At 34.9% G+C, this 72,089-nt stretch overlaps 1 protein-coding gene and 1 long non-coding RNA gene across 6 annotated transcripts; both read left to right on the plus strand.

Moving 5' to 3' along the window:
* The first annotated feature begins 3,171 nt into the window (after positions 1-3,171).
* Positions 3,172-10,933, plus strand: SLITRK5 (SLIT and NTRK like family member 5). 4 transcript variants are annotated; one of them, XM_032277468.1, is made up of 3 exons: positions 3,172-3,547; positions 5,578-5,728; positions 6,715-10,933. In XM_032277468.1, the coding sequence occupies exon 3, from the start codon at positions 6,723-6,725 to the stop codon at positions 9,597-9,599; it is 2,877 nt and encodes a 958-aa protein (XP_032133359.1). In that variant the 5' UTR covers positions 3,172-3,547; positions 5,578-5,728; positions 6,715-6,722; the 3' UTR covers positions 9,600-10,933. The 4 variants fall into 4 exon arrangements, with proteins under 4 accessions (XP_032133359.1, XP_032133358.1, XP_032133361.1 ...); XM_032277467.1 differs by lacking the exon at positions 5,578-5,728; XM_032277470.1 differs by lacking the exons at positions 3,172-3,547; positions 5,578-5,728 and adding an exon at positions 3,625-4,161.
* A 6,795-nt stretch (positions 10,934-17,728) lies between these two features.
* On the plus strand, positions 17,729-58,584 carry LOC116551347. Of its 2 annotated transcripts, XR_004268869.1 has the most exons (4): positions 17,729-19,456; positions 44,594-44,687; positions 52,031-52,114; positions 58,555-58,584. It is a non-coding gene; the product is annotated as an uncharacterized LOC116551347 (long non-coding RNA). The 2 variants fall into 2 exon arrangements; XR_004268868.1 differs by lacking the exon at positions 58,555-58,584 and having other exon boundaries at positions 52,031-52,388.
* Positions 58,585-72,089: the final 13,505 nt, after the last annotated feature.

Consider the following 72,089-nt stretch of genomic DNA (forward strand, 5'->3'; position numbering starts at 1 on the left):
AAAGCATCATAATTCTTGTCTAAGCATTTTAATATTCTAAAGACAACACACAGTGATACACAAATGTGAAAGGTTACCTTAAGAAAAGTATTTAATATAATAATTCCTCTTGTGCTCCTGTTGGACTAAAATAATAAATTTGGATAATAATAAATATAAATTTACAAAAATATATGGCCAATTTGAAGTGGCAAGTATGCTACTTATGGTTTAAATTTAAATTTGCAGGTTTCAAATTATGGTCATAATTGATATTGACAATTATATTTGCATTATAAGTGCCAAATATATTTGCCAGATATATTTCCCTACATGATATGTATATGTATTTATGATGAAACTCTCTCAACAGATAATTCTAATATGCAAAAATATATTTGCAAACATTTGGACAAATGTGATTTTCACATCCAACTCCATCAAACAATTTTTAATATTAATAAACTCAATTCTGGAGAGATATATTTGATCAATCATTTAATTTTACAATGGCCAAATGTGTCTGTGTAATTAAGTGCAGTGCATGCGTCTAAGTGGTGTCTGAAACCATGTATACACATATGGCTATATGTGTTTTAGTACAGACTAAAACATGGATACGTTTGTTCATGTGGGTAAAAATTTTGGCTCAAATTTGATCAGTCTTATGTAATTCATTTATATATTTTCTAGGCAATAGTCAACATTCAATGGAAATAAAGAAATAGATTAATAACTGAGGCTTTCCCTTGTATCTATGATGTTTTCCCTCTTGTGTTCTTCTGTTCTGATCTCTTCATGTCACAGTATTTTCTAAAAATTCATTCTCTTGCAAAGTATCTTATAGAGACACCTAGTGGCAAAAGGTAATGGTGGCTTCCGGGGCCATCCTTAATGTTGAGTTCATGGTAGAAAGTTTTCATCATTTATGTATTTGAACCACAAGAAGCAAACTAGATTATTAGCATAAGTGTTCCTAACAAAACCATAACCTAAACTAATTCCAAACATATTTAATACCCCTTAGTTGAATAACATTTACTTTAATTAGGACAATAAGTATTTAAAATAAAAGTAATACAATGCCAAAAATTAAACTTTGATATTAATCCAATTATAAAGATTTAAAACAGCGATAAAATAATAAAATATAACAGCTTTCTTTCAGCTATTTTGAAAATTTCAATAATCGATTAAGACAATTTAGGACCTTTCAGAACTTCTGCAAAGTTAATCAATAGTGAAAATTATGTTTCTGATAGGACTCAATATTAATATCCCAAAGGTTTCTGGCTGTAATTCCTATATAATTTTAAATTTAAATATTACATTTTCATTTTGACAATATAAAAGTAAGTTTAAACTTAAAAATAAGTTTTCTAAAATGTTTATATAATGTTAAAAGTTTATGACTAATTAAAAAATACAGAAATCAGCCTTTTGCGGATGAAATGTAAGTTATATTTGTTTATGTAATGTATCTATAGCTAGTGGCTGTCATTCCTAGTCAAATGGTTCTAAATTTAATGAAAAGTTCTATTACAAGATTTTGTTTTCATTATCTGAAATTACATATTACTTCCTTCCTTCCTCTCCCTTGAACATAACCCACACTTGAACAAAATTGTTTCCAAACAAAGTATTTATGGGATAAAGTAAAAAAAAAAAAAATATATATATATATATATATATACACACACACACACACACACACACATATATATATGTACAATATATGCAGAGGAAAATCCAAAAAAAGATTGCAAAACCTCAGGAGACTGCAATGTTCATCACCTGAGCTATAAATACATCTTAGAACATAGGCGTATTATCAGAATCTATATTAATATTAAAAGTGATCAATCAGAATATTTTAACCACAATATTATCCCAAATATTACTGACTAAAACAATACCAAAAAAATACCAATCATAATTAAGACAAAATTAATTCCAAAATGCAGTGGATAAAATATATTTATATGGAGAAACTACACAGTTATCTAAGGAACAGGCATATGTGCACTCAGCCTGCACTGGGCCACTTATTATGATCAAATTTTCTTTTATACCTGGGATGAACGGCAGGTCTAATATTACAAACATTGAAAACATGTCTTATGAATGTAAAGACCCCCCTTTTGGGGATGGAGGTGTCTGGTTTCACGGTAAGAGCCAAGAGTACTTACTGTAAAGATGACTCTAGTGGAGTTTAGCAGGTGACTCTTCAAGAAACTCGCTTTCTATCGATATTGCATTTACTTAGGGGTTTTCCAGCTTTTTAGTACACACCAAATGTATTCACAAACATTCCCTCTGAAAGTCGTTCACATTCCCTTGTGTTGGCTAGGCACACCTATAACACTTAATTCTATTTAAAAAGAGAAAAGAACAGTAGCGCCCTTTTTTGCAGCTAAGAGGAACCACTCCCTTTTCTAGGATCCTTTACAGTATGTACATGAGACAGCAGCATTCTAAATGGCAGAGGAAGGCAGGCGATCAGCACAGGGCTGAAATCATCTGTCCCTGTCCACCAGCAAGCCTGGCACTGTCGGGGTTACTTCCACTCCTCCCTTTCCCAATCCGAGAATTGCACAGTCCCACGCTCCTATTACGCACATGGTCCAAGACTCCTCTGTCTCCTCCGCTTGTGACATCCAAGGGGGCTCCAGTTGCGCCGCCCTAGCCCAGGGACGCCTTCGCCCTCGGCTGCCACCTATCGGCCAGAGAGCGCTCGCTTCGCCCCGGGCCCATCATGTCCGCTGCAGCTTGGCTCGCACCAGCGGCGCGACAATAAACAAGTGCACTGGACTGGGCCCTGCACCCGCTCCGGAGCGGCGATCTAGGAGACCCGGCGTTGCTTACCACGTTGCCACCTCCTCGGCGCCCGGGAGGAAGACGCGACTTTCTCGGAGTTTTTTTTAGAGCCACCGGGCTGCCAGGACACGCCACAGGCAGAGAACGGCGCTGCTCCTGCCCCCCCAGGCCCCCCCGCAGAAACCCCAAAGGATGTCGGTGATAGAGAGTTCCAAATAATGACGATCGTGCGCCGCATCTGGGGAAGGGATACAGGAAAAAAAAAAAAAAAACCCTGCAAACACCGTGAAGGATGAAACTGCCAAACGGATGCGGGAGCCTCTCAAATACTAATTAGGGGCCGCGGCGGCGGCGGGCTCCGCGCGGGGACAGCCGCGGCGGGATCCCAGCGCGGTGGTCGCCGCTGCGCGGGGGGCAGAGGACAGCGCAGGAGCTGAAGCCGCCGCCGGAGCAGCCGAGGGGCCGGTGCCACCTTCGCTCGCCCCCTCACTACCATGTACAGTGTGCGCTGCAAGAAGAAGGCGGGAGATGCATGCACACCCCCGCGACCCGCTCCCTCTGGCTCGTCCCCGGGCGTGCGGCACTGACCAGGGGGGAATGTGGTGAAGACGGCGCGGAGGAGAGCCGAGGGGGGAGGGGAGGGCCGGCCGGCTCGAACCCAGGCCCAAGGGTGCGAGGAGCCGGAGGAGGCTGGAGGGGGCGGCAGCCACAGCTGGGTCGGAGAAAGTTGCCCCCCACGCAGATGGGAACTGTGAGTACCCCCTGGGGGAAGGGAGCAGCTAAGGCTGCCGGGGACCCTTCGATCGCGCGGGAGCGAGGATGGGAGCGAGTGTGCGAGTGAGTCTGAGTGTGAGCGGGTGCGAGCGCTCGGCGGGGCTGACCGTCACGTTGGCGGGGCCGGCGGTGCCAGGCAGTCTTCTCTGCGTCCCCCTCCTCCTGCTCCGTGCCTCCCTCCCAGCAGCTCCCCCTCCCCGCCCCGCCCGGCTCCGACTCCCGGCCCCTACCGCGAGGCGCCTCTCCTGCCGGTCCTCAGCCGCCCCCTCCCGCCGCCTTCCCATCCCGCCGCTCCAGATCGCCCCCCGCTCTCCCCCTCGCAACCCTGCCGCCCGCTCCGACTACCGCGGAGAGCGCCGGGGATAGCCGTTTGGGGAGCCCCGGAACCCGCCGTAGCCACCGCGGCGGCGGCCCCGGGCTGGCGGCGTCCGGGCGCCTCTTTCCTCTAGCCCCTGGGACCGCGCTGCTCGCAGCCTCCCCGCCCTGCCTGGGCTTGGAAAACCCAGTGCCTACCCCAAAAAGGGTTTTTTGCATGTGTGTGTGTTTTTAAAAGGTGGCTAGGATGAGTGGGCCTTGGAGATGTGAGACCTGGTAAGTCTACCATTTACTTTGCAAAAGAGGTTCGTGTGTGTGTGTGTGTGTGTGTGTGTGTGTGTGTGTGTGTGTGTGTGTCTGTGCAGCAGGGTGGCTTTCTTTCCCTCTCCTCCCTCCCCTTCCTCCGTTTTCCCTTCCTTCTCTTTGGGGCGGGGTGGGGGAGGGGGAGCCTCGCGTCCTGGAACTCCGGGTGCTTCTGCCTGGGCGGCCTCTTGAGCAGCTGTGTCCGGAGCCTCCGGTCGGCCTGGGTGCTGGGCTCTAATCTGAGCCGCTACGTGCTGCTTAATGCAGGGATGTACGGGGCAGTGATCCAGTATCTAAATTCTTTGAGAGAAAACAAATAGTCCCCCCGCCCCCGCCCTCAAAAAAAAAAAAAAATCCGAGAATCTGAGAATGTTCAGCGCATCCGCGAATTTGCATCGGAGGTGCGTTTCCCCCTCAGAATGTCAGCCTTTCCAGGCTCATTCAACTTTATTTTCTCCAATTTTTGGTCTACTTTGCTAGCAAGGAGGAGGAGAAAGGGAATGGATAGAAAGGAAGCTCTTCGACCCTTGCTAACTAGAACTGAATTAAAGTTGTAAACGTTAGAGTTTAATACTGGCTGAACAGAATTTGCAATGGGCTTTCAGATGGGGTGGGAGGTGAATGGGGGCGGGGAAGGACAGGGAGGGAGGGGGAGGGGACCCAACCTCGCTGAATGGATGTGAGGATTTGATCCAGCGGAGAACTGAAATTTCAAGGTAAACGTTTTTCTTTCACTGGGGATGTTTTTGCCGCTTTTAAGCCGGGAGACGTTTACCGTTGAGCTGGGAGGTCGGGGATACTTGAGAGGTTTATGCACTGTGGTTCCGATTCGTCTCGACACGTCTGGGTGGCCACACGTGAATGATTCGCAGTCACACTGGCACATGTGCGTGTGAATGCAGGGGCGTTTAATAACGCGGGCTGGAGTCGACTTGGGGATCAGGAGCAAGGTCTCCAGGCTTGAACCGCTGTCTCGGAAATATCTTGGGTTTAGTTTGGGGCAGCAATTTGATAATTAGACTCCGGTAGTGAGGCAAAGGAAGGTTGACCAGAGAAAAGGTATAGGTTCCTAGAACCCAGCATTTCTACCAAATGTCCCCCACCCCGTTAACCAGCGCAGCGCGCGCGCCCACACACACACACACACACACACACACACACACACACACACTCACACTTTCATTCCATTTATGTCCTTCCTTTAAGAGTTGCTGTTGATCAGAAGTAGGAAGTGGAAGGAAGCCTTCAAGGGGACAAAAAGCAAGCAAGGAAAAAAAGGGGGGAGGAGGTCATACTGATTCCTGGGGGAGATGAAATTCGGATATTAAAGAACTGACCTAAGTCACTTACAGTTCTCCCTCCCACCTTTCTATTTTGCCTCTTAATCAGCCCAGGCGTCCTTTCCCTGAGATCAGAAAAAGGAGGAAGGGGAGCGTTAACAATTAAATGTAATAAGCAAGTCCAAAGATGGGGATGCTGTCGAGGTGGTAGTTCCGTGCAAACCTTGCTATTACCGTGGCAAATAGACGCGGAGTCCAAGGTAAGGGAGGCTTTGGCGCTGATCCTTGGTTTACTTTTAGCTGATTCCCGGCAAGCGGTAGGAACGTCCTTTTTAAACTCTAGGCATCGGGAGATATTCCGAGATTGCGGATGCCTTCGCTGAGTTCTTTGTAATCCATCGTGCAGAACTATTTCAGTGGCTTGAAGATGAGGTTAGGTAGCGTCGCTGACATGATCAATGAGAAGTGGTCGCAGGGCGCTCTCAGGGAAGCCCTGCTAAGTGACACTGTGCATGCAATTAGGACGCTGATGTGCTTAATAGCGTGGTAGTGAAGTCCACCATCAAAGCAAATGCGCTCTCCTTTTTCTCCTCACTCAAAGCTCCGGAAGACAATTGGTGATTTAAGAGCTTCTTCTGGCTCCTTTGATGCATTATTTTACACCCTTTTTGCCTCTGAAAAGTAGTCTTTAGGTTCCCACTGTGGCATTTCTAGAGATGGTTTAAAATACCCCAAGTATCTTGGCTCCTTGCCTTTCTGTGAAATGAGAGACCTTCGTGGTGAACTGTTAACTGAAGAGGTTCTGAAAGAAAGAAAGTGGGGGCTGGGTATAGGTGAGGTGGGAACCTTGTAAAATGGTGCTGCTTTTTTCTTAAATTAGAACCCTGAAACTGAACTGACAGCCATTTTATGTATATTTATGGATTGGTTTTGAAAAGGTGGGGGGAGTAGAGAACACTTAAAAGGGACTTTATCTAACCGGCCCTTATCTTGTAAAGAGCAGCATATTTGTGCTGTGCTCATTAAAAAAAAAAAAATGAAATCAACCTTTAAATCAAAATGTATAATAGATTTTAATAAAATCTGGAGAATGTCAATGTTTCACGGTGGGGGGGGGCGTGTCATTTATATCTCTTCCTTTTGGGTTTTAGAGTAATGAGATTAAAGAAAGAGAGGGACTTTCTGACTGATCCCTTAAATTTTTTGTCATATTCTGTTGTTTCCTTGTTTCCTCTGTCCCTTACAGGAGGTAAAATGCACACTTGCTGCCCCCCAGTAACTTTGGAACAGGACCTTCACAGAAAAATGCATAGCTGGATGCTGCAGACTCTAGCGTTTGCTGTAACATCTCTCGTCCTTTCGTGTGCAGAAACCATCGATTATTATGGGGAAATCTGTGACAATGCATGTCCTTGTGAGGAAAAGGATGGCATTTTAACTGTGAGCTGTGAAAATCGGGGGATCATCAGTCTCTCTGAAATTAGCCCTCCCCGTTTCCCAATCTACCACCTCTTGTTGTCAGGAAACCTTTTGAACCGTCTCTATCCCAATGAATTTGTCAATTACACTGGGGCTTCAATTTTGCATCTGGGTAGCAATGTTATCCAGGACATTGAGACCGGGGCTTTCCACGGGCTGCGGGGTTTGAGGAGATTGCATCTGAACAATAATAAACTGGAACTTCTGCGAGATGATACCTTCCTTGGTTTGGAGAACCTGGAGTACCTACAGGTCGATTATAATTACATCAGCGTCATTGAACCCAATGCTTTTGGGAAACTGCATTTGTTGCAGGTGCTTATCCTCAATGACAATCTTTTGTCCAGTTTACCCAACAATCTTTTCCGTTTTGTGCCCTTAACGCACTTGGACCTCCGTGGGAACCGGCTGAAACTGCTGCCCTATGTGGGGCTGTTGCAGCACATGGATAAAGTTGTGGAGCTACAGCTGGAGGAAAACCCTTGGAATTGTTCTTGTGAGCTGATCTCTCTGAAGGATTGGTTAGACAGCATCTCCTACTCAGCCCTGGTGGGGGATGTGGTTTGTGAGACCCCCTTCCGCTTACACGGCAGGGACTTGGATGAGGTATCCAAGCAGGAACTTTGTCCAAGGAAACTTATTTCTGACTATGAGATGAGGCCGCAGACGCCCTTGAGCACCACGGGGTATTTACACACCACCCCGGCCTCAGTGAATTCCGTGGCCACTTCTTCCTCTGCTGTTTACAAACCCCCTCTGAAGCCCCCTAAGGGGACCCGCCAACCCAACAAGCCCAGGGTGCGCCCCACCTCTCGGCAGCCCTCCAAGGACTTGGGCTACAGCAATTATGGCCCCAGCATCGCCTACCAGACCAAATCCCCGGTGCCTTTGGAGTGTCCCACCGCGTGCACTTGCAACCTGCAGATCTCTGATCTGGGCCTCAACGTAAACTGCCAGGAGCGAAAGATCGAGAGCATCGCTGAACTGCAGCCCAAGCCCTACAATCCCAAGAAAATGTATCTGACAGAGAACTACATCGCTGTTGTGCGCAGGACAGACTTTCTGGAGGCCACCGGGCTGGACCTCCTGCACCTGGGGAACAACCGCATCTCGATGATACAGGACCGCGCTTTCGGGGATCTCACCAACCTGAGGCGCCTCTACCTGAATGGCAACAGGATCGAGAGGCTGAGCCCGGAGTTATTCTATGGCCTGCAGAGCCTGCAGTATCTCTTCCTCCAGTACAATCTCATCCGCGAGATTCAGTCTGGAACTTTTGACCCGGTCCCAAACCTCCAGCTGCTATTCTTGAATAACAACCTCCTGCAGGCCATGCCCTCAGGCGTCTTCTCTGGCCTGACCCTCCTCAGGCTAAACCTGCGGAGTAACCACTTCACCTCCTTGCCGGTGAGTGGAGTTTTGGACCAGCTGAAGTCACTCATCCAAATCGACCTGCATGACAACCCTTGGGATTGTACCTGCGACATTGTGGGCATGAAGCTGTGGGTGGAGCAGCTCAAAGTGGGCGTCCTAGTGGACGAGGTGATCTGTAAGGCGCCCAAGAAATTCGCTGAGACCGACATGCGCTCCATTAAGTCGGAGCTGCTGTGCCCAGACTATTCAGATGTAGTGGTGTCCACGCCCACACCCTCCTCCATCCAGGTCCCCGCGAGGACCAGCGCCGTGACTCCCGCGGTTCGGCTGAACAGCACTGGGGCCCCTGCGGGCTTGGGCGCAGGCGGAGGGGCGTCGTCAGTGCCCTTGTCTGTGTTAATCCTCAGCCTCCTGCTGGTTTTCATCATGTCCGTCTTCGTGGCCGCCGGGCTCTTCGTGCTGGTCATGAAGCGCAGGAAGAAGAACCAGAGCGACCACACCAGTACCAACAACTCCGACGTGAGCTCCTTCAACATGCAGTACAGCGTGTATGGCGGCGGCGGCGGCTCAGGCGGCCACCCACACGCGCACGTGCACCACCGCGGTCCCGCGCTGCCCAAGGTGAAGACGCCCGCGGGCCACGTGTACGAATACATCCCCCACCCACTGGGCCACATGTGCAAAAACCCCATCTACCGCTCCCGAGAGGGCAACTCCGTAGAGGATTACAAAGACCTGCACGAGCTCAAGGTCACCTACAGCAGCAACCACCACCTGCAGCAGCAGCAGCAGCCGCCGCCGCCACCGCAGCAGCCACAGCAACAGCCCCCGCCGCAGCTGCAGCTGCAGCCCGGGGAGGAGGAGAGGCGGGAAAGCCACCACTTGCGGAGCCCCGCCTACAGCGTCAGCACCATCGAGCCCCGGGAGGACCTGCTGTCACCGGTGCAGGACGCCGATCGCTTTTACAGGGGCATTTTAGAACCAGACAAACACTGCTCCACCACCCCCGCCGGCAATAGCCTACCGGAATATCCCAAATTCCCGTGCAGCCCCGCTGCTTACACTTTCTCCCCCAACTATGACCTGAGACGCCCCCATCAGTATTTGCACCCGGGGGCAGGGGACAGCAGGCTGCGGGAACCGGTGCTCTACAGCCCCCCGAGTGCTGTCTTTGTAGAACCCAACCGGAACGAATATCTGGAGTTAAAAGCAAAACTAAACGTTGAGCCGGACTACCTCGAAGTGCTGGAAAAACAGACCACATTTAGCCAGTTCTAAAAGCAAAGAAACTCCCTGGGATCTTTTGCATTTAAAACAAGCAAGCAGACATACACGGTGAACACATTTGATTAATTGTGTTGTTTCAACGTTTAGGGTGAAGTGCCTTGGCACGGGATTTCTCAGCTTCGGTGGAAGATACAAAAAGGGTGTGCAGATTCCTTTAAAATTTACACGTGGGAAACATTTGTGTAAACTGGGCACATCACTTTCTCTTCTTGCGTGTGGGGCAGGTGTGGAGAAGGGCTTTATGGAGGGCGATTTGCTGCGCGGGTGACTTGTGAAAGATCGCAGTCATTTTTATAGTGGTTGGAAGTGCTAAGAATGGTCGATGATGGCTGCGCATAGATTCTACTCTTCCTTTTTTGCTCCCGCCCCACCCCGCCCCCGCCCCACCTCCCTTTCTCCCCTTTTAAGCCATGGGTGGGTCTAACTGGCTTTTGTGGAGAAATTAGCACACCCCAACTTTAATAGGAAGTTTGTTCTCTTCCCCCCCTTCTCTCTTTCCCTCCCCTCCCTTCTCATTTCTTTTCTTTGTTTTTAAAGGATGTGTTTGTATGCATTTGGACATTTGAATTAAAAAACAAAAGTATTGTGATCCTGAAAAGGATCACCATAGATGTGGACAAATCATTAAAATTACAGAGCTATATGATCCATAATTGATTAGTCAAAATAACTTATTGATGAAATATACAAATATTTTATTGTAGCACCTATTTTTATATGCACATTTAGCATTCCTCTTTCCTTCACTATTTAGCCTATGATTTTGCAGAGGTGTCGCACTGTATTAGGAGCTGCATTTCAAAAACTGATGCGGTATCAGGAAGGCATTTTCAATCATTAAAAATGTGGAGAATTTAATAGCAAAATCTTTAAAAGCCAATGCAACCCACCCAGTTGAATCTGTATTATTTTTATTTTAAGAAAAATGAGCTGATTGTATCCCAATGTATAAAAAAAAGGGCAATTAATTGGGCCATTCCAGTGAGAATTGTGTGCAAGTTTTTGGTTTTATTTGAAAAGATTCGAAAGTATTATTAGTGAACCAAAATGACATGATTTGACTACTATTGTAGCCGATTTTAGATTGTTTAACCAAACCCAGTTGCATTTGTACAGATCCACATGTACTGGCACCTCAGAAGACCAAATTATGGACTGTACAAGTCTCTATACAATGTCTTTATCCCTGTGGGCAGCAAGCAATGATGATAATGACAAACAGGATCTCTGTAAGATGGGGCTACTGTTGTTACAGTCTCATATGTATCCCAGCACATGTAATTTTTTAAATAGTTTCTGAATAAACACTTGATAACTATGTCAAATATGAGGGATGGAAGTAATGATTACTTGAGGTGCAAAAGACTTACCTATGTGTAAGTTAAGCCTTTGTTGGTTCAGGGAAGTATGATATTCTAAATGTGTCACTTAATGTGCTTATTAATGATATTTCAATTATATACATTGTTTCCTTACTGAAGTATTCATCTACTACATGGAGCTTGGTAAGTAATATATTGCATATTCACTTTTTTCTCAATATAATGTATTTATCATATCAGTATTATTTATTCAGTTTGCAGTTTTCCATAGTTTTTGTATTTTTAACTTGAGTAAAACTACCTTCAACAGTTATGATGGATTACTTATATAAAGTTGATCAGTATTCTAAATGCTCAAAATGTTGGTGGATATGAGCTCATCATCTTTTAATAAGGTTTTCTAGTGATTCTAGACAACAATTTAAGCTTAAGAAATGTTTGAATTAATCTGAAACTTAAAGAGCTATGTGCTTCATTGCTATTGGTGGATCTCCCTATAATCTCACTTGGAATTTGTACAGTATCAAGGGCTGTTCATGAACTCTGTGTTTAAAGAACAATTTCCATGGCATTCTGCCACAAAGAGGCAGCATTCACCCATGAGTAAATTGACAGTAACTACTTGAATTCAGATTGAACAGGTGGTAACAGTTTTCCTTAGTATTAAAAAAAAAAAAATTGTAATGCTACATTGACCAAGTACAGTAAGCTATTCATATTGTCTGCAACATTTTCTTTTCTAAAGTTTTTTTTCAAAGAGGAAAGGAATAAGCTTAATAATGCCATGGTATTCCCATGAAGAAAAGTGCATCTCTTGCTCTTCATCTACCTCCTCTATATTATTAGATCCAGGATTAGAAAAGAAAAGATAAATACTAGCATTTGACTTCACAGTTCAGATTGTTATTCTTCACAGCAGCAGACAGTTTTTTTTTAAATGTCAATATCACTTTGTCAACCTTCTTATATATAGGTATAACAATTTTATAAATTATAAAATATAAATGTAAAATGGAAACCTCCTTGTAACTTAACTTTTATTTCTTGATGCACAAAATAAAAAGGTAAGAATGACTTAAATTTAATGACTTAGTACTGGACAATATAAGTAACTTTCAAAGAAAGTTTAGTGATGTAGTTTTCAAAGATTTACAAAATTTTATTTTAAAACTACAGCATCATTTCACCTAATTTTGTCACATACACTCCCTTTAGGGAGTGGTTCATTTTTATCTTTACTCTTCCTGAGGTGTCCAATATTTTATTTTAATCTTGAAAATAACAATTATAGATTGATTTTTAAAAGATACTCCTAATTTTTATACTATGTTTTCCCACTGTATTAAGAAAATAAAAGTAAACTCATCCTTTCATAAAGTTGAAACATTTTTTATCATCTCAGAATCATGAAACTGCACAGAATTAAAAAATGAATTATTTTTCTCCTACCAATGGTTTCCTGCCAATACATTAACTTTTAAGGTAGAATACAGGCTGTATAATTTTGAATATTTAATTTCTGTTGCTTCAAGTTGTTCACTGAGTAGACAATTAGACTGGGTATATCAGTAGTTTGTGACTGGATTAAGTAACCCTGCAAATTCTCTTCACGGAATTTTGGGGAACAAAATATGTAATGTTTCAGGCATCAATTAAATTTTGGATGCAATCTAAGCTACCTTTGTGCTTGTTCGATTTACTATGTTGCATAAATCTCATATAAATGTATTAACAGGTAGATATTACAAAATATTATTTTTATGTCTATGTGATTATTATGTAAATACTTAAATTATCTAAGAGAAAATAAATATATTCCAAGTAAATGTAGATAATTTGTATGCTAATATAAAAAATTAATTACAGCTAAACTATTGATTGAAGTTGTAAGTTAAACCACCTTAGAATAGATAGCAGACTTGGGACATGTCTTTTGTTTAGTCAAGATTATCGCCTTTACACATGAAAAGTGGAAGTTTTTGACAAATTTCCTGGGTACCTAAGTCTCTCCCTCACCACTGTTCCCTTAATGCTAACAAGAAAATCAAACTAGTTTATAATGAGAACATTTTCACATACTGTGAAAAAAGTTACAGTTTAAGAATTGGATCCAAGATTGCAGTTTATGTCCTTATGTATGAATTATATTTGTGTTACTACCTTGTGTTGTTGGCAAAATATTCAAATTAATATTTATAATTTTCTTTTTCCTAGTCTGTTATTTCTTTTTTCCTTATATCTCCTCCTTCCCTCCTTCCTACTCTCTTTTTCCATTTTTTTCTTCATTATTTTTCAATAAGATAAGGGAAAAAGTGAAAATAGCTTAGTACCAGTTTGAAATGTCAAAAGCTGGCTATTTAATTTCAAGAGTTCCATAAAGGCTTACCAAAGTCACATGACTCCAGATTAATGACAGTACAGTGGATCACAAGTATTCTGTCCATTCATTTGGAAATGTGCTCTTCTTGCACTTTGCAGAGGGCTCCAAATTAAAACATTTGCAGGTATGTCAAGATACCTGGAATGACTACTTTTAAGAATAAATTTTACACTAAGAAAAAGGAACTAGAAACATCAAAGCAACCGATTTAAATACTAGAAGCCAGGCAGAGTTAATTAATTAATTTTCAAAGAGAATAAAATGTTGCAAAAGTATAAGCTGCTATCATATTAACCGTTTTATTTATGCATAAGTTTCCACAAATCCTTTGAGGTCTCTACTATTGTGAATAGGTATGTGAGAATAAGATTAAAGTAGCTAGGCAGACATTAGTCATGTGCTTAAAAATACGTATCTAACATCTATACGCTGATAAACTTTATATTCATTGATATTGCATTTGACAGCTGTACGTTATTATTATTAATTTCAATTCAACTTAATGCCTTTCTATAACTAATCATATGTATTTCCATGAATATATGTAGCATGTATATGACATACAAAAATAGATATATTGTGAGTCATCACATACACATTTTTTCCCACGTTTTTTTACATTTTGATATTTTCAAGTATTTCAAATTATACTTTTATTTTCATGCTTTAGGAATGTTAGATTGGGGACAGAAAATTTCATGCAGTAAAATTTTTGAATGTGACAATAATATAATACTTTCTGTTTCTTCCTCTGGTTCTAGCAGACCACGGCTTGCTAGGCACAGGTCAAATACTTCTCATGGTAACTGTACTAGTATTATAAAAACTGTACTAGTATTAAAAGAACAACATTTAACTCTAAGTTTGAGAGACTTAGATTGTTTCCTATAAAAATCTTCTGAATATTAAAATAGAAATATTTTATAGAAAATTAATGTTATAAATATATAAAATCATTTGATTTTTTATTTTCTATTAGTGATCAAAACAAAAATGTTATGATATATTGCACAATGCTAAGTATGTCAGATACATTTTTATTAGATGTTAGGAAAGTCATTTTATAGAGGAGAGTAACAGTCAAGTAACACTCATAGAGATATGTTGAATAGAAATCTTACAGAGTTTTTTTTTATTAGGCATCTTTATTATTAATCATGAAGAAATACTGTATATTTCTACTATAAAATAGACATGTGTATACTTTAAAATATAATGGTTCTAAAAGTGGAAGTTATGAACCATTGTTTTGAAGGATATTTTTCATTTTTGTCATTTTTAATTTTAATTTAATGTATGCATAGATCAGATTATGGCTTTATTTTAAAGATTCATTTATACCTGGTCCACATTGAACAAATTTATATGCAGATTGTGTATTTCAAGAATTTTTTCAAGATATTGTAAGTTCAATTATTTCTTGATTGTAATACTTGAATATTGAATCATTTATATTCATTTATATTTATACAAGCAGCAAAATTCTGTTGGTTTTTGGTGTTTAGGCATGTACGTGTTTTATATTTTTACTCACACATTCATTTCTACCACTAGTGATCATTTCTAGCATTTTCAACTAGCACACTTTTCAAAAATCTTACTGTATAATTCATTAAAAGCAACGGTTAATAATGGCTATTGCAACCAAATTTGCTGTATATTTTCAATTTAATATCTGCCTATTGAAATAAAATCTGAAGGGTGGCAGTAACTCCAGGTTAATTGATTAGCAAATTTCTTTTAGGATACTATAATACTTTGACTAGCCTGTTTCATACACGAGAAGTTCATCAGTGTCATGCAGACTAAAATTTTATATACTAAATAGAATAATTGATATATAAAAGTGAAAACTTGACCAATAAATGTATATCACCTGTAATAATATATTTACATAAATTATCCACAGAAAAATTATGCTTTTAACTTTATAAACATGGAATATTTTTTGCTATATTAATATCCAAAGTCAAAAGGGTGTTTCACTCTGAAAGTTCTAACAATAGTGAAAAAATTATAGCTATCAAATTTATTGAAATCTTGAGTTTTAATATCTACTTTAAACCTCCACTTCAAAATATAAAGTTAATGGTACATGTTTTCTTTATATAGCTGAAATCTGCCCTTGTTAAACTTTCCTAAGATATATAATTATGCTTGATAGGTTTCTTCATATTTTTCTTTTTGTTTAGCATTTAGGTACCTAATATTAAAATATACAGTTATGAACTACCACTAGCTAAACTGTAATTTTTTAAAATGATATACCTCAATTTTATAATCATCTCCAAATTTTTAAATCTAGTGAACATGAATATATATATATATATATATGCATCCAAATAAGAATGCTGAGATCTATAAATTACTCATTTTAGAGAATATTCAGAATTATTCACCAGACTGTCATTTAAAACCATTCAATCAAGTGATATACTTGTTACTCAGTTATGATGAAAGATCCCTAATTCTGAAATGGAAATCTAGTATCGCACTGGAAATTGATATTTGTATGTTAAAAGATAATTATTGAGTTTTCAGATTATAAATTTTAAATATCCTTTCCAAGATTTTAAAAAATTATTTAAAGAAGGTCTTTGTATAAAAGTAACCATTTTAGGAAATTAATAATTTCCTGTCTTTCACAGTGTTGACTTTTAATTTAACAACTGAATTCCATCTTCCTTATAACTTTTTACCCCAGAAAAGGTATTTTTTTGCTTAGCAATGTACTTCAGTCATCTGCTGTCCTATTGTGTTTTTGGCCTATTCTCTTAATTTAGAAGCTCTGCGTCCAAGGTTAGACATATGGAAAAAGGTCTCTATCATTGCCTTTCATTCTCACAACTGAATCATTCTACCACTGCCTCCCACCTCCTTGTTTTTTTGAAAAAAATGAAAAAAAAGATGATGATGTATCTCTTTATTTTACTAACAAATTAATTTTAAGAATATCCTAACTCAAATTAGTGACATCCCCACATTATTAAAATAAAAATATGACAATTCAATTTCTAACATGACAATCAAGAACTATGTAAGCAGGACTTAATGGGAATAAGGGATGGGGATTTTAAATTGTCATTATGAACTTGTCATTGATTAGTAATTCTAAACATACAATATCTAAAAAAATAAAGGCGACAAATTCTTTTTTAGCATATTTAAAATTATACACTTTTGTTGACAGGGTAGATCATATAGTTTACAAAATGCCACTGTTTTGTGCTTATAAACCCTTAGTAATTCTTTCCAACTGGTGACTCATGTGTTAACTCCTTAATAATCTTTTTATTTGATCAGAACAGCCTTATTTCCTTAAAAAAATATTTTGAATTCAAATGCTTTTAGCCTAGATGAACAGCTTCCATATTTCCATATTGTCTTAACCTAGAAACTTCATATAATTTCATATTATCAGCTAGACTATAAGTGTATTTTAACTTTGAAGCATGTTTAAATAAAATTTCATCCTCTACTATTAAAATGTATCTCTCATAATCATGGATTTTTATGTATTGTTCTTGGGGAGCTCAGAGTTTATCAAAAGCTTTATGTGTGATATATGAGGTAGCAAATTTTATGTCGATTCATATTAAGGAAATAAAAACTATAAGAAACACCAGAACAAATAATTTTACATTAAAAGGAGGAGCTGGCTTGTTGTATCTTAATATTGTATTTGAAATATAAATGTATTTCTTGGAGTCTCCCAGAGAAGAAATTATTCCTGTTTAGGTGATTTTGTAAAATGCACTGTCCCCCACAGCCCTTGGACAGCATAAGAGAAGTGGTAGAGGTAACTTAAGAGGTATGTGAATAGAGAAGGAAAAGTATAATTGCAGCGTACAGCATACACCAGAAGCTTTTCCTAAATTGTTCAACTGCTAATATACTTGACAAAAGTGCAAATGGTCAATTCAATGGAAATATGTGAAACATCAGATATTATGAGAATCACTTTTAGAATGACAGGCATAACTAGAAAAATCTGATCCAATAGAATTAGGACCAAAACTTTTTTAAATGGGGAAGACAAAATTGCCAGTTTTATTCAATGTCTTGAACAAAATAATGGGTACAATAAATATTTTCTTCACTATTGCTTATTGGGTGTATGATAGGTTATTTGTAAATAGATATATACCTACAGGAAGTAAAAGATAATGTAATCAAAATTGCAAACTCTCTGGATATGTTTGTTTCCTTTTAAGATTTTTTTTTTCTTGAGAAAGAAAACTGACACACTATCTAAAATAATTTTGGATTTTATTTCCCCTATGATTTTGATAACAAAATGTTACTTAGCTTTATATATATATATATATATATATATACACACACACACACACACACACACATATATATATATGTATGTGTATATATATATACACAAATATATATGTATGTGTATATATATATATATGTTACTATATAAATATATTGTTAGTTGGATATTTTTTTCATTGTTGATTTGGTTCAGCCATCATCACCTTAGTTTTTTGCCTCACTGAAAGTATAGATTGTGCCTCAAATGGGGAAGTAAGAGTCACAAAATGTTTGCTGTTATTTTTATCAAATGGTAGCCAATGGCTAAAGGCAAAATGGTGATTCTGTTATTAAGTTTCATTGTCCACCACAGATTGATGGTGTGTCCTTTGACAACTTTCTCTGTGTCTCTGCTTTAATTTAAACTTGTAAAAATGAATACAATGAACTTGGTTTAAGAATAGCTGAAATAAATTTAGACTGTAAGTTTTCTCTACTAGGTGTATGTATTTGTGAGTCTAAAATCAGCAACACAATAATTAATTATTACTGCTATTTACATTATATAGCTATGAAAGGTATGATTGTATCTTTTAGATGAAAACATCTTTATCTTACTATGTATGTGTCTAATATTTGTAAAATACTTAGTTTAAAATATATTCTTTAATTTCTCCATTAACTTTTATTTTACAAAATGTAATGTTTGTTGAAAATTAGCAGCAACTTTAAAAGTACACCTTTGAAAAAGAAAGAAATTACTAGTTTAGTTTTATTAACTTTCTTACATATTTTTACCTTTTAAAATGATAACACTGAGCTTTCAGTACATTTAGCAAGATATATGATCAGTATTTCTCAAAAAATTAAGTGATATTTCTAAATTAGATGTTAATTTTTTATTTGCTTATTTTGTTTGCACATTTTGAAGTTATATGTGAGGTAATTTCCATTGTTTTAGTTTTAATTCAAACAATACTGAGCATACTTACAATATATAAGGAAAATCTTTGGTCTTTTTTTGCAGAGTTAATTGGAAAAGGTACAATTAATATACAATGTATCGTTCATCATTTTAATATTCTAAATTTAGCAGCCGATCGTCTACCTAATGTTTAATAATATAAGTTGCTCTAATTTCCTTTTATCTGCTGTGGTATAAATTTGACTGTTAATCCAATGATAAAACGATTTCTAACAGTTTCAAATATTATTACTATTGCTATTTACTATTCTCAGTGACAATCTGAGCTCCTCCTCAGATGCTTAGAGGAATCTTTACACAGTGTTATAAACAGATAATTCTAATGATTAAAATTTAAAATTGTAGCAATGACAAGTCCACTATAAACATAATAAATAAATCATTACCTTCTCTATTAATGAACAGAAACTTTAGTACATTAAAACTAATGTCTTAAAAGATTTTAGAAGTATAGCAAGCTGGTACTCACACCTAATAAAAAGGTCTTAGTGAATATCATCTTACAACTTAGAACGTTTGCACTGTTCTTTACAAAGGTTGTTTCGATTCCATGCAAGATAATTAATCCAGAATTATTTTGACCACAAATTTTTCTTTCTAATTAACTGGCCAAACACAATCTACAAAAAATAGGTAGTACTTCATTTAGTATTTACTATATAAATATAGTAAAAACAAACAGACAGTTGGGATAATGGTTTTATCTATCACCATATTCTATAATTGTACCTAGCATTAAGTAAGCACCTAATAGATTTACAAATATGTACTTATAGATGTCCACAGACCAAGGTGAATTCAGTGAATATCATAAACTGGTTGTGTGCTCCATCATAACGCCATTTATCTTGACAATCTGCAAAGATGTCTCAAATGTCAATAAGGATATCAGGTGAGTGTTTAGTACTTTGGCATGAAAATTTTTAGAAGGCCATTAGAATGCTACTAATGATATCTAAATATATATTAAACATGGAAAATATTTTCCAAATGGCTCCCTTTTAGTCTATGTTTGTTATAATTAAGTTCAGATAGTTAAGAAAAAAATGAAAGTAGAAATAGAGAATTTTGGCATAAAACTCATTTCCCAGGCTTTAATTGTAATTATTTATTTTGCTTTGATAGTATAATTGGTTACATTTTTCAAAAATAATATGAAAAGTAATTGTTGCTGTTCTGCACTTACATTACCATTTTAAAGTTCAGGGTATGCCTTAATGGAGATCCAAGTGAAATCTTCCGGCATTTTCAACAAATATGCTCCTGGTTTTGTTAAATCTGGTGAGAAGTTTATCTATTTAGAAAGCTTTTTTGGGTACTATGTATTTTCCCCTGGAGTAGAAAATGAGTTCATCTTTTTAATGAGAATGTTACCTCGAGGGAAAAAGTAATCCAGATGGAATAATACATTCCACAGGACAGTTGCCTACACAGTGACACATTTTTCTCTGTGGCTGACTGCATGTATATTTCAGTGGAAGAGTTTTAATATTTTAAGATATCATTGCATTTTGTCATAAGGCACCATGACTAAAGGGTGCAATATTTATGAATATATATTGACATTTTTCTAAGATTTTTATACATCAATTATATTTTGGGAAATTTTATTTGCTGTGAAAATTTTACCTGTATTCATATTTGAGGTAAAAAAAATAATTTTAACTTTCAATTTGCATGTTATGTTAAACAGAACATCAGAAAACCAGAGGCATAAGTAAAGAGGCATTGGAGTTTCACTTATAACAGCACAATTTTAGAAGTGTTTTAGCTATTTTGATAGCAAAATATATATTCTTCATTCTCTCTCTAAACTTTATTCTAAACTTGATGAGTACTTAGATGATGAAGTATTTACTCTCATCAGTTTGTATACTTTGGAGAATGTATACTTTGAGATTGTGAAGCAGTTTGACTTTATATCCGCATCTTTTAATCTTTAACATTCTATTTAAGATTCATATATTTCAAAGTTCTCACTTCTTTTACCCTTAAAAATATTGGAATACTACTAAAAAAATCTTTGTTTTTTAAATACCCATTTTTTTCTTTTACAAACGCTTTAATAATTTTCCTTCCAAAATAAGAATTTTATATTGAATATATGTTAATATTTATACATTTATATTGTTTCCATTATAAAATATATACTTGCATAACTCCACCTATAGTAAATAACTCCACCTATAGTAAAACATGAGAACTTCAGTTTACCTGACTTTTTGAGTGGGAATATGGATATTCATATGCATTAGTACCCACATTTATAGTTGAAATTACAATTTTCTTTGTTAAATTAAAAAGAAGATGACATAACGTGTGGGCAACTAAGTGAAACATGTAAGCTCTACATATTGATAAATATTCCATCATAATGTATTATATCTTATTATTAATAGTTTTGTAAAATGACTTCGAAAAATACAATCCCATGGATATTTTCAGAAATTTAAATTATTTTTGTTAAAATTAAATAATATGTACACCTTCAATGTAAATTTTATATAGCTAAATTTCTATTTAGAGATATCTTAAGGTAAAATCACATCAAAATTTAGTCATTATATGTAGTATGAATGATACTATAGGCAATATTACTTCCAGTGCCAGCGAAAGAAGAAAATGATAGTTTAAAGAAGTAACTTTTATTTATAAATAATCTGAAAAATATTTATGTGGGTTTTTCACATGATAACCAATGGTAGTATGAATTTTCACACTCTTACATGCATACTCTGGGTCACAGTCATGAAAAAATTTTAACTGTCACAATAGGAACAGCATTAAATGTGTGGTTTAATTTTGCCCTCTATTATATGTGCTACAATTAAAGATTCCTTTCAATTTGAAAATCTTTCTTTAAACAAGAAATTTCCTGTGCAGATGAAATGGGATTAGAGTGAAGCAAAGGAAACTAAGATTATAGGTATTACCAAATTAGGATAATTTAAAAAAAAATTTTAGATATATCAAAATAATTTTGCTCTGTCATCCAGGCTGGAGTGCAGTAGCGGAATTTCCACTCAACACAACCTCCACCTCCAGAGTTCAAGCCATTCTCCTGCCTCAGTCACCCAAGTAGCTTGCCAGGCTGGTCTAGAACTCCTGATTTCAGGTGATCTGCCCACCTCGGCCTCCCAAAAAGCTGAGATTACAGGCATGAGCCACTGCGCTGGGCCAAAATAAGAAATCTTAAATTAGGTTTAAGGAGCTCTGAATTTAGTATCTGTTGTATCTGTCACATAGTAAATAAATATATATGATAATCTTCTAGGAATTTGAGGTAAATAATTTTTAACAATTTCTTAATCTCACTACATTATAATCTGCCACAATGTTGCTATTAGACTTGTATATTGAAATATTAGAAGTACTAGACAAAATTCCATTTGATCTCATTTTCTTGGAATGAATTAGGTTATTGTTGTTGCCATGTTTTTCTTCTAATAGTCATTCTGTAATAAAACTCTTTGTAGCTGTTATCATCTGCAATTGTTACACTGGACCTATGGGTGCTATAAATTCAGTCAAAAATATATATATTCTTATATTTTGGCTGGATATCCCTACAGATTTATAGCTGAAATGCTAGAATGAGATTGTGTATTACCTAGGATTCGGGGCTTGGACTCTCACATTTTTCTCATTAATTTTTTATTTTCTCCAGATACAGAATTTTGGTATAAACATTCCTTTATAGTGATTATTTGCATTAACCATATTAATATGTTTACATTATTGTTGGACTATATTTCATGATATATTATTATAGTGTCGATTGCTATAATTATATGTGATTCAGGAATTTAAAAAATATTTATCACTGTATCTAGATTATCCTATTCCTTTCAGGCACTGAATGTAACATACATGTGTATCTGATAACTCTTCTGTATTGCTACAAGCCAGAAGGAGTTGGAAACTAAAGTAAATAGAGTAAGTCTTCATTTAAAGTTCTTGAAAGGCTCTTGGAAACTACGACTTTAAGCAAACAACGTATAAGGAAAGCAGTTTTACCATAGGTTAATGATACAAACAAGAGTTAAGTTCCTAGGACATATTTCTGGTCACAAAAACCATCACTACATTTCAAAATAAAGACCAAAAACACTTCTAATACTAAACATTGAAATGTATGTGATACACACACACACACACACACACACACACACACACACACACACATATTTAAGAAAGATTAATAAAAGCAAGTAAAATTATTTTTTACCCAGTTATTTCATTTCAGGGTCTCCATTGGCTGCAGCCTATCCCAGCAGCTCAGGGTGAAAGGCAAGGAGTAACCACGGGGCCAGGTGCCGTGGCTCTTGCCTGTAATCCCACCACTTTGGGAGGCTGAGGCTGGTGGATCACTTGAGGTCAGGGGTTCCAGACCAGCCTTGTAAACATGATGAAACTTCGTCTCTACTACAAATACAAAAATTAGCCGGGTGTAGTGGCACACACCTGTAATCCCAGCTACTCAGAAGGCTGAAGCTTGAACCCTGGAGGCAGAGGTTGCAGTGAGCTGAGATCACGATACTGCACTCCAGCCCGGTTGACATAGGAGATTCTGTCTCAGTTATAAGTAAAAGGAACTAACCTTGGGTAGGACATCATCCCGTTGCAGTCACACACACACACACACACACACACACACACACACATTCACTCAGACTGAGACAGTGTAGACACACTGATGAACCTGCTATGCACATCTTTGGGATACTAGAGGAAACTAGAGTACTCAGAGAAAACCCATGCCTACACAGGAAGAACGTGCACACTCCACACAAACAGTGGTCCCTGCGGGGTTTTTGTGTTTGTTTCATTGTTTTTCCCTCATCAAGTTTGTAATGAAACAATGTTGAATGAAATAACATTATTTGAGGAATTGTTGTACATGGATTTTGGCATTTGTGTATATATGGAAATCAAAGATTGTTTAAAGTGATTATAAATCTTTGTACATGTTGACACTATTCAATTCAGTTAAATGCTTTATCATGGTACATTGTGATCACTCTTTAAAATGGTTACAATACTTTGAGTTCTGAAAATCTGTTATATTTACATTGTTCTAATTGTTCATAACTAGGGATTCACTGACTCTGCTTGATGTATGCTAGGAAAACTGAAGTAGATAAATCATACGTCCATTTTCAGTCTCTTCTCTCTTTTGGCTTTAATTTTAACTTGAGGTTCATTATTTAAAGAAGTCATGCTCATGTTGCTGCAAATGTATTCTTTCTAATTGTTAATTTGTTCATGACATTCTGCTTTATGACAGTGATATTACGATGAAGGTGCATCAGAGATCAAAAGGATTTCAAGGCTGTAGAACATACCTCTAGCTATGGAACCACAGGATATGTGACAGCAATGATATTAGGGGATGCTGAGCTGGAAACCCAATTTAGCACCAGAGACAGAAATACTGTATTTTGACACATTCATCTTATAGGGAGGGCCACGCCTGCCAACCAAGTAGAAAATGTAGGCTTCTAAGATAACTGACTTGCCTTTTTGTGGTTTATATTTTTCACCTTGGTTAAAAAGTGTACATTGACAGGGGGTTTAATCCAAACATTAAAGAAGACATAAGATAGCCATCAAATCTAATTATTTTCAACTACTGGATATCAGAGCTTTAAAAAATTATTTTTAACTGCATTTGCTTCATTTATCAAATGGGATGTTGATAGAAAAATGGAGTGCATTCTGACAGTTACATTTCTTTTTCTTATGTGCAGGTGATTTTAGTATCTGTCATGTAGTAAATAAATAAATATAATCTTCTAGGAATTTGAGGTAAACAATTTTAAACAAATTCTTAATTTCATTACATTATAATCTGCCACAACATTTCTATTAGACTTGTATACTAAATATTAAAAGTACTGGACAAAATTCCATTTGATCTCATTTTCTTGGAATTAATTAGGTTATTGTTGTTGCCATGTTTTTCTAATCTAAATAATACTGTAAATTTCAGGATAACTTTTAAAAATATACACTTAATACATTTATTCTGAAATTAGTTAATAGTTTTAAGAAACGGCAAAGAAAATACACACAGGTTTTTGGCATTTATTGGTTGATGTAATAATTTTGTGTATTAAGTAAATATAAATAATTATCATATTAGCAAATCAATGCCAAATAATTTACTAAATATACGTAATTATTACTATGAGCATGGGCAAAATTTATTTTGGTATTTTACTGTTCTGTTTTAACTCATTAATTGGTACATATGTCTTTTATTTCTACTTCAATAAATATAATTAAATTTTGTGAAAGCTGTGTTCTAATGAACAAGAAATTCTTTTAAAATATTCCTTTTAATTCTAATTTAAATAATTTCTTAAGTAAAAATATAACTGCAATAGTAATAGTATAATGTGATTCTCTTCTAAATTAAACAGATTTCATACTCATTCTTTTAAATGTAATCAAAACCACAGAATTACTTAGAGTCTTCTGATTGGGATTTTTAAAAAGAAAACTCAAACTTAGGCGTTAAATACATTTTCTATTAGATAATATAGCAACATACAATAAAATGATTAAGTAGTGCGATAGTGTCAATATTTCAATATCATTAGTATTTTTAACATACATTAAAATATTCCAGTACATAACCAATAAAGAGGAATTCACATGGCCAGCAATTTTAAACTGGTGCAATAAACTTATGTTTTGTGTTTGCACACGTAAGAGAACTGAGAACTGAAGAAGTGAGATGCAAACAATGTCTCCTTTGTTCAACGTGTTTTTTATGTTATAATATATTCGTTCATGTTGTGTTATACAAATTTTACAGGAAGAGTTGCTCATTTTATCAATTTGTGTATTTTTTATTTCATATTTTGTAAGCAATCATGAGCATTTTTTCTTATAAATTGCACACAACAAGAACATACTGAAGATTAGAAGGAAGGAGCAGCACATAGTTTTAGCAATCCTTTTATCTTACCAATCACCAGAAGAAAATCACGCCAAGAAGGCATGTGAGATATCATCTCTGTCTGTCATGTTTTCAGGACAGAGTGTGGCTCACTAATGTTGCCATTGTAGGCTATACTTTGTCAAGTGCATATATATTTTTCTCTTAAGGGGACTGTAAGCTAGATATTAGCAATGCTCACCCTCTTCACATTTCATTATCTAATATACTAATATTTCAAAATATGGTTTTCATCTGGAAAAAGTTAAGGAGATTTTGAGTGTACAAATATAACCAATGCAGGGTAAATTTCAATAGAGATTTTTGTTTTAAATCTCTCCCTTTTTAATAGTTTTTACAAATAATCTGACACTAGGTGTCACGTAATTGAGATAAAGACAAAAGTGCAAAACCATGTGGAATACTGACCTCTAATAGTGAATTAGTCTTCCTTTTCTACTTGTTTTGCCTTTTTAAATGAAAGATTTCAAGTATGTCATTGCAGGATTATTTTTGACATTTTTTTTCTTAGAATGGTTATTTGCAAAATTCTCATTTACTATATCACTTTTCTAAAAAATAGATGTTTCAATTATTTAAGTATCTCAAGATACTCATTATATGATTGTAGATCATTACTTTATTTTTGACAAATTATATTATTGTGAGTAAATATTCAATGTATAAAATACAGGACTTCTTTTTTCCTGTTTAACACTCCAGTGCCCTAATTCCTATCTACTATTTTAATATTCTTTTTCTATGGTATATTGCATAATGTGGAGTCAACTATTTTTTACAACATTTACATGGTGATCTGAAAGTTCCTACTCAGTTAAATAACAAAAAACTAATTTGGGGGACCATGCATTTTAAATTTGTTAAAAAATTGTTTTATTTGTGTGTGTGTATATAATTAAAATTTGAAAATTGGTAAATTTATTCTACATTTAATCTTGCTGCTTTGAGTTCTCCTGAAGCTTGCAATAATGCTTTGGGGAGTTATATAAAATGTATCATGTGTAAGTGAATGTTGCATTACTGTTATTCAAGAATAATTGGCTTGTATTTTTAATATTTTGGTGGACTCTTCTGTTATTTTATTTCCCTAACCTCTTAAAAATGTTAAGATTCGGTTATAAATGGCTATGCATTTATATAATTTATTTTGAAAACTACACTAATCTATGAACTTCTTAAGAATATACAAGCTGAAATGTAAAATAATCTGAGTCACTCAAAAATCTGACTTTGGAATAGCCACTAAGAATAGTCACAACAGTTTAGTGTTTCTTAAGCTGAAGTATTTTTCTGTTGCTGCACTTAAAATTGCCTGCTCTCCTTAGATTCTCAAGATAGCTGCCTGTGAAATCTCTCTCACCTCCTACACTTTCACAGGCTCCTGGGGCTGGTGCAAGGTGCAACCATTGGTGGCAACATGAAGTTAACAACAACAACAAAAGCAGAGTAACAAAAAAATTGGAAAAGAGACGATTTCTACGGTTGTTTCCAAACAACCCTGGAATTCTGTATATGCCTGGCACTTTCCAGTGCCTATTCCGTTTTTTTCATTCATAGTTCCCAGGAAAAGTCTTGATTGGAAATGTAAAGCCCTGGGCCTAGTTTCTGTAATGATATTTCCTTGCAATTTCCTTCTGATGTATAGATGAGTTTTGTCTGTCTGCTTTCAGTAGGAGCATTAGGAGCTTAGCCTGAGTGTGCCTGTGTGTGTGTGTGTGTGCCTGTGTGTTGTTATTACCCCCTGTCTATATGCAAAAAGAGACGGGCAGGTAAAGAAGAAAAGGTAAACATTTAACCCTATCTCAGTGTCTTCCCAACACGGCGGGGAAGAGAGAAGTGGATCATGGGTTTGTTTTAGATGTAAAAACCACTGTGTGTTGGTAGCTAAATTATATTATGTGGTGGGTTAGGGAGGAAAGAAATCTTCATTAGAAATAATGGATAGTGGCAGGGAAAACATCAGGAAAAGAAAATAAATTGGGTGAATACCACTTGGCTTGAGGTGTGTTATATCCTCCGGAGTTTCCTTTTATTCTTCACTACACAAAGCTGCTGATCTAACCCTAGTACATGAGCTGAATATCCATCTCTAGGATTTTCTCTCCCCACTGTAATATTCCCTAATATTACCAGTCTTGAATTTATTTGGCATGTCTTGAGATGCATAATTACTTTCTCAGAATTGGGGCTGGTCCTGTTGTCTTTATATTTGAAGAAGACAGGAGGAAACAATCTATAAACTGACTGGAAATATGTTTCTGGTAACCTAAATTTGATTTTTAATTTTTTAAAACATTGTCACATATAATTATTTGTAATATTCACCAATGTAATAAATACTTAAGGGGCATTGTAGATTAGATTATCTTGTTGACAGCACAGAGTTTGGTTTTGCAGACTTTGATTTATATCAGAAAAGAATTTAATATCATAAACAGATTATGGATGGTAAATATAACCCATCTGTAAATTCATTTTGGGTGTTTCTTAACTATGCAATTAATCCAATTTGTTAGTGACAAAAATGTAAAAGGATATATGCCTTTAAAATTAAAACTACCGTTCTAATACTTTGCATTAGGTAATTTAAATGCCAAGTGCTTTTTTGTTTCAGTTACTGACATGCACCCTTGAAATTACTGTATTAATAAAAAAGGTGTGGCTATACCATTTCATACAGCTCTATGTAGATTCTAGTGGAGCAATTTGGATACTTGCAGTAGGTATCTTTATCTTCTTAAAAACACACTATGAAAAATATGTGCAATTTTTCTGTTCAGACAAATACCTACAAATCTAAATAATACTGTAACATTCAGGGTGACTTTTAAAAATATACATTTAATTATCAAATGAAGTATATATATAAATATATAAAGATTGACTAGGCAGAGGCTGGCTTGAATGAAAGCCAGTTTTATACATATATATATATACACACACACATATATATATATATGTCCTCTCTGCCTGGTCAATTTTTAAGAAACCATTGCAACCTTGTGCATTTCTAATCAGATAATATTCTTTTGGATAGCCTTACTATTTAATGATTAGCCAAGTCATAAATTAAGTGGCCCAACATAATAACAAAGCTGGATTGTGAATGAATTTCTAACTAATTATCTACTAATACCATGAAATTACATGGTTTCTATCATGTGAGCTGGATAATTTTTATATAAACCTTTTATAGCCTGATTATGCCTATGAAATGACAGCAGCAGACCGATTTTGCTGAAAAGGCAGAATAGCTGCATTTGTGAAAAATCACTGTTTGAAGGCTATAAAGCAAAGAGAAAAAGTGGTACATAGGGAAATGCCTTCTGAAAATGAGAAGACAGACACCAAAACGGCAGACATGTACATACACTATATGTATATATATACCACACCTCCGTAGAGGCAGATGACTACCACTCTGACCGCTTTCAGAAGGAGCAGCACAATAAGAGAAAAGTGTAAGGTATGTAATGCTCATACTTTACTGCTAAAATCATGCAAGTTTTCATAATCAGCTGGGAGTGAGGTCAGTGTGGGATAAAATAAGCAGCAACTGACAATGGTTCATGTTAGAAACTGGCCAATTTTGATTGACCTTTTAACAGAGTGGCCAGAGTTTATATCCTTTTAGTGTAAATAGATAAATGAATGAGTATACTTTGTCTTATTAGGTTGATTCTTATTCATTGAGCATCAAGGAGATATTCCACATACAATGCGTATTTAAAAATGACAAACTAGAACCAGTAATTACTCTCCACACACTAGCTATCTGGACAGAGAAATGCATGAGAATATATAATTTTAATATAAGGATACAATTTTTTAATACCTTTTCATCACTTTAATTTGGAAACCTGTTTAAAAAATTGCCTTTTAAATATTATTTATTTTAATACTGATTACTTTGAATTATTTTTATTTGAATGTTTCTCTTAACACATGTATATTAGTAAAACATAGTGGAGCTTTCAACTGTATTTCTGAATTTTCTGCTCATCTTTTATTTGAATTTGTCTGCTAAAATGTTGGGTAGTCTTGAATAGTTTTGCCACTGCAACTGTTAAAGAAAATACTTTTTATTTATTTGATTCATTATTTGTCTTAGAAGTCACAGTTCTTGAGTACATTGTAATTTTCTTTATTTTTATCCAGAAATAATTTAATTTATTTGGAATGTAGTGTGTATGGATACTCAAAAAGTGACTATGGAAAACAGAAATGATAATAGAAATTATGAAGGGATCTCATGCTGAGTTACCTGCTACATGGGAGTCAACTACCTCAGTGAAAGATATTAGTTTCTGCAAGGCACTAGGGTGAGAATTTCTTCTTCCCTTTTCTCTTTCTTATCTTTTTTTTCTGTTACCTTCTTACTCACTTTCACTTACTAATGACTTGGAATAATTAGTTAATTTCAGTTACAAGACATGCTTGCAACCAGATAGGACTTTACTAACTGATGGATCAGGCATAATAAAAGCAATTACTAACATTTTACTCTAGCTATACTATTCACACTAAAGACATACGAGTTTCTTTGACTGTTGTGTTTGTAATTTCAAATATGTTTCTGATTCTAGCTAGACAATTATAACAAATATATATCTATAAATATGGTTTACATTGGTCAAGTATATATGATTATTCTACTTAACTATTATTAATATATTAGAAAATCATCAATTCTCTTCAAATCAAAGAAAAATTTCTCATTTTAATTCCATAAATCTGTGTAGATTAAGCTTGAATCTATTCCTAAATTCATACAATTTAAGCAGTTCTGGTAATTTCCTTTAATAATAGAATCTAAATAGTCCAAAATGTATTAGTAAATGGACAGAATTTTAGAAATATCCTCTCACTGTTTGGTATCCCAGAGAAAGGTATGCTATGCCTGAAGAAGTTCATCTCTTTATACCTGAAATATTCTATGCAACAAATGGACTTCATGCCCAAAATATTCCATACTAAAATTTTGACTAAACTCATAAAATTAAAACATATTTTAGCTTTCAAATTACCAGGAACTGTTCTAAAGTATTGCTCTTTTTGATCATTTATAGTTTATATCCAAAAATTGGGTATGTTTATAATGATTATTCACTACAATATTGTTGTAGATGATTTTAGAACATTTTAATTCCTTTGTCAAAAAAGAAATGTTCACTCCCTTAACTCCCCCTGAAAATACTAGTTTCACTTGTTGGTAGTAAAAATCAGTAGACTATAATAAAGTGTTATTATAGTTAAATTTTTATATTTATTAACATTTCTTCATACCCAAAGTCTTATTTCCTTTGGATTTGAATAATTTCTTTTTATAAGATGGAAGAAAAAGTTAATTTTCATATCTAACTTGTAGGTTTCCTGAAAAATAAGATTCTTTTAACAAGAAATTTACATACAGTAATATAGCTTTAAAACTTTTATTGCAACTAATTTTTTAAAGATTAGCAATGAGGAATAAACAATAAAAATATAATGCATAGGACATACAACATGATGTAGCTTACTTGTTGTTTATGTATTAATGTAATATATTTCTTTCTGTGTTGTAAAACAAGAGGAAAATAATGGAGAAAAATTATATCAAAACAAAATTTTCAATTTATAAGTACCTAGACTGGATTTCAAATTTTATGCCTATTTGTGCTTGAAATTCTCAGGTTTTATTTAAATATCTAGCATTTTATACTCATGACGTTCATTGAAAATAAGCATTGTCCTTCAAAAAATATGTTACAAATATGTATTACATTCCCAATGTGGGCCAGACACTGAATATAACCATAAAGAAACCTATCATTGTCTCTATTCTAGCATATAGAGCCATATTTTTCTAATAGTAGTTTACATGCAGATGCCTTGTGGATTTCTACATACATGATTTCTAGTAATTCCATAAATAATCCATTTCTACATTGCTGTGGAAAAATGACTCAGAAGTGACATATTTCAAGGTCACCCAGTAAGTGATGAAGTCAGGACTCAGAAGCAATGCCCTCTGCCTCCAAAAAACTAAGAATATGTAGAAAAGTTTGTATAAGAACAGACAACTGGGAGGTCTCTCATGCAGATGAAAAGGGAGGTTGTGAGAATTAAAATGAGGGAAGATATAGGAGCCTGGGGATTATAAAAATATTATAGAAGAAGAAGAAGTATACTCAAGTGTTTGAAAAATAAGTTAAACATTTTAATAGAGAAATGTGAGGATTGTCTGATGTGTGGCAGCAACCAAGGCATGGAAGCCACAGATACAAGGGACATTCTTGAGAGTACAAAGCAGTCCGTTTTAACATTAGGATTAAGTTAAGTGGTGTAATTTGCAGAGCATTCTGGAAGATCAAATCATTGTTCACAAAGGAACCTCCTTAAAGAAGTGTTGAGGAATTTCTAGGCAATAGGAAAGCAATTAAAAGTTTTTGAGCAGGATTCTGACATAACTAAATATTTTTAAGAAAAAACTCATAGAAGAGAGTTCACTGGTTAAAATGGAAAATCACTGGAAAAGGAAGATTTCTTGGATAAGCATTTCAGTAACCCCAGTGTTAAACAATGAGAGGAAAAGACTGACAGTGGAATAGGAAATGAGGAAGCAGTTACCAACATTAATATATAGAAAGAATTGTCAGGTTTGGACAATAGAGTGAATTCACTTGAACTGATTTGCACAGACACAGGTTTTGTTTGGTTTGGTTTTGTTATTATTGTTGCTATTTTTTTGGTTTCTCCAGTATCCCTGGTGATCAGAACAGTATCTGGCACAGTATCGCACCAGAATCTAGCAATCAGAAAGCATTTTAAAATTAATAAATAAATGCAGTCGGTGTAGGAGAAAAACTAGCCAAATACAAATAAACTTGATGACAATGCTTGAAATAGGTGATGAGGTGTTTTGAAAATATATTTTTATCATTTTATGCTTTGGTTATCAGTAATACTTCTCTCATCATTCTGGTCCCCTGGTTAGCTTTCCAAATGCCTTTGCATCTTTCTGCGTATGTATGACTCTGCCAACAACAGAAAATGGAAAGTTGTAAATATTTATCTGTTGTTTTTTGTAGTTTTTAGATAATTAACTTACATGAAATATTTCATTATGATTAAGAGTAGATCAGCACAGTGGATTTTTAAAATAACCTTTTTATATGCCTGTGGCTTTCACGAGTTGTAAAAGCATATGATTTTTGTATGTCATTTCCTGAGAATAGAAAATATCAGATTAAAAAATAAGTATTTTCCAATAAGTAGGAACTGGACATCTTCCACATGAGTACTACTTTAATAAACTGCACTGTTGCTTTTTTCTGGGTGTGTGTGTCCTTATAGAAAATGCGTATTTTCCTACATGAAGTAATTCATTATTTTGAATCTCCCATTCCTCTACTTGTTTAAGTCTCAGGAGGATTCCCAATTTTTAAATAGAGGAAATTATTTCTAAATTTCTCCAAGGCTGTCAAAGATTTCATCCTACTACCTTGAGTTAGCACTATTCCTTTGGGGTTCTTTTGAGACACTTGAGGATTTAATATTTTATTCCATAGAAGAGTCCAGGTAAGATAATCCATGCTTGTCTAGTAATATAATAGACTTCCTGCATCAAACTTTCAAAAACTAATTTCATTGAGCACAGTTGATTGCCTAAGCTAGATGGACCCTTGGTTCAATTGCTCCTTTACCTAAAGTGGAGATGGACACACAAGTGGTATAATTTGTTCATGGAGCTGGTGGTGAGAATTTTCCTGCGGGGTGCTCTTTTGCATTTCTATTACTCTGAAGTGTTTCTTAATCTCTTGTGCAGCTCATGTGCTATAAATGAAATGAGTAGGATCAGGATTCAGCACCTGGGAATGAAGCTATCTCTGCAAGGACCTTTATGATTTCTTGTACAAGATAGTCCTTAATAGCTATTCTCTGGCCTGCGGGCCTCATTTAACTCCTCACTTGCTGCACAGCTACATATGCAATATTTCCTTTTTAAGTGCATGTATACAGGTGTCCCTTATGCAAGCATCCTGAGAGAGGAAGCAAAATGTAAAATGAGACATACGTTTTCCAGCCTTTTATTTGAGTCTCAAACTGAGGAAGAAAAGACAACAAACTATGAGATGTGTAGAAATGTTTAGATTCTGAGTTTCTTGAATATCTACCTAAAATACGCACCACAGTGTAAGTGCCACCATAGTTTTTTGAGAAAGGAAATAATTATGAGACAAACTTTTTTTAGTTTCAACTGAAGAAATTTAAGGCTTACTGCATACACTGAAGAAGACTGAGAAATTCAGGAGAGGCATCTGTTTAGCCACCTCCAGTGAAGGCTACCTTGTTCTTTGGTTATCATCCATATGCTTCATGTCTCTTCTCCTTTCCCTTCCTTGTCTCACTCTTTCTGCTGGATTTCTACATTGTCTATAAACATGCTCACATACCTTTAATATGAGTGAAAAGCTTTATTTTATCTTATTATTCCTCTAGCTGTTATGCCTCTTTCCTTCTTTCTCTTCTTTCACTTAATCCATTTTTAAATCATGATCTATGATTCACTTCTTAAATCATGTCAATTGATACCGTATTTTCCACAACCCGTGTTAATTGTATTTATGATTCCACAACTGTTTTGACAATATACAGCTAAAGTCACCAGTAATTACCTATTTCTAGCCCAATAAATATATTTTTGTTTTGTGGCCTTTTCTACTGCATTTGTCATAGTTAACTGCTCCTGTATTTCATGAACCTATCTCTGGTTAGCTTCCACCTACTTCATATGATTCATCTTGTACTCCAGATGTCCTAATTCATTCTCTTCATCTTTCTTTCTCTCTGGTGTTTTTATTTGAAAAAATTTGATGTGCTTTTAAGTTATCTAGGGAGATTATTAAAAATCCAGATGGTTTGGAGATGCTACCTTCATTCTGATTCTGCTGGTCTGTAGGTTTTGAGCCCTCTACCTTCCTTCTGATTCTGCGGAGCCCTCTACCTTCATTCTGATTCTGCTGGTCTGCCGATTTTGCCATGTGAAAGATTTTGTCTTACCCTTTCTGGTATATTTAGATCACTACTGTTGGAAACGTAAAAGAATACAGGGTAAACAGAAACTACTTTGATTACATATTGTAGTTTAACCTTCCAATTACACTTCTCTTTCTCCATGTGTTGTTATTTTATGTGGTAGATATTTCTCAACTCATTCTCTTCTAACCCTGTCTACTAATGCTAGTTAAATTTAGGCCATCCATTTGTCTATTTGTTTTAATGATGTTAAAATATATATAACATAAAATTGACCATTTTCGCCATTTTTAATTATACAGCTCAGCGGCATTAAATATATTCACATTGTCGTGCACCCATCATCTCCATTCATCTCTTTTCATCTTCTCCAACAGAAATTCCATACTTATTTAACAATAACCCCCTATTCCCACTCCCTTCAACCCCTGGAAACCACCATTCCACTTCCTGTTTATGAATGTGACTACCCCAGGTATCATATATAAATAGAATCATACAGTATCTGTCCTTTTGTTACTGACTTATTTCACTTAGAATAATCATCAATGTTGTGGTATGTATTAAATTTCTTTTCATTTTTAAGCTAACTAACATTCAGTTATCTGTATATAACACATTTTGTTTACCCATTCAGATGGCAACAAACACTTAGGTTGCTTCCACCTTTTGACTACAATGAATAATGATGCTATGAACAGGAGTGAACAAACATATCTTTGAGTCAATACTTTAAATTATTTTGGGTATACACTCAGAAGTGGAACTGCTGTATCATATGTTCATCCTATTTTTAATTTTGTAAAATTAATTTTCCTATGATTTTCCATAATAGCCACACCATTTAACATTTCTACCAGCAATAGACAAGAGCATCAAGTTTTCCACATCTTCACCAACACTATTTTTCTTTTTTCTTTTTTAATATAGTAGTCATCTTAATGCGCATGGGGTGACTTGTTTTCTTTAATAATTTCTGATGAACATCTTTTCATTGTGCTCCTTGATCATATGTGCTTTTTGGTGAAATGTCTATTCAAATCCTTTTCTTATTTTTAAATTTGAGTTGTTTATATTTGTATTGCTGAGTTGTAGAAGTTTATCATATATTCTGAATATTTATCCCTTGTTAGAGATCAACATGATCTGTAAATGTTTTTCTGATTCCATGTGTGGTCTTTTCACTCCATTGATAGTGTCCTGTGATACACAGCAGTGGTGGATTTTGGTGTAGTCAGTTTATCTATTTTTCTTCTTGTTGCTGCCTGTTCTGGTATTAAATCCAAGAAAGCACTACTAAATCCAATGCCATAAAGTTTTTCCCCTATTTTCTTTTGAGCTTTATAGTTTTAGCTCTTATGTTTATTTCTTTGACTCCTTTTGAGTTTCTATAAGGTAAGGGTTCAACCTCATCAACATTTTCTATCTTCATTCATTCTTCCACACTTTTATCAGAGTAATTTGTTTAAGCTGTAAAATTTAATCATGGCATTTCTTTGTTTCAAAACCCTCTGATATATCCCTTTTTCTTATGGAATTAGGCTAATTAGGCTAAAGTCTTTAAGACGACAAAGATTATTTTCAGTGTTAAGGGGCTTGCCTCACTCTTCACACTTTCACAGAGCACGAACACTATTAATGGCCTTATTGCCTTTGCTAATATTGCTCTTTCCCCTGTAATACCATCTTTCTCCTTCAAATTATACCTAAGTCAGAAAGTCCTTCTTTGTACCTTTTTAAGTGCTATACTGAAATAGGGGTCATTTCATGTACACCATTAAATCTGATGCTTATCTCTAAATATGATTTTACCAGTTTTATTTTTTTAATAATGTATGTCTGTCACTTTTCCATGTCAGACCATGAGCTTCCTAGGGAGGGGATTGTGTTTTATTCACCTTTATATCACCCATAATGTTAGGTTTAGTATTCAATTAGTGGTTAAGTGGAAATTTGAGAAGCATGTAGGTTTTGAAATAAGTTGGGGTTTTGAGATGAGAAGGAGATAAAACTGGGGGTAATGGAAGATCTATCAGCAAGGTAAATTTAGGAATCTCTTAGAATGAGAAAAGTTCAAGAGTAAAGCCCATATGTGAGAGTACTTCAATTTCTGTGAGTGAGAAATCTGAATAAAGGCAAGAGAACGGATACATAAGTGGGATCAGAGAAGATCTGAAGAAGGTCATCTGACTTTGGAGGTCAAGAACATCTAGGAAAATAGTGTTCCTTTCTAGGCTAAATGCCAAGCTGAAAAATTGTTCAAAAGGGGGCATAGCTACCTCGCTATTAGGAAGCAAAAATCACTGTCAGCAGTGGTTGGTCAGCAGCTGCAACCATAGATACATTTCCTATAAGAAAAAGGATTACGACCCCAGACAGAAAGTAAGTGGTGACTCAGCCTCTGGAAGTACCTGGAAGAGAGGACACACTGCCATTTAACCACTTACAATACATTTGGGTTGGAGCCCATTCGTTACTATAAGGTAGACATCATAATGAAAATAACAGGAGCAATGGCATACAATGAGTGAGATTCTTGTTTTTCTGGGCGATTTAATCCGGTACTAAAATCAGATTACAGTTTTTTAAAAAAGACCTTCATGTTCTGGAAACTCTGAACTATGTATTCTGCTGGTAAACTAATTATAGCGTAATACCACAATGCAAATTATATTGTCAAGTATCTCATCTTTTATTACTTATCAAATCTTATAAAATCTTCAAGAAATGCCATGCTTAATTAGACTACCTTTTTTCTATTTGGCTTCTGACTTGTAACATCTTGAGATATTTATACTAAGCTATCATTACTCTTCTAAATACATAAAACCATTACATTGATATTTCTAACATTAGCAGTAATACTCATCATTATATCAGAATAGCTTCATGTCCCTTAATTTATTTAGTGCTTTTAATCTGGAGTATTTACTTAATGAAAAGTGTGTAGTTTTTCTAAACTTGCTGTGATTTTAAGAATTTTAAGGATTTTTAAAGATTGCTCACACATTCAAGCCTCTTTTTTCTCTGTGGATGCTATTTGGCTCATGCAATGTGTCAGGCAATGTATGTGAGATTGGAAAAAGAAGTGAGTAGCCCTATGAAATCCTAGAAAGCTTGCCTAACACCACTATGGTAGATATAAGAAGAAAAAAATTTGTTCCGCTCCTTTTTTATTAAAAACATGGGAACTTAATCTAGTGGGGGTAAAGGAAGAAAATAATGGGAGCTAGGAAAGCAGATTTCATGGAACAGCTGTCTTCTGAGCTATATTATGAATAAATACGAAATTCTACTGGTATAAAATTTTTGTAGAAATTTTGTGCTTTCTGTGCCCTTAATTTCTCCCTTCCTTGCTTGCCACCTTTCTTTTTCTTTCTTTAGTTTTCTCTCTATCTTCCTCCCTCCCTCTCTTCCTCCTGCCTTCCCCTCTTCTCTTTCCTTTCTTTTTATTCTTTGTCTCATTTTCTTTCTTTTCTCCCTTCCTCTTTTCTCCCTCCCTCCCTCTTCCATTCTCTCTTCTTCCTTTCTCTTTCTTTCTTGCTTACTTTCTCTCTCTCCCTCCCTTCCCTTTCCTTCCTTTCTCCTTCCTTCTTTCCTTCCTTCCATCCCTTCTTCTGTCATTCTCACATTTTGTAAACATCAGTGATATTATCTTAGTCTTTTTCTTTCCAGGCTGAAAAATCTTACAATCATGTTAGTGTCTTATCACTGAGTACTCAACTATCAATAATATGGTATGCAGTTGGATCAACATGATCTGCATCTTGCATTTTGAGTTGCTTCCAACCTACTGGAGAAATGTTTCTGTTAATATATTAATTATAGCATAGCATTGACTCTTTTACTTCAGCTTCCATGAGCTACATCACACGATTTCATATGAGCGAAATGATTTTGGCATAAGGGTCAATTACTTCTGTTCATTATGCTTAGCATAGAAGCTGAGAGAGGAGACTAAATTCTATGGCAGAATAAATATTACAATATTTCTCCAGTAGACTGTGAGCAACTCAAAGTACAAACAATGTCTTTTTCATCTTTATATACCTTTTAATGTGTAGTGTGACATGGTAAGAATTCAATAACGCTAATCATAGCTAACATTTATCTGTAATGCCTGGAATACACATTATTTTAGATTCTTAAAAGACATCTTTAACTTTTTACCAAGAATTTCTATTTGATGTTCAGTAAATAAGCTGTTTTATCTAATTCAAGGTCTCATACCTAAAGAGTGGTAAAATTGAAATTCAATTTGCATTTATCTTATTCAATTGTCTTTAAATTTTCCAGCAAGCCAAGTTCCTGTCATGCTGATCTCTTTCTTGTTCTGCATATAGCCTATGCCCACCCTGTTTTCTGTACCTTTAACTCAGATTGGACTTTGATTTTCAATTGGCTCTCTCCTCATCCCAAGTCTTCAATACCTTGTAATTTCTAAGGTTTCCTATCTCCTTGGTATCCAGCTACTCCAGCTTTCTTAAAAGATGAAGAGACCTGAGAAGGATGGTGATAGGTCTAGGAATGCAAACAATAATGACTGGCCTGGGAGCCTGAGTCCTGCACGGCAGCTCCTTTCAGAAACCACAGTTCACAGGCTGTGTGCCGGGTCTGTTGAATGGAGGGTGACTTTTCCCTGTGAGGCTCGGCAGGTGAGGGCTTTGTCATTGCCTACAGTCAGACCTAAAAAGCAGACTTCTTGTTTCATCTACAAACCCCACTAACTGTTAAGACATTGTGGAGATTCACTGTTAGCACTATGGAAGAAAATAGTTGTCACTTTTCTTTAGAAACTTCTCCAAATAGAACTTTAGAAGTGTGGGTTAAGTCTTAATCTTTACAGGCTAAAAAACAAAGTTGGGGAGCAACTAAATAGGAAGCTAAAAACACCAAGTGGCACTATGTTGTATATATTTATGTTCTTGGATGAAGAGGTCTCTTCTTAGAGCTTGGAGAAAACTGATACTTTTAGCATTTACCACACATTGCCTGCCAATTAATGAGAAAAAGCTAATAAGGAGGAGGAAGCAAAGGGAACACAACAAGAGGATTCAAAAATGGATTAGGAAAGCTGCATAGCAGTAATATAAAGGTAATGTAATAAATTATTTTGTTTATCTTAAGAGAAAAGAGAAAGAGCCATACCACATTATATTAGATAGGTTTATTTCAAAGACAGGTGATAGAATATTTGACAAGGTTAGTGTACCAACAAAAATAAATTTCAGATGAGTGCCCCTGAATGTCAGAAAGGTAGTGTAGAATTGTTTTCTTTCCTTTGGTAATAACTCTATGAGGTCGTCCAGGTGAAATTAATTAAACAACAGCTTCAATTTTTTATCTCAGGCTCTTGGCCACTTTGTAGTTGAGTGATGGTCAGACAATCATTCTTCCAGACATAATAATCCCACAGAATGAGAATAGTTGTAAATGCTTATTATATATGTATGTGTTTAATTATGGATCCCAATTCCAATACCTCTGCAGATGGAATCACTAAAACAGGGAACAAGAGAGCTGCTGGCTCCTGCTGGGGATGTAGGCCCTAGGAGTGGGGAGTCAATAATGCTGCCAGGGCATCCTTTGAGGCAGGCCGATGCACATTTAAATGATAGCTCTGTTCTCAGGGAATGGGGCCATGGAAAAGTCTGCAACAGCCAATGAAATTCCATCCCACTTTAAAGGACACTGCCATCTGCATCTGTTACCTGGATGAGTGACTCTGGATTTGGGAAGATGTGTGTCTTCCCTGGGGAATTGTCTACTGGCAGATGTTACTAAGTTACAGAGAAAAGGCAACCAGAAATGCAGTGAGCTTGAGGGATTTTTTAAAATAACATTTCCATAGAAAATCAGGGATTTTAAAATATGAATTAGTTTTCTTTTTTTTTTTCATTGTACTTTAGATTCTGGTGTACATGTGCAGATCATGCAAGATTGTTGTCTAAGTACATTCATGGCAAGGTGGTTTGCTGCCTCCATCTCCTCATCACCTATACCTGACATTTTTCCATACATTATCCCTTCCCACCCTCCCTCACACTATCCAACCCCTAGCCACCACCAATGGACCCCAGTGTGTGGTACTCCCCTGTGTTCATGTGTTCTCATTGTTAAACACCTGCCTATGAATGAGAACATGCAGTGTTTGATTTTCTGTTCTTGTGTCAGTTTGCTGAGAATGATAGTTTCCAGGTTCATTCATGTCCCTACAAAGGACATGAATGCATCATATTTTATGGCTGCATAATATACCATGGCGTACCTGTGCCACATTGTCTTTCTCCAGTCTATCACTGATGGGCATTTGCGTTGGTTCCAGGTCTTTACTAATGTAAACAATGCCATGATGAACATGCATGTGTATGTGTCTTTATAATACAACAATTTTAGTCCTCTGGGTATATACCCAGTAATGGGATTGCTGGGTCAAATGGAATTTCTATTTCTAGGTCCTTGAGGAATTGCCACATTGTCTTTCACAATGGTTGGACTAATCTACACTCCCATCAACAGTGTAAAAGTGCTCCCGTTTCTCCACATCCTCTCCAGCATCAGTTTTCTACTGCTCGAGGAAATAAGAGAAGACTCACACAGATGGAAAAACATTCCATGCTCATGGTTAGGAAGAATCAATATCATGAAAATGGCCATACTCCCTGAAGTAATTTATAGATTTAATGCTATCTCCATCAAACTACCGATGATCTTCTTCGCAGAACTGGAAAAAAAACACTTTAAACTTCATATGGAACCAAAAAATAGCCCACATGCCCAAGATAATCCTAAGCAAAAAGAACAAAGCTGGTGGCATCATGCTGCCAGACTTCAAGCTATACCACAAGGCAGCAGTAATCAAAAGAGCATGGTACTGGTACCAAAACAGAGACATAGACCAATGGAACAGAACAGAGGCCTCCGGAGCAACACTGCACATCTATAGCCATCTAATTTTTGACCAACCTGACAAAAACAAGCAATGGGGAAAGGATCCCCGTTTAATAAATGGTGTTGGGAAAACTGGCTAGCAAAGTGCAGAAAGCAGAAACTGGACCCCTTCCTGACACCTTACAATAAAATTAACACCAGATGGATTAAGGACTTAAATATAAGACCTAACAGCACAAAAACCCTAGAAGAAAACCTAGGCAAAACCATCCAGGGCATAGGCACAGCAAGCACTTCATGAATTAGTTTTCTTATTATATTTATAATAATCAGAACAATACATTAATGCTATTACTGAGTTAGATATTGCTACATATGTAAACTTATTTAAAACAATATTTTATGATACTTAAATGGTTTTAAAAGATTAGAACATATATTTAGTTTGACAGTTGTTTCATGCCATGGAAGTGAATCTTTACACAGTGATCTGAAAAGCTATCATTCCAACAAATTCAGTGTTAGATCAGCATTACAAATAAGTTTAAGATATTAACACTGATCTTTCATAGATTTATCTACTTACACACCTTTAACTATTGAGACTTTGACCAAGAGTCTCAATCATGTTCTCCAGAAATGGATATCTGCCTGCTTCCAACCACTCTTTATCTAAAACCATTGCATGTAATATAACCTACCTTTTTTCTTTTTTGCTTTCTTTTTGTGCTCTATATTATGCAAAGTTAGCGTGCATGAAATATGATGTAAAATTATGAAACAGGATATATATACAACTCAGTGGCTTCAAACTTCTTGAATAATTTATTTCTGTATTATAGAGAGAGATTTCTAAAGTATGACATATGAAAATGAGAGATGGAAAATTGTGTGACATTATGTTACAGAAATTACAGAGCTTATCAATTCCAGGAATGACTCTAAACCTGAGTAAAACAGGACCAACAATTATATGATAATAAACATCAAGTTTGTGAATTACTTAAATTTTAAATATAAAACATTGAAATGATAAGAGAACAATAATTCGTTACTTTTTTTTGTAAGCATTGCTCCAATGGCAAATAGCACCCAAGAATGATAAATTAAATTTCAAGACAGATTGAGAAATACTTGCTTGCATCACAAATTAAAAAGTATGTTACCTTGGTAGGAAATAATTTTGCAAATCAGCAAAACAATGAACATTCCTATAACAAAATATAGACATTATATTAATAAGATATACCTAAAGAAGAATGTACGAAAACAACTTTAAATATAATTATTCAAATAAAGTAAAATAAACTATAAAGATAGACTTTTATTCTACTAAAGTACCAGATATTAAAACAAACAAACAAAGCCTATAATACACAATGTTGGATACTGTTTAGGTAAAGGCTCATGGTCACGTACAGGCATTAAAATAGGAATATCAATACAGTACAAATACACAAAAGATGAACTTGGCATATTTTTATATGAACAATTTTAATGACATATGGTAAAAGAAAAAATACTTAAATGTGGAAAAAGTCCTAATGCTAAGGATCTTCTCATTTTAATGTTACTCACTGTAGCAAAGAATTGCAAATGCTTTAATCAAGTACGGGGTAATTTGATAAATAAATGGTGGTGTTTCACAATAAAAAAATTTAAATAGTTTAGCAGATTGTTGCTTTTAACTTGAATAATTTAATTTATTTTCAGTTAAAAATTTTTTGCCCAGATTATGGTAATTTTTACCTATAAATACATGATACTGAATGCTACCTGTGTTTTTTATTACTAGTAGACTTATGTTGCTTTTAAATGTTTAATTCTGTATCCTACATTTTGTAACAACATGGTTTTCTTTTAAAGTAGAGGAATATTGAGTTCTAAACATTAAAAAAGCTTTTAGTGTAAATTATCTTTATAAATTCTTTAAAATGTATTATATAATTATTGGTTGTATTTCTATTTAAATTCAAATGGTGCCAGAGAAATTACTTTTCAAATAGTATAATGAAAGAAACATTACACTTTATATTTAATTTTTAAAACTATAGGCATTTGATAATCATTAAATGACATGGCAAATGGCTAATATATAAAAATTTACTGCACTAATTACAATCAGTGTACACATATAACAATCACAAAGAAACGTGTGCTAGCATATTTTTTAAATCATAAATTGAAGGAGATGAGTCTACCACAATTGTTGGCCACCTGGCTAGGAAAATTTTCCTGGCATACCTGATTATGGATATTAAATATCCTTCACAGCTAGGTGTCAAATGTGACACTGGCTTTCAGTGTGCATATAGGAGAAAAAAATAAAGCAGTACCTGTTTAAATAATAATTATAAATAATAAAATACATTAATGAGTGTTGAAATAAACCAAATAGATTGTGTAAAATCAATATATTTTTTGAATAGTAATCATATTTTTCCATTAATAAAAAGTATTTTATTTACATTCAAACTTTTAGAATGAATAACATAGTAAGCTTGACATGTATTTAATTAACAGAATACATTTTTGACCCATTTTATGTTTCTCAAATTTTCTATAGGAAATTATGCAAAATAGTGTTTTTTAAATGAATCAAATAAAAAGAATAACTTAAGTGCTCATTTAAGGAAAAACACTACATTGCTTGCTAAAACCTTGAAAATATTTTTTTAATATACATTTGATCTACTTGTCATGATTAAAACTATTTCAAATAAAGTATATCATTGTGTATAAAATTTCATATTTCAAATAAAATATTTTATATATTCATTCATAATAAAATATTTATGTTTTAGAAAATATCAAAAATTTTTCCCTTGGCTATTCACCCAGATATAATGTAAACATGTCATTCTTTGTCTGATTACTTGGTGCCTATAAATCCCAATTTGGCCAGGAGAATTCCCATCAAACATGTTTTTGAATAGTTTAAACCATATGATTTAGCATTTATTCCTTTTGTTTTTTATTTTTAAATTAAGTCTTAGTATTAATATTTGCATTAAAATAAACTAGTAAGGGTTTGGTAGAACTCCACTTTGTGAAGCTACTGCTTTCTATGGTTTTTCTAGTAGTTACACTTGAACATTTAGTTATATCTTCAAGATTATCTATGACCATAATTCTCTATATAACCCATTCCAGAGCAATGTTACCAACACCTCCCTTTGAAGTGTGGCCTATTTGGTTGCTTGCTGGCAAGAAAAAGTGTGGACAAAAGAAAAGAGAAAATAGATTGGTAAGTTTTTTTCCAACAAATATGTTGCAGATTAAGCAATATAAATAATTTATTCAAAGCATAAATATTCATTAGTATATTTACTTTCAAAACCTGTTGAATTTTAAAAGCTTTGCTGGTTGCTGACAAATTATATACTCAACACAGCCTATTGCCATCACCATATAGGCATGAATTTCTTAATGTATTCAACTTTTGTGTTAATAACAAAAAGTGCTCTTAAATCTCTGAATACTCTTCTACCAATAAATATCAAAATTTTGTCAATTCTTCCTATTATCAAGCTGTTAAAATTATTTTGTTATATGTAATTAAAACTAAATATAGCTTATTCTAATTCTTCTAATTTACTCTTTTATGCTTTTAAAACATAACAGTTTTTCATAACTTTTTATGTTATTCAGCAAATACACTAAAGGCTTTGTGTTCCCTATTCTTTTGTATGATGGATGAATTTGTACTCAGCTTTCCAGCTACTTTTTTAAAAGCCTAAAACAGGGCCAGAGTTAGGACATTTTATTCCCTCATTTGAATTGTTATGTAATTTTTAAATTAAATTTGCTTTCATTAATTTCTCTTTTCACCATTTGTTGCAAATGAACAGTGAGGTGATTAAAAGATAGGTAGCAAGAACTAGAGGGGGAGAAACAGATTCGGATAAAAATAAGTGGGTCTTTTAATATTTTTTCAAGGGACTTTGTTCTAAACATTATATTTCTTTTAGAGCTAAATGATAGAAAAATTTAGCAAAACAACTCAAAGAACTTTCTGTGATTTTTTAACTGGCTTTAGAGAGTGAATTCAGACTATGAAGAATGAAAGACAAGGACAAAATATAACATTCAAACAAGAAATTGAGGCCCAGGAATATCTGGAATTGATGATAACCTAATCTGTGTGGGATGTCTGCCTAATTTATTTCTCAGAACCATCTAGGATATTTAAAACAAAGTGACAAAACATTATTATGAGTGGCGAAGGAAGAAGAGATGAAAAATGAATAGCAACATTTTGCAAGAATTTAAGCTTTTGGAGTGACTTCAAGTAAAGCAAAATTAGCAAACTATTATCATAATTAGGCCTAGTTTAAACAAAAGACATACCCATGGCAAGGTCTGCATCTTAGTAAAATGAATGTTAGTAAGATATTACACTTCCTATTATTTTTGTTACTAAGTTACTATTGCTGTCTTTCCTCATTTTGGAAAAGAGCTGCAAGTGGAACATCTGCCTTTGATTAAATTGGTGTACCCGTATTTCTGTACGAATCCCAATCATAATTAAAGGTTGCTATTCCTATCTTATGAAAAGATGTTTTGAAAATTACATCTCATTTAGAAAAATTACTTTCTATTTTATATAATAGTTATACTTTTTTGTTTCTGAAAAATAAAATGAAATAATATGACCCATTGTGTAAAGGTTAAAGTAGTTGTTCTGAATACTCTTTAGCTCATGACACCTTTTTCGGTGATAGTTGCCTTTGTTAATTCAGCTAATAATTGAGTATTCTAGACAGCTTTCATTTGCTTTTCTTTCTGAAAGTTTATCAGAAGTACAATATTGTCTAAGAGCTCAGTTCTTTGATTTATGTCTGATAGTGCATGGAAGGACTCAGCTAAGTTTAAAAGAAAATGAGAGGAGGGAAAAGCCTTTCACTTTGCTTTATTACACATTTAGTTCACATAAAATGTAAGTATGGTCACAGCTAAACCCTTTTCTTCTTAATCCTCAAACTTGGGCATTTTCTATCATCCTGTCCTTTACCCTCTTCTACACCTTTAGTTTACAATGTTTAGTAATGTTCTAATAGAGTCTGATTGATTGCCACACATTTAAAACAAATGTTTTGCAATATTCACCTCAGATTCTCACTGGCATTTGAAACTCAGAATATATAACAGGAACTACATATTCAACATTTTTTTTCTTACATTTGCCATTTCAGACATCAACTCCACTACCCTCCTAGGCACTCAGCTAGGAACTCAAGAGTCATTCTTATAAACCAGACTTTCATTGTCTCTAGGCTTCCTTTAGTTAAGAAGCTCATCAATTTTGGCTGAACTATTGTAATAACCACCTAACTATTCTCATCTAGACAACAAATTAGATAATCTCTTTACCCAGATTAAAGTCCTTTAAGGACACATTATTTTATATGTGTGTGTGTGTGTGTGTGTGTGTGTGTGTGTGTGTGTGTACTACTAGAGGATCTTAGTTTATGTTTCAATAACATAAAGCTCAAGCATCAACTTTCCAGAAAATTATTCCTGAGTTATTTCTAAAACGATTCACTACCCCAATAAAAATGACCTACATTACTATTATTGTGCTAAATATGTATTTCTCCAATTGCATTTCTCCTCTGATCTGTAGAGTACTGTTACATATCTCCCCTATCAGAATATGAAGACGAATCTAGTACATGTGACTGTGAAATCAGGTGCCAGTAACTAAGCATCATTTATATCTCAAGCTACAATATAGGCTCAAATTCACTAATCAATTTAAACCAAAGTGTGTGCATCAGATGGCTTCTTTGGTAATATCAAGGAGAATCAATTTCTATGACTGGAAATCAGAGTTGAAGACAATAGACTGGACTTCATTGTAAGAATAGCAGACAGCAGAGAAAGGTAACTTTAGGTCCAGATGCAAAGTCAGGTCCTGTTAAGGAGATTGGAACTTTGAGATTTAGGTTGGGGATGTCTGTGCATTTGCACTTAAGAACCTTGAATTCTCATATTCCTCTTAAATTCTGGATTTTTGGAAGTGGATCATTATCCCTGGTTGAAAAATAGAGACATTCTTTGTTTGACAAATATAGTGATAACACAAAGAAAACAGCTTTTTAACAAGACAACGCTTTCCTTCTTTAGGATCTGTCCCAAATTCCTCTTCTGTCCAGCAGATCCATTACCAGACTGAGAAAGTGGGAGGCGTGCTAAGGGAAAAGAGGCATTATACACAAAATGACTTCCACACCTCTAAATATTAATATTTATTAGTTATAATAACCAATAAACTGATGGAATTGCTCTAGAGGTTTAAAAAGGCAACATTCCAAATTAAATGAAGTGGAGATGTAAGAACTTCCATCATGAACTCAGAGGAAATAATCCAAAAGATTAAAGAATTGAGTGGGGTAGATTGGGCTTACTATAGAAGACAGTAAAAAATTATAAGATGACCACATTCCTCAAAGCAGCTAGGAGGCTACTCTATTTAACAATGCAGTACAGAATGTAGTATTGAAAAAAAATCAGTTAGGACTGACTTCTGTAAGTCTAGAGTGATGGTAGGAAACGTTATTAGAGAACTAGGCCTCTATTAGTAAAGACATTATCACTTAAATTTCATATAAAATACTGCTTTAATTGATTGGTCAGAAAGGTAAAAATGTTATGGATGGAAGATTACTACAGGAACTTAGAAATGACTCAGGGCAAGACAGGCATTACATAACATACTGAATATGTGTGCATATAAATTCAGTAATATATGAACAAAAGGCTGAGAGCACCCACCCAAATATTATGGAAAGTCATAATCACTTGCTTAATTTCCAAACCTGATCACGTTATCAGACAGAAACTGTGACTGGAAGAGAACACAGGTGATTATGCAGAAAGACACTCATATTCCAGAAAATCTACAAAGTAGTGATTCCCTTGGTTTTTCTCTTAAGAGACCTACTATTATTTGCCTACTTAACCATACAAGAGGTAAACTGGGATATCCAAATCTTTCAAGGGCTGTATGGACACAGTGAGTAAATTTACACTGGTACGAAATAACTATGTCCTGGACCAGGCCTAGGTTTCAAAAACATGGCCAGTGATAATGTCACTGGTTCTAAAGTATAAATTTGTAATAAACATACTTATCAGTTGACAGAGCAATTCAACTCAGTTTCCTTGACCTGGGCTAGTTATCAGAGGAAAGGTGAATCAGAAGCCCTAAAATTACTCAAATTCCTTCATCTTTAGTCAAGAAAATCCAAAGCAATATTGCCTCCCAGCAAAAGTGGCAGAAATTATTGCCGCCCTCTAAAACTTGAAAGATGTAATTTGTGACTGTGATATTTCTACTTAATTCAAGAGTCTGGCCTCTGGGTTGTGGGGAGAAATCACATGGATAATGGCAGAGGCCAGGATTACCACAAATTTAACCAATTAGTATCCCTAATTGTAGTTGCCATGCCAGTAGTAGTATTCTTTACCATATGGGATAACATTACTTGTGACTCTTGAGCTGGTGAATGTATTCTTTTCTTTATGGATTGGAGAAATATTAGAAGCAATTCCCATTTACTTAATATATACTCATTCTCTTTTTCTAGTGCTATGTAACTCCTCTGCCCTATTTTCTAATATATTCCGAAGGAATTCAGATGTTCTAGACATTTTGAAGAACATCACATTCGTCTACCCATATTGATAACATAATATTGTGTTTGATGAGTGAGAAATGGCAAATGTTCTGAATGCCTTGGTAACACATATGTGCTCTAGAGCATGCAAGGTAACCGTTATAACAACTTAGGGGCTTGCTACATCAGTAAAGTTCTAGGGTCCAATTGTCTAGGACATGCTAGGATATTACACTCCAAACTGAAAGGCAAGTCACTGTGTCTTATGCTTCTGAAAGCTAAGAAAATAAAAACAAAAATTGGAAGGCACTTTCGGTTTTGATACCAGCATGTTTCTTATTGTGGAATACTGCTATAACCCATTTGTTGTTGTGTAAGGCTGCTAGATTTGAATGAGGCCTACAATAGGAGAAGGGTTTGTTAACAACTCTAAATTGTGATATAAAAGGATCCACTGTTTGGGTTCTATAAGATCCCATGGCACTTGAGCCATCTGTGGTAGAAAAATATGTCATGTAGAATACCAAGTGTTTGCTAAGATTGACAGATACTGGTAAAACAGTCATAGTGTGCACAAATGCAAGGGCTCTGGAATACAGAAAGGCCATCTGCAGCAGAAAACTAGAAAATATTTCCACATCGACTCTTGGCATACTCCTGTGACCTACTGGAAAGAGCTTCTGGCCATGGGACAGCAAGTGGTCATATGTCCTAAACTTTTCATTATGAGGTAGATACTGGCAGATCCACAGTCATAAATGTGGGTGTGCAGCAATCCACCCCAAAATGGAAGTGAGCTCAAGCATACCCAGAGAGGACAAGTAAGCTGCATAAACATGGGCCCTAAACCTCATGTCACCTTCTAATGCTACACCAGTGCCTCTTCCTCAATGGATAGCTATGGTCCCATGGCCTCTCTATGAGGAGCTGATGAAGGAAGAAAACACCTGAACTTGGTTCATAAAGGGGTCAGCTTGTTATGCCAGTATTAGCTACATATTGGCTGTTTTTGTTTTTTTACAATAACTCTTCTTAAAAATGGCCCTGAATGAGAGCAGTGAAGGAAATTCTCTCAATATGCAGACTAGGATGGGTTAAGTGGAGAGAGAAAAGCCTAAGAAATGGTACACACTATTAGGCAATAGGGATTGGCTTAGTTTGGTGGGTCAGATTATTGGAAAAAGTGATACTGCAATACTGATGACAAGGAGACCTGGGGAAGAGGCATGTGGATGTACCTATGGACACAGGAACCAGGTATGAAGATCTTTGTATCACAAATCAGTACCCAAAAGAAGCATCACTAAACAAGTAAGTAGAGAACTGATTATCCAGCCAATACATTTCTGCCAGTCTATGTTCTAAGCTAACCCATAGCACAGGGTTCTCCAAACTAAGTGCTGACTACTTAAGCTACAGAATAAATGACCTGCCAACAGTGGAGACCAAAACTGAGTTCCCAATATGATACCCTCACCAAATAGAACAACCAGCCTCTTAGATGGAAGCTTATTAGATCAGATCCCTTTCACACTGAACAAGCAATATTTCATGTTGATTGAGATTGTCAAATATTCTTGGATGAATTTGCGGCCTTTATTGCCTGCAGAGCCCACAGAGGCATTATCCAAGGGCTTCTAGATTATTTAATCTTCCAACATGGCGTGCCATGTAACATCTCACACCAAAGAAGCTGCTTGCCAGCGAAGAATATGTAGTGAGCACGTGACAATGGAATCAATTTGCCCCATCCATATGCTGCATTATAAGTTTCTTTCTGACAGAGCAATTAAATAGCATTTTGAAGACACAGCTGAGAAGCCAGCTAGGAGATGACAATCTTGGGGAAAAAGACTCTGTCTTTTAAGATAGAATACATACCTTAATCCAATGTCATTGTATGGTACTATGCCTATATAATGGTAGAAAACACGAGCCCAGGAAACAAAAGGTATAAGTAGGAGTGACCCCATGCAATAACACTACCAGTGACCTGCTTGAGTAACTTGTGACTCTCCTTCATAGTTTCCAGATGAAAAGTGCCTCCACTGGATGGGGCGCAGTAGGAGTCCCACTAAACCTTATGCTGTAGCCACTAGCTAGCCATTTTAGGATCCTCATGATAACAGGCCAACAAGAGAAGAAAGGATTTAATGTTCTGGTACAAGTAATTGACCCTGAGCATCATGAGGGGGAACATTAGGGGAGGAAGAAGAAATTGGTTTGAATTTAGGTGATCTGTCACAGAATTTTTGTGTCTATTTCTTTTTTTTTTTTTTTCTGACTGAGTTTCACTCTTGTTGCCTAGGCTAGAGTGCAATGATGCGATCTCAGATCACTGAACCTGGGTTAAGCTATTCTCCTGCCTTCCGAGTAGCTGGGATTATAGGCATATGCCACCATGCCTGGCTAATTGTGTATTTTAGGGTTTTGTATATTTATGTGTTTCTCCACGTTGATCAGGCTGGTCTTGAACTCCTGACCTCAGGTGATCCACTCACCTCGGCCTCCCAAAGAGCTGGGATTATAGGCATGAGCCACGACACCCAGCCTCTTGTGTCTATTTCTAACTTCAAATAGGCAAGTACCGCAATAATAGCTTGATGGGGTCCTGGTAACCTTTCAAGAAAGTCTGGGTGAAGCCACTCTGTAAACCACCTAGATAGACAGAAGTACTAAACACCTAATGGGAATCTAGATTTTAAGAGGCGTCCAAAATGGATAGAGAGAATGACTAGCAACAAGGAGCTAAATAACAATTGCAGCGCAAGGGCTGCAACTGAGCACACTCTTCCTCATCTTGTAAGTTTTCCCAGACATTGTGATAATCGGAATTTTGGAAAAGCAGTGCCAGAATGAAATGAATTTAATGTTAGAAACAGAGTTGAATGACAAAAGAGGTAACTTGTTGTGGCTGCTTTTGGTGCTCCACCCAGGTCTACTGTACAGGCTGTTTCTCCTTCCCCAGATGTTTTGAGTCTTGGAGGGTAACAGCTGACAATTATCCCCTTCTCCAGAGAATTGTCTTAACCTAACAGGAATCACCACACGTGTCAGTCTCTATCCTACCTCAGGGGAATTAAGGCAATGAATGATTGCCTTAAGGTGGGACTCTTTGTTGCAATTTTGTCCATAAAGTTATCCTGTGTGATAATACTTGGTGTAATCTCAGGCAGGGACTGCATTACTTAGCTTTTCCCGACTCTTCCTCTTCTACTTCCCTCATTCCCTTTCTCTCAAGGGCACATTCCTGATGAAACACTGGAATCAAAATCCCCATTTCATGCTCTACTTCTAGAGGACTAGACCTAAGACACAATTGACCTACATTGTGTCAGAATACCAGCAATATCAAGATGCCACAGCTGAGGAAGAGGAGTTTGAGGAGTGTGCTGAGGAGGAGGAGGTAGCCTAGAAGCTTCCTTTTCTAGGTAAAGTGGGGAAGCAGTGTAGATTCTTTAGTGTGTTCTGATAACCATTGTCATTACACACTTCTTTGAGTCTTTACATCTCCTCCTGTTGCATTTTAAAGCATTTTCATAGTAAGTAGTTTGACCTAATAAAACATTTCTATAGAAAAAAAAAAAAAAAAAAAACCTACATTGACAATTTTATTTTAATACATAGATATGCCTATAGAATATATTGGCTATGATAACATAATATTTATATTATATATTTTATATAATAATATGTTAAATTATATAATATTTATATTACATTAACATAATATAATTAATATTTATGTAGCATATTTATGTGACATATAATTCTGTTCAATAAATTAACTTTTTCTTTCATATTCATTATATCATTATATGTTTCAATAGAAAAAATAGATCTTAGATGTAGAAATTTCACAATAGGTAGGCAAATAAATGTTCAATAGAAAAGAGTAACCAAAATAGTAACAATCCATCTTAACATACTAATGATGTTGAAGCATTATTGTTATCACTAATTCTAAGCTCTGTTAAATAATCTGTAGAATTAAGATACTGTTACTAATTCTGTGAAGAAATGTATATCTCTAAGTGATGTTACTTATTTTATAGTAAAAAGTAAAATTATTTAGTATTTAGTAAGGTAACCAAAATTTTTCTGTTATGTATTGCCTTAAAACTCACGGATAATGTGACACTACTTATAAGCACAAGTTAACTGTACTTTATAAAAATGTGAACACTTTTCTTATAATTTTAAAAGTTACTGGACTAGTCTGTTTTCACACTGCTAATAAAGACATACCCTAGACTGGGTAATTTATAAAGGAAAGAGGTTTAAATGCCTCACAGTGCCACATGGCTCAGGAGGCCTCACAATCATGGCTGAAGGTGAATGAGGAGGAAAGTTGCATTGCACATGGCAGCAGGGAAGACAGAGTGTGTGCTGGGGAAATTCTCTTTAAAAAAACATCAGATTTTGTGAGACTTATTCATTATCACATGAACAGCATGGGAAAACCCCTCTTCTAAAACTCAGTCACCTCCCACCAGGACCCTCCCATAATATGTGGGGATTATGGGAACTATAATTCAAGATGAGATTTGGATGCGGACACAGCCAAACCATAACTGGCTTAGAGAAATCTTCGTCTGTAAAGTATATAAGTCCTATCTGCCCAAATCATCCCCATCCACACAAAGAAATTGGAAATTGATACAGAAAGTGGTAATAATTTCAATACACACAGTTTACTTGGCTCTGAGTGAATTTTCTTAAGATATGAAGAACATGAGTTCAACATTTTCCTATGTGAACATAATCAAAATTAGGAGAAGTTATTTACATTGACAATTGAAATTCTATCTAAAAATGTGTATAATGATAGAAAGGTATAAAGAATTTATTTTACATTCAAGTTTTATAATTTTGCATCCATTTGTGTCTGAGTCTAAATACACATTTTGAGGGAATTGACATATGTTAATTATTCTTCATACAATTAAAAATCTTAACCATATTAATGAAAAAGGTGCTAACTTCAATCATATTCAAACACTCAAAAAAACTCCCCAAATGTATAAACTGAATAATCAGAAAAGTTATATGAAAAGAGAAACAGATGAACTTTATCTACATAAATTAGCAATATAATATAAAAACATTTAAGATTTTCTCACACAAAAGCACAAATACAAATAGTCTAGAGAAGATAAGGATGGCAGCAGCAGCCCATGCCAGCAGTTTGAGAGGCATGGCTGGGACTGTGTGCTTCATGGAACTATCTCTCTGAGAGAGACAGAGAGAGCAAGAGAGAGACAGAAAAAGAGAGAGAGAGAGAGAGAGAGAGATTTATATATATACATATATAAAATGAAATGGTACCTAAATATACAAAATATTATTAATCCTAATTGAATAAAAATACAAGCACAATTTATTCTCCCAATTTGTATATATTTATCTGTTGTTTCAATATTAATAAAGTGTATATGACCGTTAAAGAGAAATATGTGTTTTCTGCACTGCTAAAAGGAAAGTAATTGAACAATTTTAGAGAGCTATTTTTAAAAAGTCATTAAATTTTAAAATGTGAATATGCTGTAATCAGCAATTTTAGTTCTAGGAACTGCTATAAAGATCTAGGTGCAGAGGGCCATACACAAAATATATAGATTATTTGCAGAAAGATTTATAATAAAAGCAGTGATGTGCTTTCCATTTCTACCCATATAAAATTAATTTTTATCATACACATAAATTGGAATGCATATACCTGCTTTAAAATTGAAGTGAATATTATTCATGTATATCAAAATGTAAGTATTTATATAAGTATGAATTTACAAATACATATTTATATGGGAATATATGTATATACAATATATTTATGGGTATTTGTCTATCCATATAAATAACTTTTCCAAAATATAGCTAAAAAGAAGCTTCAAATTATGACATATTTTATACTTTTTAGTTTGTTAAAATGATAAATCATAATGCTTACCAATTTTACAAGTTGGATACATAATAATTGTACATATTTACAGGGTAAATGTAATATTTTGATATATGTTTACAATGTGTAATGATAAAAGCAGAATATTTAAGAAATTCCTCACATTTATCAATTTTTGTGTTGAGAACATTTTAAATCTTCTCTTCCAGCTTTATTGATCACAATATATTGTTATTAACAACAGTCACCCTACTGTGCTATATAGCACTACAATTTTTTTCTTCTATCAAAATGCGTGTTTGTGCCTCTCCTCATTCCCCTCCTGCCAGTCTCTTTTAACAATCAGCCTACTCTCTACCTCCATGGGATCAACAATTTAGCTCCTTCATATGAGGACATGTGATATTTTTCTTTCCATGCCTGACTTATTTCACTTAATATAAGTTATGAATGGCCTCCAGTTCCATTCATGTTACTGCAAATAACAGAATTTCATTCATCATATATATATATATATATATATATATATATATCTTCTGTGTACATTGATTTTGTGTCTTGCAATTTTGCTGAATTTGTCTACTAGTTCTAGCAATATATTGTTAGAATCTTTAGGACTTTCTATACATATAACATGTCATCAGCCAACAAACACTTTTGTTTTATACTTTCCTATTCAAATATTTTGTATTTATTTATTTATTGCCTAATTGCTGTAGCCAGAATATCCAGTATTCTAGGTAGAGTGGCTTGAGTGGGCATCCTCATCTTGCTTCTCTGGATTCTCATCTTAGAGGAGATGCTTTCAATGTTTCACCATTGAGTATAGTGTTACCTCTGGATTTGTCATTACTTGGCCTTTAGTGGATTGAGGCATGGTCCTACTTCTAATTTGCTCAGAAATTTTACCATAAGATAATGTTACATTTTGTCACATGCTTTTTTGCATCTGTTGAGATGAACATGTGTTTTTCTGTACTTTATTTTCAGGGATTGTAGTTTGATGCAATCCTATTGGTTTAGGCAATGATTTCTGGCTAGGACTCCAAAACCCAGGCAACAAAAGCAAAAACAGACAAATACAATTAACCTAACTAGAATCCTTCTGCATCAAACTAATATCCTTCTATACAAAAAGAGAAGCAATTAAAAGAGTAAAAAGACCATAATTAAAAAAAACATTTTAAAATTCATATGAAACCAAAAAATAGACCAAATAGTGAATACAATCCTAAGCAAAAAGAACAAAGCTGGAGGCATCACACTACCCAACTTCAAACTATAGTACAAGGCTACCATAAAAAAGAAAGCATGGTATTGGTACAAGAACAAACACATAGACCAATGCAACACAATAGAGATCTCAGAAATAAGCCTGTACCCATCACCATCTGATCCTTGATAAACCTGACAAAAACAAGCAATCAGGAAAGGATTCTCTATAAACTAAACCATGCTGGGAGAACTAGCTAGCCATATACAGAAGATTGAAACTGGTCCCTTCCTTATACCTTACATAAAAATTAACTCAAGACGGATTAAAGACTTAAATGTAAAACTCAAAACTATAAAAACCCTAGAAGAAAATCTAGGCAATACCATTCAGGACATAGGCACAGACAAAGATTTCAAGAAAATGCCAAAGGCAATTACAACAAAAGCAAAAATTGAAAAATGAGATTTAATTAAACTAAAGAGCTTCTGCACAGAAAAAGAACCTATCATCAGAGCGAGCAAACAACCTACAGATTGGGAGAATATTTTCTCAATCTACCCATCTGACAAAAGTCTATTATACAGAGTCTACAGGGAACATAAACAACTTTACAAAACAAACAGCCCCATTAAACGTGGGCAAAGGACATGAACAGACACTTATCAAAAGAAGACATATATATGGCCAACAAACATATGAAAAGAAGCTCAACATCACTGTATCATTAGAGAAATGCAAATCAAATCCACAATAAGATATCATCTCATTCCATTCAGAACGATGATTATTAATGACTTACAGATGCTGGTAAGGTGGTGGAGAAAAAGGAACACTTTTACACTGTTGGTGACTGTGTAAATTAGCTCAACCATTGTGGAAGACATTGTGGCAATTCCTCAAAGACCTAGAGGCCAAAATGCCATTTGATACAGCAATCTCATTACTGAGTATACAACTAAAGGAATATGAATCATTCTATTAATAAAGATACAGGCACATGGCCTGTAATCTCAGCACTTTGGGAGGCTGAGGCAGGTGGATCACTTGAGGTCAGGAGTTTGAGACCAACCTGACCAACACGGTGAAACCCTGTCTCTACTAAAAACAAAACAAAACAAAACAAAAAAAATACAAAAAATATCTGGATGTGGTGGTGGATGCCTGTAATCCCAGCTGCTTGGGGGACTGAGGCAAGAGAATTGCTTGAACCTGTGGTGGGGAGGTTGCAGTGAGCAGAGATGGTGCAACTGCACTCCAGCATAGGCAACAGAACAAGACTCTGTCTTAAAAAAAAAAAAAAAAAAAAAAGATACATGCACGCAAATGTTCATTGCAGCACTATTCACAATAGCAAAGACATGAAGCCAACCTAAATGCTCATCAATCATAGAATAGATAAAGAAAATGTGGTACATATATACCACGGATTACTATGCAGCCACAAAAAGGAACAAGATCATGTCCTTTGCAGGGATGTGGATGGAGCTGGAAGCCATTATTTTCAGCAATGTAGGAACAGAAAACCAAACATTCCACGGTCTCACCTGTAAGTGGGAGCTGAATTATCAAATCACGTGGACACAGGTTGGGGAACAATATACACTAGGGCCTGTCAGAGATGGGGGACATAGAGGTCTGTCAGAGATGGAGGGTGTGGGGAGGGAGCATCAGGAAGAATAGCTAATAAATGCTGTGCTTAATACCTACGTGATGGAATGATACGTGCAGCAAACCAACATGGCACACATTTACCTGTGTAACAAACCTGCACATCCTGCACATGTGCACGTTGTGCCCCTGAACTTAATATAAAAGTTGAAGAAAAAAATTCAATATCATGAATGAAAACATAAATAAATAAGTGAAAAGATAACCCACTGATTTGGAGAAAATATGTACAGCCTATATATTTGATAAGATACTAATATTCCAAATTTATAAGTAACACAAACAACTCAAAACAAATAATAATAATAATTGATTAAAAAATGGGTAAAGAACCTGAACAAACCTTTCGCAAAAGAAAACAAACTAAAGGCTAACAGATACATCAAAAAATGTTCAACATCTCTAATAATCAAGGAAATGCAAATCAAAATCACAGTGAGACATCACCTCTCACTTGTTAGAACGTCTACTGCCAAAAACATGAACGATAACAAGTGTTGGTGAGGATGTAGAGAAAAATAAACTCTGGTACATTGTTGGGAGGAATGTAGATTAACATGGGCATTATGGAAAACAGTATAGAAGTTCCTCAAAAAACTAAAAATAGGATTATCAGATGATCTAGTAATATCACTTTTGTGTATATACCCATAGAAATTGAAATCAGTATGTCAAAGAAACATATGCACTTCCATGTTTATTTCAGCATTATTCACAATAGCCATATTGTGGAATCAGACCAACTGAACATCAATGAATGAATGAATAAATAAAATGTGGCTGACATACATAATGGAATACCATACAGCTTTAATATGAAAGAAAACTCTGTCATTTGCAACAGCATGGATGAGCCTGGACAACATTACACTACGTAAAACAAGACTGACAGAGAAAGACAAATGCTGCATGATTTTACTTGTATATGGCATCTTCCAAAATCAAACTCATAAAATCCAAGAGTAGAAGAGCGGTTATCAGAGGCTGAGGAAAAGAAGGATGGGAAAGGTTTATCAAAGGCTAACAAGTTTCAGTTAGAGAGGAGGAAAAATTTTTAGTAATCTATTGCACAGCATAGTAACCACAGTTAATAATAATGTGTATTTCAAAATTGCTGAAAGAGATTTTATACATCACCACAAAAAAGTAGATGAGACAATGAATGTGCTAATTAGCTTGATGTAACTTTCTACACTGTAAGCATATATCAAACTTCATATATATCTACTCCACATAGACACACAATTAACATTTTCAATTAAAAATTAAATATAAAATAAATTTTACCAGTCTCATGCTCCATGAAAATTTTAATATTTATATAGCAAAGGTTAAAATATCTAAAATGAAAGTAATATTATAGAGCTAGTGAACATATAAATTCTGACAGCTTATTAGTTTGGTGGTATGTTAAACTGAAGAACATCTGGCATACATCATGGGTTTGAGCATAATCAAGGTCATGTTTTCATTTTGAATATCATGAACAGTGAACTATTTATTACGTTTACAATAGGTGTACAATGAAATCATTTTGTTGGATACCTTGACTGTCCATTATATTACCAAGGTCCTTGAGCTACTGTACAGGGCTGGGGCCATGGGAGACAGTGTTGGTGGCCATGGAGTTGAGTGGGTCATTCAAGTGGGGCAGGAGATTTGCTCCTTGTTCTAGGTTACCCCCATGAAAGGTATACAGAGCTTCCTTTAGCCAATTTGTTCCATTTAAATTCATCCTAAAATGCGTTTGATCAAATGTAATTATTTAATAAAATGTGTAACAATTGGCACATTTAAAAAAGTAACTGAATCATTCTCAATAAGTCAATCACCACAACTTTAAAAATCTACACATCAAAGATAAATACTTGGCTAAAATAATGCATTACATTTTGCTTATTTCTCCGTTATCTTTTAAGAAGTGGCACCATGAGGATGCAGTGTGTCTTTAAGACACTTCTTGGCCCCTAATATACCCATTGACAGATTTTTGCTGGCATCACCCAGGGCACAAAGTAACCTTCTGTCCTTCGGCCTATGCTCAAGATCAAAAATCTCAGAGCTTCTATTTGATACCAGTTTTGTAGTGTGCAAAGAAAGTACAAAATCTGAGAAAAGTAAGTGCATCTGTGAGGTTTGAGAATTTTATTTAGAGACTTGTGCAGAAGTATAGAAGGTGCTACATTTTTGGTTTTGGGTTTGGGGTCCAGGAAGATCACTTTATATTGACTTTTTCTAATTTGTTTACTTTTTATCCTTGTTGTTGAATGGCATTCCGCTTCAAAAAGGGAACCATGGTTTAAATAACCTCTAGAAATTCATTTGGCCTTCCAGAAATCTTTCTGAGGTATCCTACTTACTTCACTATCTGAGCCCAACTTGGCTCAAGCTTGTGTTTTAAATCCATACCAATTAGAGGACTGGAACTTAGAGACCAAGTTTATGAGTGATATTGTGAAGATATTAATTAGTGGATTTTTATTAGTGGCCCTAATTAGGTAGAAACTTTCTATATCCTTAGAATAAGGCCCTCAAATTTGCTAAAAAATCTGTACCTAAAATATCTCGGCTTTTGGAAGTCAAATTAATATAAAGTCAAATAACACTATCAATGTAATAATTCCTGTAATTCAAAGGTGGGGTGGAGGCACATTTAAAGAATATAGTAAAAGCTGATTAAATTAATAGATCAATGTTTAAGTAAATAAAAGAAATTCGTATTTTTTACTTCAGTCTTTTAGGATATCAAAAAGATATAATGCACAACATCTGAAAACATTTTTACTTGATCTCCTCTTCTCTCAGAATGTGTCACATGCCAGATTTTCTTACGCCTTCCATTTTTCAGAATTCTTCCATCAGAAATACTCTACCGTGATACCCCAGCCCAAGTCACGACTAATCCTTCTTCCCCTTCCTCCAACTTGCCATTTTGGCTCTTTGTGTTAGATATTATCTTGTATCTATTTTCCACTTTGACTCATTTGCTAATTTGCATAAGGAATGCAAATGATTTTCTTCATAAGGTGAATACAAAGTACAATTTGAGAATTGGTCAGGATTTGCACCAATTGTTAAACAATGCTTAACAAGCTAGATAAGGGAGTTTTCTTAATCCATTTGTTTTATCCTCAGCAGATATGACTACAAGAATTTTAAAGGCAGTTTTTCTCTCTTAAGAGTATATACGTAAAGGTGTGTGTCTATTTACCTTAATAATGTTAGAACTCATTATTAATTAAGGTAAAGAGGGACTTATGAAGATATTGGAGGTTTTAGAGAATAAGAAACATATATGTGGAAGGAAAATGATAAACATAATAAAGGAAAAATTAAAACAATGAAAGATGGCCCAGCTCCCTAAATATAGGGCTGGAATGAGGTGGGTAATTAGTTATAAGCTGTCAGCCTGTTTAGTAACAGTGTATTCTGGAAAGATCCAAGAGAGTGAACTAGAGTGACCCAGGTAGTTACAACAATCTTTGAAAGTTGTAAAATATAAAAAGATCAATAATGAATTCAATTCAGTAACCTCATACAGATGGATAAAGCAACTACATAATACTTCTGTACCAGTATGAAAAAGTGTAGACAAACAATGAACAACATTTTTCAGTTCCACTCTGTGTGTTTTTTCAGGTGCTATTCAGTGTGTTTCATGGTGACAGTTTGTGTGTGGTAGTGAGGGGAAATCAGGATGCCACATTTAATGAAAGAGCATGCCTGGGAAATGTATGGGTTTATTTTGAAAGGAAAGTCCTGAGAAGAAATGTACAAAAAGAGAAGTCAAGGTTAAGTCTAACTTTGAATTAGATACTATGTCTACAATAAATAGGGTAATCATATAATTTATTTTCCAAACTGGGACACTTATGAGTGTGAAAGGGAATGCTATTAATAGTTACCAAGAAACAAGAAATACAAATTAGGACTGAACTAAGCAAACAGGACATGTAGTGCCCGCAACAATAGAGGCTGCATCTTTGATTAAATTATCCTTCTCAATGAAGTATCAGTGTGCATGATTTGTGAAAGTAACACATATTTTTGGCAGTCAATAGATAATTGACATTATAGCTCTAATGACCTTCACTATGTGCTGAAAGGAGATGGCTATTAGGAAGATGTACTTATGAGATAATAAGCAGAAAGAAAGGAAGTGTGGCTGTATGCCCAGTTTTGGTACTAAGAATAGGTCTACTAGATAGACCTACAAGAAAGGAGAATGAGACACACCAAACAAAAGTAAAGATGAAATGATGTTGATGGTAGAATATAGACCATGGAGAATCAAAAGCTACTTGACATAGCCAGGTAAGATCAGAACAGTACTGGATACTAAGTGAACAATACTGTCAGTAATACAAAGTCATCAAAATCACCATGTGCTCTTACTATGAAAATGGTCTGCCACATTCTGAGAATAGTTTTTTTTTTGTTGTTGTTTAGAACCATTAACTCATGCTGTCTGAATACAGAGATTCTAAAATGTTAAAATTAACTCCAACTTTATCATAACCTTTAAGGTTAAAAAAATTATAGTACCATCGCCATAAATACAAGCATAAAATAAGCAGACATAACTAAAGGAATTAAAGAAAAATCACTGAGAGTCCCAACTCAAAGGAGTGCATCTTTCTCAAAAGGAAAATAAGCTGGTCCTTGGTTGTATAATGTAATATGTTAAGATAATGTTCAATAACAAAATTTAAAAATGTATTTTAATTTTAAAAAGACAGTAAAAAAAATGAATTACTTATAGGAAATACATAAGTTTAGGAAATAAAACTAAAATCAGATAAAAGGCTAGATCATGTCTACATACCCAAAAAAGTAGATTGACTCAGGATTAAAATATCTCATGTGTGGTATTTCTCATATTTCCAGTGATTATCTGGTACTCCAGGTGATAAACAATGATCAAATTTCTTGGATCTCTATAGTTGACACTAGTATTTTTCTTAGTTCCAATTTTCTTGAAATTTATGGCCACAGGAAATGGGAATATACAATATGTTGAGACTGTTTTATAGCTAAGGCAGGCAAGATTAATCAATTAAGTTAATCATACCCGTATTGGAGAACTAATTTTAAAAAGTGTTATTAAGATTTTGCCAAATAGTTAAAGACATTTAGCAGTCAAGAAATTTCCAGTAGTACCAACCACTTGTGCCTATTATGCTTGTAAATACTAGGTAGGATACAGGGTGAGTTCTGAAAGATGTATTTAGATAGACAATCGTCTAACAGGTAGAATACATGTAGACCTCAGACAAAAACAACATAGATTATTGCTGTAGATTTATTATTATTCCCAAATATTCACTGCTCTCTTCTCCAAAAAAAAGAATTTTTTGCCTTCTCTCATTGCCCTGCAACTTTCCACATCTCTATTCCCTACAGGAAAAATATACTCCATTGACAAATTGACATTGGGTTTGGCCACCTGATTGGATTTGTCTAAGGGGATATGACCATATATAAATGATGCCATTTACAAGTATAAGTTTTAAGAGCCATTTTTCTTTCCCATGAGAATGGCATGTTTGCAACAGAAGCTGTTTCTTTAGCTCAAGAGTGAAAATAAAGCAGAGCCATAAGAGCCAAGTGACAGGAGTGACTTTACCATGAGTGAGAAATGATTATACATTGATGAAAGGCTCAATATAAAATGCAGTGTAAGCCACTGAAAATTTTGATTTTTTTTTAATTAGGACAAAGTTAATACAGGTAACCTTCAAAAAGTATTAGATCTTTGTAGATTAGTTGCAGTTTAAATAAGGTAAATATATCTTCTTTATAAACTCTGTATTGATATAGTGTTGCTAAACAAAAATCTAATCACAGAAAGAGGATTATGAATGACTAAAATGAGCCCAAAAAGTTACTAAGTCTATTAGACCTTAATGTCATACACCAAAATATACCCTAAAATTTGGAGTTCTAGCTAATATTCGCTATTCTCGTGAATTAAAAATTTATTCTACTCCATATTACCAAAGGAAATATATCAGTTCAATGTTGTATCATACTGAAGGTAGGCAGAAAACAGAACAAATTCCACCAGCAACCTATCTAGTTATAAGAACACTTTCAAGAAGAGAGGTAACATTCATTAAGTCAGGGCTTGGAAAGTTCCTGCTGTAGATTATCCAGAAATCATAGGAAGATAAAATAAGCAGACATAAGTGAAAGAAATAAAGAAAAATAACTGTGAGTTCCAACTCCAAGGAGTGCATCTTTCTCAAAAGGAAAATAAGCTGGTCCTTGATTGTATAATATAATATGTTAAGATAATGTTCAATAACAACCCGCCAAGGAGAGAGGAGCATCAACTAACATAGAAATTAGTGAAAGAGACTGTAGCTGTACCTTTGCTTGGCCTCATTACATCTAATGCAATTTTTAAGCTTCATGCAATAATAACTGCTACTTTATGATTATTGTAATTAAGTACATGAAGGAGAAGAGACCTGTGGTATACATTTACTGAGGGGTTTGCTATGTGGAAATGAAGTGTAGGTGGTGAAAGAGGAGTTGCCTGTTTAAAGGAAGTGCCAGAAATGATTGATGCGGGTAGTGATGGTGGGAAGGGGTGGTATCAAATTTCAGAAATAGTCTTACCACTAAATCTATTATTGGCTCAAGCTGGATAAATTTAAACTATTGCTCAGTGGATATATCAATAGGAAAAGATTAGAGAACATGATGGTCTAGTCAGAGAAGATGTGATCACAAGAGAAAATTTATACTTTATTATAAATGAAATATACTTCACATACAAGTAGGAAAACCTAGGCAGTTTTGGTTGATCAATTGATAGATGGATAGTAGGGTAGATAGGTAGACAGAAAAACAGTCACATGTCACTTAACAATGAAAGTCTGTCATATGACATGTAAGACAGTTTTGCCATTATGCAAACATCATAGAGTCTGCTTACACAATTCTACACAGTATAGCCTACTACAAACCTGAGCTACATAGTATAGCTTAATGATCCTAGGCTACAAACCTGTACAGCATGTTACTGCACTGAATAATGTAGGCAATTATAAAACAATTATATGTGTGTATCTAAGCATATGTAAACACAGAAAAGTAAAAATATAGTATTACAATCTATGGAACCACCATTGTATATGTGATCCCATAGTTGACTGCAACATCGTTATGTAGTGCCTGACTGTATGCTGATAAGAATTCAAAATGTAATAAGAACACAGGATTTCAGGAGCTAGTGTCATTACAATTCCCAGGAAGAAAATAATGGATCCCTGAAATTCAGTAAGCCTTGGAAATTATGTCAGGAGGCTGGGTAGCTATGCTGTAATGCTTCGGTAATAAAGGAAAATTGTCTCCTGATTGTTGTAAAAGATTCTATGACTGTAAGGTCAAAATGTTCTTATTTGGTGAAGTGACAGTTTCTAGCCCCAGAGGGGCTGAGCAGAGGGAGTGTAGATGCAGAATATAACTTTAAATTTATAATAAAATATAATGTGCAAAAGATATGGGTCATGCTAAGACATGTGTGTGATCAGGGGGATATTTACAGAGCAGATTTTCAATTGCATTAGAAAGAAATGCAATGTTCCAAGGTTTCTGAGGACAAAGGATAATTCTCACTCATTAATGGAAATTAACTCTGGCCTTCCTTCAAAAAAAAAAAAAAATCCACAATTTGCCTTTGTCTGGGCACTGAAGAGTTACGCCCCAGTTACTTGCAAGTGGCAAATCATGTGGTCTAAGGCTACAATTTTGAATCCAAAGTTGTTTCATATTAAGGGATGAATGTAGAAAATTAGCCTTTGAATATTTACATTGACAGCATGCAAGATAGGGTCAGAATAGGATGACAGGAGCAAACAATTTAAATAGAGACATCATCTACCCTACACAACTCTGATTTTCAGCAAAAATAAGAAGAGCTGAGGCAAGAGATTTCAGGACTCTGGAAGCATTTCTACTATCTTCCTACCAATATACTGAAACCAACATATTATTCCAATAATAGCTGTAGTTTCTCCAAAATGAATATAGGCTTTTCTTACCAATTATCAATCCATTAAGGTCGTTGAAGAGATCCTAGTCTTAAAGATTTTCCTATGAAAGACTTTTCTCCAAGATTTATGACTTAAACAGTGGGTTCATTTTGAGAGTGTAAAGTGTAATGGATTATGAATACATATATATATATATAATATATGTGTATATATGTGTGTGTGCACATATGTGTATATATACATATGTAATATATATAGTACATAATGTAATATATTATGTAGTATATATACATATATACAAATGTATATTTATAATGCCTACAATACTATATATTATGAATATACCTATATCTATAGGTACACCTATATAACTATGATATAGAAAAATTATGTATAATATATCATACAATATTTTATATAATATTACATATAACATGTAATTATGAAAAAATATATTTAGGGACTTCTTCCATTGAATGTCCTCTAATGTGATAGATTAATGAAAGCTTCATGTCCTAAAAATACTCAATTAAACTTTCTGAAATTCAGGAAAATAACTAAAATCAATGATGGTAATTCTAATTTATAAATATGTTTTAGGCATTGTCTTTAACAACAATTAAAAATGAAGTATTTAATTGGTTATGTATATAATATACATATCCACACATATATGTATTCATATATATGTAATATATACACACATATGCATATATTCTTAATAAATTATATATTAGGTTGGTGCAAAAGTAATTGCAATTTTTGCCATTACTTTTAATGGCGAAACCCACCAATTGCTTTTGCACCAACCTAACAATTATATGTGATATATAATATTACATATAATATACATATATACACAGACATATATTCTTCATAAGTTGCAATAACTTGAAAGCCATTGGGAAATTAGAAAATAAAATTTATCTCTACAGGGGAGAAATATTTATTTAGTTATAGCCTTATCTTCTTTCTATTTTTATGCCAGTGTGAGAACTAGAAACATTCTAGAAGAAGAACTAGAATGTATTTTATTGTCTGGAAATTCCTTATCCCCTGCTCCTAACCCCTGCTTGCCCTTTATAAGTACACAAATCACAGAGCATCTTATCAAAGAATGTGTCCTATAGTTAGTCAATTTCTAATTCACTTGATAATATGAATCACATGTAAGAGCAGGTATGCTATGATGTGAAAAGCAATCTGAAAAAAGGTAAATTATAATATATATTGTGGAAAATTTACATATTTATCCCAAATCTAGATGGTAAAGAGGATTTCTACCTTGAATCAATTTGCCTACTGTGACAGACATAATAGTGATAGTCACCTGAAACTGAACCCCTAGATTCTGGGACCTGATGGGATTGCACTTGTTCTTTGCTGCCTATGTGTCTCCAACCTATTTAAGGAGAGATTTATAACATTGTTTTACAAATAAATCTAACTAAAATCTAATGGGATTTCACTGTGAGAGAGCTTGAGGGGAACAGTCATTGAGGAACTTTCATTGTAATACTAGGAAAGTGTAGTAAAATGAAAAAAGAGTCAGATCTTTTCTTTCATAGGTTGTCTAATACCCTAGAAATCTCTTGAGGATACTACTCTGTTGTTGGCTGTAGGTACCTCCTCCATTGAAAGACCTCAATGTGATAGATTAATGCAAGCACCATGTCCTAAGAATCATCAGTCAATTGAACTTTGTGAAATTCAGGAAAATGACTAAAATCAGTGAGGGTGATTCTAATTTATAAAAATGTTTTAGGCATTGCCTTTAATAACAATTAAAAGTGAAATGCTTAATTGGTTTTTGTCTGTTGTGTTTTGTTTTGTGGTTTTTTAAAAATATGAGATTATGCTTAATCCAGAGTGGTACATTCTGAAACTAGCAGAAAATCTTGAAAGATTCTCAGCTTTTCACCTTGTACAATTGTAAAGATATTCTCATGGTTCAGTCTGATGGAAGCCAGGAGAGGAAGAAAGGATAAGTTCACTTTTAGACACAGTAACATACAAATAGGCAGTTGGATATATGTGGCTAGCATTCAAAAAGAGACAGCTGAGATTCAGAATCATATTTACATATTGAATGTCATGGTATATACCTGATAACGAGGCCTTGGGTGTGGTGTGAACACCAAACTTAAGGCATTCCAATGAGAAGGAACAAAAGAGAGAAATTTAAAAATTAATGACTGGATAGAAGAAGATAGATTATCCAGACTGAGAAGAAAGAGAAGTAAGAATAATGCCAGGGGAGTGTGATATCCAATAAAGAAATAGGCTTTTAATTTTATTACCCTTATTATTATTTTATTTAGGGGTTATAATTATTGCTAATATGAAATGCTTCTGAAATATCTGGCAAGGTGAATATTGGAAAAAATCTCCTGTGCATATAAGACATATAAGCAAGAGCTCTCCAAGTAGAGGGGTAAGTGGACAGATTAGAACGAGATGAAGAATGACAGAACCGCGAAGAAGATCCTTACAGAAGTTCAGCTGTGAAGGCAATAATGCAGAGTGGCAGATGGATAGGAAATTAGTTTAAAGGAGGATATTATTTATTTTTTAATATCATTTAAGGTTAGAGCAATTCAAGCTCATTTAAATGACAAAGGAAAAGATAAAGTAAATAGGTAGAATGCAATATACTGAAAATGGGATTTTATTTAATTGTATAATTAATCAAACCTAGAGGAGGGAGGAGCAGCTGCAATGCACAGCCTCAGAGCTCCTGAAGAGGAACAATAGAGGCAGGGGCATATCCTGAAAATCAATGCTTAGGATATCACAGATTTCTTCTAAATGTTCACACATGAACACATTTAATTCCCAGCCATGTGAGCTAGAAACTGCTAATACCTTCATTTTGTAGATAAGAGATTAAGTAAATTGCTCAAGGCTAATTCTGTGCCTCGTAGAGCCAGCAATCAAACCTAGAAAACTTGACACCAGGGTCAAGGCCATTAGCCGCTACCCTATATTATGTGGCCTTTTCTGGTTTATTTCAGAGAACAAAGAGGGAAGCTTGTGTCAGGATGTTCACTGTTTTTTTTAGGAAAGGTGAATTGAATCATTGTAATACATTGCATAGGATTATTTCAGTATTTTAGATAAATAAACAAGAGCAGGGAAGAAATATCCTCAATTTTATATATAGTAAATAATAAAGACAAAATTTGAACCCAACTCCAAATTAACAGCATTTTCCCTTGACAAGATGAATGATTTTCAAATTTCACTGTTGAAAGCTGTCATCCTGCCAATCACAGTTACTCCAAGGTTATTCCCTCAACCCCACTTTTGAAGATAACTTTTCTTATATCTCTTTCATTCATTTTTTGCTTTTACTTCTCTAGAGTTTACTACAGTAATTCAAATGTGTTAGCCTTTTCCGTGCTCCCATAGCGCTCCATATCTACTTCAACCACAGCATACCTCTTTGTATTCTAATCATCTGTTTCATTATGAAACAAGATAACTATTAACACTTTTTTTTTACATGAGTAATGCTACTAGCTGGTAAAAAGTAGTCTGCTGAAAGTAACCTTAAAAAATCATATAGAATAGTATTATTCAGAAAAGAGTCATATAGAACATACTCTGGTTTGCTCAGCATTGTAAAGTTATTGGATATATTGTATACAGAAACCTCGGCTTTGAAAAACAAGGATGGTTGTCTTGAATGGCTGCAGTATAAGATAAACATTTGGCATAGAGAAAGGGTGCCATCGTCTGATGTCTTTTGCTGAGCAAAGACCTCAGCAACACTAAAGGATTCTGGGGTCAGGGGACCAGAATCAGAGTGGTACTCTGAGCTGACGGCGGTGGTGGGCTTCCTTGTGTATCTAATTCGATATCTAACGCTGGGATACTTTTGAGGCTTTCTGGTTATATTTGTTAGGTAAGAGCTGAACATGGGGGAAGCACAAAGGGTGCCAAAAATAAACAAAACTGGACTCTAGTTAAAATGATAAGGACACATTTTAATCAGTAATAACTATTGCAATAGAAACAATAGTCCAGCACAGCTGAATGACTGGGTGTTTTCACCTAAGAATAAAGGAATAGGGAGGGAAGTGAGTGGAAGCTCTGTTGAGGCAGAAAATTGAAACACCGTAAAAAGTGGGACGAGAAGGTAGGTCTTTGCAAAACCTGCCTGGGTTTGCTGACGTTTATAGAAGTCAGGCACCTACCTTTCCACAAAGACTAGGAGACAGGGATGCTATTTTCAAGTGTTGCCTGGAACAAACAGTAAATTATTTTGACAGTCTTGAGTTTTCTCAGGCAGGCACTTTTACAGGAACTAGGGTCATCCTAGGAAGGCAGCTATGAGCTGCTAGAAACTCAGTTTCTGTTTGTTCAAGTCTTTATAGACCAAGGTGGAAGGCTAGTTGTTTTGAAATAATTGTAATAGCTATTTGTTATGGCACTTACAGCTACTATTCTAGGGATGTTACAGACATTATCTCATTTAAAACTTAGAATAACTGTAAGGTAGGTACTGTTATTTTGCTCAAAACTGAGACATGGAGACTTTAAACCACTTGGCCAGGATTATATATTTAATTAATGGTAAAATCAGGGTTGTATGAAGATTAAAACAAAATTGTTTAATTATACAGGTTGTACTCTTAATCCTAGACATTATTTTGTATCTAGTCAAAAGCAATAGGTTGAAACTATTTAAAAGGAAATTAGTAAAAATTAAAATTTTCTTATCAATCTTTTTAAGCACAAAACTATTATATTTCTCATCTGATAAACTATATTTTAGATAAAGATGTGTTAGATAATTAACATTAAATTTTTAGCACTTATTCAGAACTTTTATGGTTTTTGAAAATGTTTTTAGTAACTACAATAGCCTATTTTAATTTTACATCATTAATTTTTATAGTATCACTTTATTTCCTATGTAGCACTTATTTTTATTTATTATTTATATATTTTAAAAATACATTGGGGGTATACATGCAGGTTTCTTACATTCATATATTGTGAAATGATGAAGTATTCTAATGTACTCACCATCTGAACAGTGAACATTGTACCTGATGTATAATTTTTCAACCTTAATTTCCCCACTTTTGCTCCCCAACTCTCCCACCTTTTGTATTCTCCAATGTTTACTATTCCACTCTGTGTGTCTATGTGGACCCATTGTGTAGCTCCCATCTATAAGTAAGAACATGTGGTGTTTGACATTCTGTTTGTGAGCTAATTAACTGATGTTAATGATCTCCAGTTCCCTCCATGTTGCTGCAAAATATGTAATTTGAAAATTCATGTTAGTAGATAGCAAACAAACAATATTTATTATGTTTTTCTTGGAAGGAAATAACTTTATTTAACTTATACTGTATCTTTGTGTTCCCAAACCATGCATGCAAAAGCGGAAGAATTGCACAAGTTAAAGCTGTACAACAGCAAAAAAGTTTGCCTTGAATTAAACCAGAAAAATGTTAATATTCCTTGGGTAGTTTCTACATATCATTTTTGTAGTCTCCCTATTTTTTCTCCAACATTCTCTCTCTATTTCATTCTCTCTCTCCGTCTGTCTGTTCCTTTTTCCATATTTATCTCTGCCTCTTTCTCCCTCTCATATATCTGGTATATAGATTCACAAGATGGATTTACCCTTAGAGAAGTCAACTGACTGCTATTATGATAATATCTTTCTGCATTTCCAAAAAGAAGTATGTGACCCTATGTTTTGTATTGTAGATCACCATGAATATTACTGATAACTGAAAATTATAATCCTTAATAATATAGGAAAAAAATTAAGGAGAAATGAATAGTCTCATAGAAAGTACATCACATTTTCTTCAGTTTTCTTTTTCTTTCCATGCAACCTCCAGATCTTTCCAAAATATTGTGCATAAGGTAATATTGCACAGTGGCTTTTCAATTGTATCTCCTACTATTTAGAATAATCAGGTATTATTCTAAGTCAACATTTTTTGACACTGAGGATTAATTTTTTTTAAAGTGTGAATTTAAATAATACTGCCAATATACATTATTGCATGTTGAGTTCTAAAATCTAAAAATTAAACTGTATTCATTTACAATCCAAATCAGATTATTTAGTTAGGCAAATCAAAAGAGGAGGTTAAAAAGTTCTTTATTTCAGTGGTTATTCTTAGGGACAATTTTTGATAATATTTAACACATTGAATTCAATTAACAACATTTATATAGTACTATGCAAGTATGATAATATCCTTTC

Source organism: Sapajus apella, unplaced genomic scaffold (genome assembly GCF_009761245.1).
Source record: "Sapajus apella isolate SASKATOON/1434 unplaced genomic scaffold, GSC_monkey_1.0 scaffold9, whole genome shotgun sequence".
NCBI classification, from domain to species: Eukaryota; Metazoa; Chordata; class Mammalia; order Primates; family Cebidae; genus Sapajus; species Sapajus apella.

Bases quoted from the DNA above. Each gene is read 5' to 3' on its own strand.
- SLITRK5 (XM_032277468.1), top strand. From the start codon at position 6,723: ATGCACACTTGCTGCCCCCCAGTAACTTTGGAACAGGACCTTCACAGA.